This window comes from Lactuca saligna, chromosome 5 (assembly GCF_052625555.1).
Source record: "Lactuca saligna cultivar CGN05327 chromosome 5, ASM5262555v1, whole genome shotgun sequence".
Taxonomy (NCBI): Eukaryota; Viridiplantae; Streptophyta; class Magnoliopsida; order Asterales; family Asteraceae; genus Lactuca; species Lactuca saligna.
The window spans coordinates 91,548,525-91,620,613 of NC_136421.1; positions in this window are offsets into that span (position 1 = coordinate 91,548,525).

A 72,089-nucleotide genomic window follows, 5' to 3' on the forward strand; every position below is an offset into this window, starting at 1 on the left:
ATTAAGGGTCTTGTCATAGTCTGTTTCATAGGTGTTCCAAAAGAACTCACTATGTGACTTAGAAAGTAGTTGAACCACCAACTTTCTCAAGACTTTGACACCCAACTCTCCCGACTTGTCAATATGTGACTACATCTCCAAGATGTGATCACACCTAAACCTTGCCTTGCCAATAGGGCTTGAGTGACCTTAAACTTTTCAAGAACTTGTGGGTTAGGAAGAATAATCGGAGGAGATGAAAGAAGTATGATTTCCAAGGGACATCATCTTCATTTAGGAAACCTTGTTTCAAGAGATTTGGGAAGATCATAAATGTCTAAACCAGACATGTTATGGGAGATATTCAAGATAGTTGATCTAGAGTCCTTAATATGACACCCAATATGAAATATTAAGGCTAGGACCCAACAAACTATTTTATAACTTAGAAGAGGGATGCCGTAATCCAAGCTATAAAATATTTGAAGGTAGGTGAATGACGATTCACCAATTTCCACCAAGATAAACGAAATGTATTATTAAGTTTTAATTGGTTTGAAATTCCTAGATCTTTGAGATTCATTGAACTGTTCAATGGCATGTTTCAATCTCGAGTGTGCGCTTCAGGTTTTGTGACTGGGATGCTGAGGATCACAAAACAAGGTGTGAAGTAACCATGCAAATCACTTGGTACCCTTAATAAATTACCCCTCAATCGACGTGCCGGTTAACCACACACACTCCATCGATACTATGATAAATATTAAGTCACCCTTTACCTACCTTGTTAAGTCCAAGTTAGTGTGCCGGTTAACCACACACGCTCCACTATCGACTTAGACAAAGTGTAAAGTGTAATTTCATGGATTAGCACCTTATTCACATTTTCCTAAGTAACTAAGATTGGGAATTATTAAGAGTTTAGTTACTTAGTATTTATCATTAATACTTTTAATGAAGGGAGAATTATATTCCTGTTAAACCCGTTCGGCTAACGACCCTCCACCAATCAAGCAAGCGGTGGGTGAGAGTGGACACCCATTAAGTTGCCATTTTATAGGCAACAACCTTATACCCACCTTATAGACCGGCTTCGTGAATGAGGCGTACTAGCGGTAAGACTGACTTTACTCTTATACATATATATAGATATATATATATATATATATATATATATATATATATATATATATATATATATATATATATATATATTATTAACTTATAATATTATAAAGTATAAGGGTTGAATTTTAACTTTTAAAATTCTAAGGGCTAACTTGGAATTAAAGTAATCATAAGTGAAAACTTTTCAAATTCCAAAACTTGAGGGCAAGTTTTGAAACTATTCAAAAACTAATTAATTCCATAACTTATGTGTTTAAAGTAGTTTTTAATCCAAAAAAACTCTTCAAGTTCCATAACTTGAGGACAAGTTATGGAAGACTTTAAACTAATAAAAGAATTAACTTTTCTTTATTTTATAACTTATGGAATTAATTTAGGTTACATTTTTTTTTATTTTTTTTTTATTTAATGAAGAGACTCTTGGTCCTCCATAACTTGAGGACAAATTATGGAGTCATAACTCCAATTAATTAGAACTAGACTCTTCATTTTGTAACCTTTGCCAACCTTTATGAGTTTTATGAAACTTACATGTGACTTTTCATATAACTTGAGGACAAGTTACAGAAACACATTTTAGAATCAACTCTTAGATTAATTTGGATTGAAAACAACTATTTCACTCAACTTTTCTATTAATCTAAGCAACTCATAAGAACAAGATAATTCAAATCAAACTTTTTTCATGTAATTAGTCTAAACCCTTAAACTAATACAAAACATGAATCTATTGACAGTTATCTTTGAAATTGGATTAGCATGAACATTACCACATCAAAAACAAGTTTATAAGTTCAAAAACCTCTTAGGGTAATGTTCCTAGTCCAATTCCAGCCAAAAAAGTCGAATTCATGCTGTTTGGGGGTCCAACTCGTCGAGTGCATGAACCAACTCGGCGAGTTGGATTGATTTGATCACTTTTTGGGAATGGACTCACCGAGTCTGATGATCAGACAGCAACAATTTCGATTTTTTTAGCAGTTTTGCAAGTGTAACAAGAAAACAAACCTAGGCTCTGATACCACTGTTGGGTTATGAGCATTCTAACACTCCTATGGTGTACATGCAACCCTATAAACCTTGGATCTATGATTTCTCTTTTATACATGCAAATAAGAAGTTTCCAAGGCTTTAATCCTAACTAGCATATTATGAAGATCTCATACTACAATGTACTAGCTAGATGACATACCTTTTGATGTAGCTTGATGTCTTCAAGCTCTAAGAGCTTAGCCCCAATAGTGTGGAAGCCTCAAGTGGAATCACAAATCACCAAAACACCTTGGAAGACTTTAGAGAATATGGACACTTGGTTCTCCCTAGTGAAATCGGCTAGCCCTTTTTAGTGTACCACACTAGTGCCAATTTCACCAACCAAGGACATCTTTATATAGTGTGGAGGATTAGGGTTAAACCCTAATACCCATGACCTTTCATTTCCTAGGATCCATGGGTTAAACACTCCATGGACTATCCATGAAAGCTTAGCCCAACCCAAATGAACTTGGCCCATTCCATATATATAAGAGTCCATATTTAATTAGTTCCTTTTGATCACTTAATTAATTATAAATTAATTCTTGATCAATACTAATTAAATAATATGATTCCATAATAACGTATTAGAACTTATAATATATTAATATGTAATTATAAACATACTATTCTCAAAAGATTATCCATATAGATTGTGTCGGTGAAGTGCAACCCAAATGGACCATGCCAGGTCGGGTCAAGTACATACGAAATATAGTTATGGACTTAGACATTAATCCAACACAAATTGCCGCGGACTGCAAGGATATTCGATGCGATTTGGGTGATCGTGGATAGATCGCGGCATGGGGTTCCGATGTCGATTGTTTCTGACCGTGATGTGCGTTTTACTTCCAGTTTTTGAAGAAGTTTCATGAGGAGTTGGGTACGAGACTGCATTTCAGTACCGCATACTACCTGTAGACGGACGGACAAAGAGAGCGAACGATTCAGACGCTTGAGGATATGCTCCGAGCATGTGTCTTGGATTTTGGAGGGAGCTGGGACACCTATCTACCTTTAGCAGAGTTTTCGTATAACAACAGCCATCATTCGAGCATTGGTATGCCACCCTTTGAGCTATTGTATGGGCGGAGGTGTCGCACCCCCATCTGCTGGGGTGAGGTGGGGCTGCGGGTGATGAGTAGCACGGATATCGTACTCCAGACGACTGAGCAAATTCAGCAGGTCAGGCAAAGGTTGTTGACCACTCAGAGCCGACAGAAGAGTTATGCAGACAGACACCGGTCCGAGCTTGAGTTTCAGGTCGGCGATCTTGTTCTCCTGAAGGTCTCTCCTTGGAAAGGAGTGATTCGATTCAGGAAGAGGGGCAAGTTGGGGCCCCGATATATCGGTCTTTTCCGTGTGATCGCAAGGGTAGGCCGAGTAGCCTACCATTTGGATTTGCCAGCAGAGTTGGGGCAGATTCACAACACTTTTCATGTGTCGCAGCTGAGGAAGTGTATAGCCGACGAATCGGCAGTGGTTCCATTAGAGGATATTGTTGGATTAATGTCTAAGTCCATAACTATAATTGGTAAGACTTGACCCGACCCGGCATGGTCCATTTGGGTTGCATGGCATCATGCACTTGGATAGACTATAATGAGAGAAATAAGACACTTATGGTTATTAATATATTATAAGTTCTAGTATATTAATAATAAGAATAATAAGATTATTTAATTAGTATTGATCAAGAATTAATCTAGGATTAATTAAGTGATCAAAAGAAGACTAATTAAATATATGGGTTGATTGTGTAAATCATCCATACTTATATAGTGGGCTAATGCTCCATGGATTATCTAGTTGGGCCAAAACCCATATGATGCTCCATGGATGCTCCATGGTGTATTTGAACCCATGGATCCAAGGAAATGGAAAGTCATGACAATTAGGGTTTACCCTAATTGTAACACTATATAAAGATATTATTCTTCCCAAAATCGGCCACTAGATTATTCTAGAGAGGGCTAACCGATTTCATGAAGTGTTCTAGTTTCTCTCAAGTTATTCCAAGTGTATTTGGTGTTGTGTGAACCATTTGAGGTGTCACACTTGAGGCACTAGGCACTCAAGCTTCATGAAGACATTCTACATCAAAGAGGTATGTATTCTATCTTGTTATATTGATTATTTTGTATGCTAGATTAGGATAATACCTTGGATGCTCATATTTGCATGTATAATAGAGAAAACATAGATCCAAGGTATTTAGGGTTGCATGTACACTTAGGAGTGTTAGAATGCTCATAACCCAACAGTGGTATCAGAGCCATGAGTTGTTTTCTATTATATTTGATGCAAATGTTTTTTTCCAGGTTAAAGGAAAAAAAAAAGGAAAATGAAAAAAAAAATTGACGTTTGTCAAATTTTAAGATAACTACTTGTTTTTGTGAAAAACTAATTATTTGTAAAATTTGAATCATTTGTTATATGAGTTAAATTAGTTCAAATTTAGTAAAAGATAAAATGATATGATTATTTTATTAGTTTTAAAAGTTTGATCTAAAGAGTTTTTTGAAACCTCCATAAGTTATGGATATCAAAAGGTTTAAAAAAATTGATTCAAGGTTTTTTATGGAGTTACAAAAATTGGTGTTAATGTTTTAAAGAATTCCATAATTTGTTCTTAAGTTATGGAACATGAAAAGTTTCATCATTAAACAAACATTAAACTCCATAAGTTATGGGATCCAAAAGTTTTTTTTTGAATTATTTGGATCTTATGAGTTGATTTAGATTAATAGAAAATTATGTGATAATATGTTTTCAATCCATTTTAATCTAAGAGTTGATTCTAAAATGTGTTTTTGTAACTTGTCCTCAAGTTACTTGAAAAGTCACATTTAAGTTTCTTAAAACTCATAAAAGTTGTAATAGGTTACAAAATGAAGAGTCTTTTTCCTCATTAAATTGTTTTATGACTCCATCACTTGTCCTCAAGTTATGGAGGTTCAAGAGTCTCTTCATTAAATAATTAATAAAAAAAAAGTGTAACCTTAATTAATTCCATAAGTTATAAAATAAAGAAAAGGTTAATTCTTTATTTGTTTAAAGTCTTCCATAATTTGTCCACAAGTTATGGAACTTGAAGAGTTTTTGGATTAAAACTACTTTAAATACATAACTTATGGAATTAATTAGTTTTGAATAGTTTCAAAACTTGCCCTCAAGTTTTGGAATTTGTAAAGTTTTCTCTTATGAATACTTTAATTCCAAGTTAGCCCTTAGAATTTTAAAAGTTAAAATTCAACCCTTATACTTTATAATATTATAAGTTAATAATATTTATATGTATAAGAGTAAAGTCGGTCTTACCGCTAGTACGCCTCATTCACGAAGCCGGTCTATAAGGTGGGTATAAGGTTGTTGCCTATAAAATGGCAACTTAATGGGTGTCCACTCTCACCCACCGCTTGCTTGACTGGTGGAGGGTCGTTAGCCGAACGGGTTTGACATGACTATAATTCTCCCTTCATTAAAAGTATTAATGATAAATACTAAGTAACTAAACTTTTAATAATACCCAATCTTAGTTACTTAGGAAAATGTGAATAAGGTGCTAATCCATGAAATTACACTTTGCACTTTGTTTGAGTCGGTTAGTGGAGCGCGTGTGGTTAACCGGCACACTAACTTGTATTTAACAAGGTAGGCAAAGGGTAACTTAATGTTTATCATAGTATCGATGGAGCGTGTGTGGTTAACCGGCACATCGATTGAGGGGTAAACACTTAAGGGTACCCAGTAATTTGCATGGTTACTTCACACCTTGTTTTGTGATCCTCGGCATCCCAGTCACAAAACCTGAAGGGCACACTCGAGATTGAAACATGCCATTGAACAGTTCAATGAATCTCAAAAGATCTAGGAGTTTCAAAAACCAATTAAAACCTAATAATATATTTCGTTTATCTTGGTGGAAATTGGTGAATCGTCATTCACCTACCTTCAAATTGTTTTATAGCTTGGATTACGGCATACCTCTTCTAAGTTATAAAATAGTTTGTTGGGTCCTAGCCTTAATATTTCATATTGGGTGTCATATTAAGGACTTTAAGATCAACTATCTTGAATATCTCCCAAAATATGTTTGGTTTAGACATTTATGATCTTCCCAAATCTCTTGAAACAAGCTTTCCTAATGAAGATGATGTCCCATGGATATCATACTTCTTTATCCTCCTCCGATTATTCTCCCTAACCCACAAGTTCTTGAAAAGTTTAAGGTCACTCAAGCCCTAATGGCAAGGCAAGGTCTAGCTGTGATCACATCTTGGAGATGTAGTCACATATTGACAAGCCGGGAGAGTTGGGTGTCAAAGTCTTGAGAAAGTTGGTGGTTCAATCACTTTCTAAGTCACATAGTGAGTTCCTTTGGGACACCTATGAAATAGACTATGACAAGACCCTTAATGATATTATCTATTGTTAAGATCAACTTCCTGAAACTTTATGGACATTGACAATAGTGACACAGGAAATCCAGAAAAAGTATTCTCTTCCCAATGGAAAGGGATCGGCCATAGTCAACTCGGTTGAACAAATGGTAAAGAGAAAAGCTAAGTCTGTGATAGTCCCGTGTACCATTATCAAAGGGTCCATATGTTTATATTGCCAAAGAAAGGGTCATTAGTTGCGAAGCTGCCTAATTTACCTAAGGATGTTATAGTCAATAAGATTGACTCTACTTCAGGTAAAAGTCCACAAATCTAACTCTGTTAAGTTTCTATTCTGAGATTCCTGATACATGATGTGACTGGGTCACATGGTAATGTTTTAAGAATCAAAGAAAAATTAAAGGAACTTAAAGAAAGAATATGCTGAATCTGATCGCATAGATGGATTTCTATCGCGTAGTTTGAAAAATCGGATTCTTGATCTACTTCTTAGGAGTTATGAGATATTGCTAAGGAATAGATAACAACAAGTTTTCATATGAATTGTAAGGATAAGTTTTTCCGCATAGTTTTGAAAATAAAAGAAAATTTTGATTTTATTTATTTTAAAAATATCCTTACAATGGCATTTGAGGAAAAATTGTTGCTTATATGATTCCATTAATAGCAAGAGTGGAAATATGAAATTGATTCCTTCATTTGTGGTAATGTCTAAATTTACCAAATAAGGAAAGATTCTCATCACCCAAGTCTCAATTGGACCGAGACTTGGAATCATGCAAGTTGTATAGCATGATGAATGAGAACTTTCAAGTATTGGAAAAATTAAGACTAATTACTTGTTCACATGGATGTGTGAGTCAAGTAATGGACTAAGGGATCGAGTACAGAGTCATGTGCACTGATTTAGTCCACCACAAAAGATATAAGGCTATTCGTCAGATTTTACTAGAGTTCAGTAAATATGATTATACTTACAAGCTTAAGTGTAACTCTGAGACATTGGAAAAGGTTCCAATGCATGGCAGAGCGAATAAGAAGAATCACATTAGGCAGAAGGATAAAAGTTTCTCAAATTTGAAAAGATGGGAGAGTACTTTAGTATCAGTTTTGTGATCATCTTAATGATTAAGAAACCATATCAAAATTAGTTCTCTAAGGAAGTCTTAGTGCATTCTTATGACTAAGAAGAAGGGATCTTGAATTGTTGAAATGGTTAAATCAAGAAGATGAGTCATACTTCGTTTCAATACAAGTCTTAGAGTCATACTCCAAGATTGTAATTTGAGTGACATGTCTTAAAGAAGGTTTAAAACACTTATCAAATGTAAGAGTAAAAGTTTTCTACTTTTGTACATTTGAAATTGGTAAGTTGTGATGTTTTGGATAAAACAAAGACCAACTTAGGCCAATTGTGTGAAGTGTTTGTCTTGATTAGAATCCACACTATCTCTTGGATGTTTGACAAGGGAGTCTTATAGGTCAAGAGGATAGTGGGAGTCTTAAAGGTCTTGAAATTCTCAAGAACTAATCAAGAATGAAACCTAAAGTTCTTCACTAGCACACGACTTGAGGTTTATAACCTATCGTGTTGACATATTCTGTGCCCATTCTAGTTAAAGTTGGCTTTGCATATGAGTTCTTAGAGTTCTCAATGTGTTGCACAACAACTTGGAAGCAATGGTAGGCCCTTGAGCTGCCAGGTGGCAAGAAATTAAGATTGAGTTCAATCCATATGGTTTTGGATTTGTCATTATCCTTGTCTTGTGATTATGGTTTTGACAAATTCATATGGGTAGGAACTCATACACCAATAAATCTAAGTGTCATAAGGTTTCTCTCCGATTCATGAAAATGATGGTGAGGAAACACTTCCACTAAGTAGATTTTAGCTAGATAGCAATTGTGATCTCAAAGTCGTTAGTGGAGCGTGTGTGGTTTACCGGCACACTAACTTGGACTTGTGAGAAATGGCAAAGGTCAAAACGATCAAGACTATGATTACGGCATCCCTTTTCATAGTTCTTAAAATTGTTTTGACACACCCACAAGCTATCTAAGGAAAGTGTATGTTTTTGATAAAGTTTTATCAAAACAATCTAGTATCAGAAATCTGAACTTTGGTAAGAAAGTCAATAAAGTATTGATTTCTAGAAGTCCAGTGATTTCTGAGTACATGTCAAAGCTAGTGGGAGCATAAGTGTTATGCTAATAATCATCATGTTAGTGGGAGCATGATAATTACGATAAGTATTGCAAGCTAGCAATGTTAATTATAGAAAACAAAAGGTTTCAATTGGGAAAAGTTGTTTTGCTATAATTAAGGGAGAGGAAATTATACTTCATCTCAAATCTATAAGCTTAGATCGTGAGGTTTTCATCATTTAGTCAAGGATATATATGAATTTCATGTTGGAATGGCTCAACATAAGGAAATTCTGTATATGGGTCCATTATTTGCGTTCTAAAATTCGATTATGATTACGACATCCCTTTTTATAATCTGAATTATGAGAACTTGGCAAATAGAAATGGAAATGTTATAGCAAAAGACTGGTTTAGTCTTTATGTGAGACATCATGAATCGTGTCCCATATGCTTCGGATATAGGACCGACTACATGTGCTATATTCATCCTTTCTAAAATTTTCCAAAATGCCTGGGGCGTTAAGAATGGAAAAGGTTTAGAACTGGATATGACTAAAAGGATTAAACAATTGTCGAGGAAAATCTAAGGTTTACCAAAGACTGGTTTCTCAAGGACAATTGGAAGTATAGTGATAATTCTGGAAGGACCATATTGACATAATCTGTAAGGAGGCAACTCTTGTTCAGAAGTGATAGTCAAAATGGAATCTGGAAATGTTTCAAAGTTAGAATTTTCAATCTGTGTAAGATTAAGGAAACTTAATGCAAGAAGGATGGTTCCAAGGACTTGATCTCCTTTGGAATGCTCTGTAATGATTGTTGTTAAGTCTTTCTGACTTTGTGCATAATCATTACAAGAGGATCGATGCATATGAGTTTAGAATCTAACAGATTTCAGTAAATGACATGAATTTGGAATTCTTGCATTTGCAGTAAGGATTTGGGAGTGTGAAAAGAGAATCATTGAAGTTATGTTCATTTGATCTAGTTCACAAAATAAAGATCATAGTCAAACATATTATGCATACTTGGTGTATGGCATGACTATTGTTTAGAAAACATAGTGTGCATGCTTGGAGCATGGGACAACTATTGTTTTAAATTCAAGAATAATGTTGATAGCTGAAACAATATACAATGAATAATGTGTAATCATATGGTGATAAATAAAAGGAGTTTTATTTATATTCATAAGTTCTGAGACCATATTGGATTCAATTATTATTGTGTTTCACTTTGCATGTTTTGACTTCCCGAATAAACTAGGTTATTCTTCCGGAATGACTAAGTTATTCAAACCATCCACAGTCGGTCATATGTTGGAAGTAGATATGAATTAAGACTGTCATGGGTTGGCTTGTAGAGGTCTAAGTTGTTGGACAAAGGGCTACAACACTCATCAGTGCTCATAAGTTCTGAGTATTGGATTCAACCCGCGCTCATTGGAATCACTTCATGGATTTTATCACGAGTGATCATGAGACGATAATATCTTATATTCTTCAAACCTAGAGATATGAGTTGTTACTATGAGTTGATAGTACATTGATTACACGAAAACGCATTGGTAACTCGATGTTATAAAACGTGTCTTTGTGTATGATTCAACAGGTAGTAGAACAAGCCATATGAGTCGAAGTTTATCCATTCCTTTTACCTTCGGGATGAAAGCGATATCTGTGGGCCCCTCGATGATTTGATGATGACAAATGGAAGTGCTCGGCCGGGCCAGGACTGATTTGATTTGTTCAATTAGTCAGTCGTCATAAATCGGAAATCGGGAAACAACAAATGGACAGAGAGAATGATTATAATCCATGTCTCAGTCCATATGATATCTAGAATGGAGGAATATATGATCCCTTATCTAATGGACAAGTCGTTGACAAAGATCAGAGTTCATCTACAAGGTCAGAGTTCGACAGAAGCTTTTGAGAGCTACGATTTCCGGTTGGTTCCTGAAGTCATACGCAATAATAGTTTTAGACTTATCCAAGTGGGAGACTGTTGGATTAATGTCTAAGTCCATAACTATAATTGGTAAGACTTGACCCGACCCGGCATGGTCCATTTGGGTTGCATGGCATCATGCACTTGGATAGACTATAATGAGAGAAATAAGACACTTATGGTTATTAATATATTATAAGTTCTAGTATATTAATAATAAGAATAATAAGATTATTTAATTAGTATTGATCAAGAATTAATCTAGGATTAATTAAGTGATCAAAAGAAGACTAATTAAATATATGGGTTGATTGTGTAAATCATCCATACTTATATAGTGGGCTAATGCTCCATGGATTATCTAGTTGGGCCAAAACCCATATGATGCTCCATGGATGCTCCATGGTGTATTTGAACCCATGGATCCAAGGAAATGGAAAGTCATGACAATTAGGGTTTACCCTAATTGTAACACTATATAAAGATATTATTCTTCCCAAAATCGGCCACTAGATTATTCTAGAGAGGGCTAACCGATTTCATGAAGTGTTCTAGTTTCTCTCAAGTTATTCCAAGTGTATTTGGTGTTGTGTGAACCATTTGAGGTGTCACACTTGAGGCACTAGGCACTCAAGCTTCATGAAGACATTCTACATCAAAGAGGTATGTATTCTATCTTGTTATATTGATTATTTTGTATGCTAGATTAGGATAATACCTTGGATGCTCATATTTGCATGTATAATAGAGAAAACATAGATCCAAGGTATTTAGGGTTGCATGTACACTTAGGAGTGTTAGAATGCTCATAACCCAACAGATATTCAGGTAGATGTGAGCCTGAATTATGCCGTGAGACCAGTGGCCATTAGAGATCGGAAGATCAAGGGTTTGAGGAACAAGGAGGTACCCCTGGTGTTGGTTTAGTAGCAGCATCGGAAGGGATCAGAGATGACCTGGGAGCCGGAGCGTGAGATGCGTGAGCAGCATCCGCAGCTATTTGCAGAGCGAGACTTCGAGGGCGAAGTCTAGTTCTAGTGGGGGAGAATTGTAACAACCCGGATTTCCAGGTATCTTTTATTCGCATATTTTTTGGTGTTTTGTGAGGGGAATCAGCGAGTTGGAGCTCGAACTCGCCGAGTAGGGTCGCGGTTCTGGACGCGGGTTCGCGCCTGGACTCGGGGAGTCCAAGGGATGGACTCGGCGAGTCCGCGCTGTTTGATGAAACACTAATTTCCCGGTGCTAAGCTCTATTTAAAGGACCTTATGGCCCTTCATTGCGGCCACCTTGATCCTTGAGAGCACCAAAGTAGCTAAGGGTTCCTGTGAGTGAGATAAGAGGCTACTGTTCACCAAATTTGTGTGTATTTGCAAGAAAGGAAGGGGGAAAGTCAAGCTAGAAGAGTTGGGAGCTTGGATCTACTTCCATTTCGCCAAGGGAAGCTTCTTGAGGTATCTTTCAGAGCTTAATTCTGTGTTTTTGTTGATATGGTCAAATCTAGGGTTTCTTCTTGCCTTATTTGCTTTGTAGTTAAAGTGTGAGAGGTCCCATGGAGATATGGTACCTAGATCTCGACCTTAGCAGGTTGAGAAAGTCCCAAATGCTATGCTTTATGTCCTTCCTTTTGGGTTGGAGACTAGGGTTGCCATATTACAGGTCATTTCCCCAAAAAGAGCCTTGTAAGTGTTGCATGGTAGCCAAGACTGTGACTTTACATGATAAATGAGCTTGGGAGGGACAGATCTATGAGTGTATTGAGCGGATCTGACCTCAGAAGCAAGATTGAGTTGATGCATGGCATGGACTCGCCGAGCCTGAAGAACAGACTCGGTGAGTAGCATGAAGATTGTCCTTAACCACTCAGTGAGTGGTCCTGCCGAGTTATGGTTGACTCAGTGAGTCACGGAGAGTTAGAGAGGGATTGACAGGTGGACTGAGTCGAGTTGGAACTCGCCGAGTTGTCCTTACGACTCGGCGAGTTGAGTTGCGGTGGCCCCGCGATTCATGACCAGGTGGAACTCGTCGAGTTAGGGGAGTACTCGACGTGTCAAAAGATAATCCTAGAGAGATTGGTGAAAACGCTTAGACTCGCCGAGTCGCTCTAATGCACTCGCCGAGTCCGGTAGAATTGACCGTTGACCGTTGACTGTTGACCAGAGTTGACCAGTGTTGACTTGATAAGGATAGTCAACCTTAGTGGTAAAAGTAGTAATTAGAGATATATGATGTTATAGGGGGATTATAGCTCGGGGGTTCGAGCATGAGTGATTTCCAGGGTTCGCGAGTTTTCGAGATATTCGAGGTGAGTCTTCTCACTATACTGTACCCGAAAAGGTTTGACTGTGTGACCGAAAGGTCAAATATGATATGAGATATATGCATTATGTGTGATAAGTTAATCGTTATACGTACCATGTATGATATGCTTGATATGGGCTGGAAGACATTATGTTATGGGCCAGAAGGCGAATATGTTATGGGCCGGAAGGCGTTGTAATGTGGACTGTAAGGTTGGCGTGGGTAGGACCGGAAGGTTTACCCAGTCGGGACAGAAGTCCCTTGAGACACATGGACTGGAAGGTTAGGGCCTGGAAGGGCGTATGTGCGTAGGTTGTATTTTGGGGAACTCACTAAGCATTTATGCTTACAGTTGTTGCGTTATGTGTTTCAGGTACTAGCGAGGACCGTGGGAAGGCGTCGGTGTGATCGTACACATACTCGGGGAAAACTATTTTTATGATATTTGTGATGTATTCAGTCGTGACAATATTGTTTACATTGGAATTTAAAATATTACTCGATGTTTTGATGTTTGCAAAATTGAAAAATTGGTTTTAAAAATTTACGTTGTTACATTGTGAGGCATCTTCGTGTACTTATCTAAGTATGGGTAAAAGTACTTATCTAAGGTAAAATCACTCAATCTTTTGTTCTATGTTTGGTGGTGGGCTCAAGCATATCATACATGGCACATATAATGAGTAACTTATCACACATAATACATATATCTCATAGCATATCCGACCTTCCGGTCGCACAGTCAAACCCTTTCGGGTACAGTATAGTGAGAAAACTCACCTTTTGGAAAGTCTAAGATCTCGCGTCCTCACTATCACCGATTCCAAACGACGAATCTACCTCGCCTAAACATAAAAATATCATTTAATACACGAGGACTTCCACCACTAAAACTTTAACCCTTATCATCATTCCTCAGATGGTAAAAGACCATTTTACCCTTCCTTGACCTAAAGTCCTCATGTTGACCAAAACCCTAAAAGTCAACAAAATTCGACCCTGAGAGTACGTGGGGCGTACTGCTAGATGTACGCGGGGCGTACATCGCCAACCCCCTGGATCGGGGTCTCCACCTAGTACGCGCAGCGTACTGGAAGTTACGCCCAGCGTAACCACCAGAATGAGCCACTCTCCATTTCTGGTCTTAATCGGTTAAGCCATTACTCCGACTTCTAGATCCGACTCATTTAGTATGTCTAAACCCATAAAGTCGAGACCTTTAAGCCTTGGCATGGTTGTAAAGGCTCCAACATCACATAACAACATTCTATTCAAACTCAAGGACCTAGATCTCATGTATGGTGTAATACGCACGTCCAAGATGTCATTATTATGAGTCTACAACTCCAATAGATCAGAAACATGAAGTATCTAAGCTTATGGAGGCCATTTGCACAAAAAGTCTCCACCTTTGGGACTTAAACCCTAGAAAATGATACTTTAATCATACAACATGAACCAAGTGACAAGATCCGAACTTTTTACCTGAAAATGAAGTTTTAACCCTTGCAAAGCTCATATCTACACTTGAGCACTACTTCTAGCCTCTCCAACAAGCTTTTCTTCTCCTTTGCAACCTTGGAATGGCACCACCAAGCTTAGAATACACACACAATGGATAAAGAACAAAGGTACACTCTTTTTAGGGTTTCACTATGAGGGATGGTGGCTGAGAAGTCCAGCCACACATTCGTTTTATAGCCCCTCCAAAGGAAATTTGGGTTTGGATCTGAGTAAGTTACGCTGAGCGTAACATTGGGTACGCCCTGCGTTCCTGAGGGTGAACGCGTCCAAATGAGGCGCGCGAGTACGCGCAGCGTACTCGCCTACCATGAAAACCCTAAATTAACAATTTAATCCAAAATAGAAGAATACCTGGATTTCGGGCTGTTACAATTCTCCCCCACTAGAACCAGACTTCGCACCCTAAGTCTCATACTGAAAACAACTATGGATACTGATCCCGCATCTCAGACTCGGACTCCCACGTCAGCTCAGACCCCTTCCGATGTTGCCACTACACTTGTACCAGGGGTGCTTCCTTGTTCCTCAGAACCTTAACTTTCCGATCCCTGATTGCTACTGGTCTCTCCACATAGTTCAGGCCTGCATCCACCTGAATATCGTCTAATGGCACCACTGCCGACTCATCAGTAATGCATTTCCTCAACTACGAGACATGAAAGGTATCATGGATCTGCCCCAACTCAGCAGGTAGATCCAACCGGTAAGCTACCCGACCTACCCTAGCAATTACCCTGAAGGGTCCTATATACTGGGGTCCCAAGTTACCCCTCTTCCTGAATCGTATCACTCCTTTCCAGGGAGAGACATTTAGGAGCACAAGGTCACCAACCTGAAACTCGAGCTTGGACCGCCGCCTGTCCGCATAACTCTTCTGGCGACTCTGCGCGGTCAACAACCTCTGCTTGACCTGCTGAATCTGCACGGTCGTCTGGAGTACAATCTCCATGCTACCCATCACCCGCTGCCCCACCTCTCCCCAGCAGATGGGGGTGCGACTCCTCCGACCATACAACAACTCAAAGGGTGGCATACCAATGCTCGAATGATGGTTGTTGTTGTATGAAAACTCTGCTAAAGGTACATAGGTGTCCCAGCTCCCTCCAAAATCCAAAACACATGCTCGGAGCATATCCTCAAGCGTCTTAATCGTCCGCTCGCTGTCCGTCTGTCTGTGGGTGGTATGCGGTACTGAAATGCAGCCTTGTACCCAACTCCTCATGAAACTTCTTCCAAAACCTGGAAATAAAACGCACATCCCGATCAGAAACAATCGTCATCGGATTCCCATGTCGCGATACCACCTCCCTCACGTATAATTCTGCCAACTTCTCCGCAGAAGAGCTGTCGTTGATGGCTAGAAGATGAGCACCCTTCGTCAATCTATCCACGATCACCCAAATCGCGTCGACTCCCCTGGTAGTCCGTGACAATTTGGTGATAAAATCCATGGTAATCTGTTCCCACTTCCATTCGGGAATCTCTAGCGGCTGCAATTTACCGTGCAGATACTGGTGCTCGGCCTTAACCTGTCGACAAGTCAGGCATCTCTCAACAAACCATGCAACATCCTTTTTCATACAAGGCCACCAATACTCGTTCCGTAGATCCAAATACATTTTCGTAGCCCCGGGATGAATCGAGAATTTCGATCGATGCGCTTCCTCCATCAAAATAGTACGCGTACCGCCCACAAATGGTACCCAAATCCGACCCTGAAAAGTCATAAGCCCTTGACCATCCGTAACGAATCTTGATACCTGACCTACAACCCGCTCCTTCTTCTGGTTTTCTGGTTTCGCAGCCTCAGCCTGAGCTCCACGAATGGTATCTAAAATCAGGGTCATCACCATCAACCTCATACAAATATCTCGGATCGGGGCGTTTTCCGCCCTTCGGCTCAACGCATCGGCTACCACATTAGCCTTTCCCGGGTGGTACACGATCTCACAATCGTAATCCTTCACCACATCCAACCATCTCCTCTGTTACATATTCAGATTTGGCTGATCCATCAAGTACTTCAGAGTCTTGTTGTCCGTGTAGATGGTACACCGAACCCTATAAAGATAATGCCGCCAGATCTTGAGGGAAAACACCACAACCCACAATTCCAGTTCGTGGGTGGGATATCTCGACTCATGAGGCTTCAACTACCTCGAAGCGTACGCTATCACATGCCCCCTCTTCATAAGAACCACCCCTAAACCCGATATAGATGCATCACAGTACACCACAAAATCCTCCATCCCTTCCGGAAGTGCAAGCACCGGGGCCTCGCATAATTTCTGACGAAGGGTCTCGAATGAGGACTGCTGCTCCGGTCCCCACGAAAATGCAACACCCTTCCGGGTCATCCTGGTAAGTGGCACGACGATCTTGGAGAAATCCTTGATAAACCTTCGATAATAGCCAGCCAATCCCAGAAAACTCCTGATCTCAGTGGGCAATCTCGGCACCTCCCATCTCAACACCGCCTAAATCTTGGCCGGGTCGACCAATATCCTTTTCTTGTTAACAAGGTGCCCAAGGCACTGGACCTCTGGTAAGCAGAAATCACACTTGGAGAATTTGGCATACAACCTCTCCGATCTCAATACCCCAAGAATTTCCGTCAAATGCTCCTCATGCTGTTCCCTAGACCTCGAACCAGCATCGGCCGACACACCCGATTCATGAGATCCATGAACGCAGCCGGAGCATTGGTGAGCCCAAAAGGCATTACCACAAACTCATAATGTCCATAACGAGTTCTGAAAGCAGTCTTCTGAATATCTTCATCCTGAACCCTCATCTGATGATAACCCGATCTCAAGTCTATCTTGGAGAACCAAGATGCCCCCTCTAACTGATCGAGCAGATCATCGATCCTAGGTAATGGATACCGGTTATTAACCGTCAACTTGTTCAACTCCCGGTAATCGATACACATCCAGTGTGAACCATCCTTTTTCTTGACGAACGAAATCGGCGCTCCCCAAGGTGAGCGACTTGGTCGAATAAACCCCTTCCCCAATAGCTCCTGAAGCTACGAGGATAACTCTTGCATTTCCAGTGGAGCGAGACGATAAGGCGCCTTGGCGATGGGCGCTGCTCCCGGAACCAAATCGATACAGAACTCTACTTGCCTTTCCGGAGGCACACCTGTTAACTCTTCGGGGAACACATCCGAAAACTCGCATACAACAAGAACGTCATCAACCGAATTGGGCCTCCCCGCGGCCACTCGAGTATCCATCACGTAGGCTATGATTCCATTGCAGCCCTGCTGCAAACTCTGCCTGGCCCTGGCAGCCGAAAAAAACGCCGACCCACACTGGGTCCCCTCGCCATACACCGTAAGCACAACCCCACTAGGGTCTCAAATAGTCACCAGTTGTCTCTCGCAGTCAATGAATGCCCACCCACGATCACACAGACATCCCCCATCGCTATAGGAACCAAGTCTATAGGGAATTTGACCCCAAAAATCTCGAGCACACATCCTCGAATCACGTCATTGGCATATATCGCTTTCTCATCCGCTATAGAAACTTGCAGGGGTCGACTCATCACCTCCCGATCAATACCGATGTGCTGGCTAAAAGCCAATGATACAAAAGACCGACTCGCACCCAAGTCAAATAATACCAAAGCAGGTATAGAATTCACAAGAAAGGTACCTACGCATATCATAATATAAGCACAATATCTTAGCATAAAAGTAAATACACGAAAGAATACATACCAGCTACGACATCAGGCGCCGTGCGGACCTCCTCCGCAGTCAACTGGAAAGCTCTTCCACGAGCCATCGGAGCCACGGCCTTCACAGGCCGAGTCTCGATAACCCTAGCAGCAGGCGTAGAACCCTGGCGAAGCTGGGGGCACTCGGCCTTCCGGTGGCCGGTTTGGTTGCAATGAAAGCAAACCATAAATCCCTTGGGGCAATCCCTAGCAATGTGCCCCTCCTTGCCACACTTGTAGCAAGCACCCGATCGACATGCCCCCTCGTGACCCTTGCTGCACTTTCCGCAAGTGCGGCCCTTCTGGCCTCTCGACCTCGAATCGGCAGACATAATCTGCTTGGCTGCCGACTGAGACTGAGCCGGCCGCTGATCCACCGGTTGAGACTCGACCTCCTCCCTGGCCAGAGTCTACAACTCGATCTCACGCTTCCTGGCATTCACCTGAAGCTCAGCAAAAGTCGGGTATGACGAGTTTGATATGAACTCCCGGATATCCCTCCTCAGCACACCCAAATACCGGCTCATCCGAGCCTGCTCCGTGGACACCTGCTCAGGGCAAAACATCGCCCTCTCATGAAACTTCCGCGTGATCACCGTGACAGAAGCATTACCCTGCTTGTGGGTCAAGAACTCATGAACAAACCGTTCCCTCTCCACCGGGGGAACGTACTCGTCTCTGAACATAGTAGTAAACCTCCTCCAAGTCACAGCTGAAACCTCCGCCAGAGTGAAGCTCGCCGTCACGAACTTCCACCAATCCTTTACTCCCAGACGGAGCTGGTTCAAAGCGAACCGTACCCTCAGATGCTCCGGACATGAACAAGTGTAGAAGCATCCCTCGATATCAGCAATCCATCTCATCGCAGCGATCGGATCCTGCATCCCATCAAACTCGGGTGGCTTCGTGTTGCTAAACTCCCGGAACAGCAACGAGTCACCTCCCTGTGGTCTGGCAGCGGCCACAGCTGCGGTAGTTGCATGGCTACGGCCGCAGTCACCGTGGCGTACCGCTCATCAAAAGTCTCCATCAGTGTGGTCTTAATAGACCCAAACATCTCCAGAATCTCAGCCCGGATCGCTGCAGCCACCTCCTCATGAATCATCTGACGAAGCTCCTCGTCACTCACACTGCTCGTACCAGGTCTGTGGCGTGGTCCAACCATGAGGCCTCTGAAATACAACATAGAAATATCAGAGACTCTATCGAGCATAATCGCACTCGATAACACAACCCTACTTAGTCTCCGATACCCGGGGATTCTTACTTGGGTTGCCCACTGACCCGGTGTCTTCAGTAGTACGGGCCCAATACTACAAACTACACCGCGTCAGCGTTCACCCCAAGTCCTCCTCCCCAAAACCCGGATCATGAGTACTCTATTCTTGCCATGCACTAGCTACCCATTCGCTCTCAAAGCACCTCATAGCAGCAGTTTTCCCTAGACTAAGGCATCATAAATCAGGCCACTCTAGTCCTAATATGAATACCTAGTCTACTAGCATGTGTATCATATCATATCATATCTCATAACACATATTGTAAGAGTATTTTTGGGAGTTTACCGTTCGGGCGCTGGCTAACCGTACACACTTCTTCTTCTTTGGTTGTTTCAAAATCACTTATCAAATCTTTTATTGATTTTATTAATTAAAAATTTCTCAAATCCCCGGTTTGAGTTCAGTTACGACCGAAGGTGTATCTGAATCCCTCAAACCAAGGCTCTGATACCAACTTGTAATGACGTAAATTTTAAAACCAATTTTTCATTTTTGTAATTATCACAAACATCAATTAATATTTCAAATTCAAACGTAAACAATATTGTCACAACAGAGTACATCCCAAAGATCATAAAAATAGTTTTTCCTCGATAATGTGTACGATCACGCCGATGCCTTCCCACGGTCCTCGCTAGTACCTGAAACACATAACACAACAAATGTAAGCATAAATGCTTAGTGAGTTCCCCAAAATACAACTGACGCACATACGCCTTTCTAGGCCCTGACCTTCCGGTCCATGTGTCTCAGGGGACTTCCGTCCCGACTAGGTAAACCTTCCGGTCCACATCACAACGCCTTCCGGCCCATAACATATTCGCCTTCTGGCCCATGATATAATGCCTTCCGGCCCATATCAAGCATATCATACATGGCACATATAACGAGTAAGTTATCACACATAATACATATATCTCATAGCATATCCGACCTTTCGGTCGCACAGTCAAACCCTTCCGGGTACACTATAGTGAGAAAACTCACCTTGTGGAAAGTCTAAGATCTCGCATCCTCGCGATCACCGAATCCAAACGACGGCTCTACCTCGCCTAAACATAAAAATATCATTTAATACACGAAGACTTCCACCACTAAAACTTTAGCCCTTATCATCATTCCTCAGAGGGTAAAAGACCATTTTACCCTTCCTTGACCTAAAGTCCTCATGTTGACCAAAACCCTAAAAGTCGGCAAAAGTCAACCCTGAGAGTACGTGGGGCGTACTGCTAGATGTACGCAGGGCGTACATCGCCAGCCCCCTTGGATCAGGGTCTCCACCCAGTACGCTGCACCTACTGGAAGTTACGCCCAGCGTAACCACCAGAATGAGCCACTCTCCATTTCTGGTCTTAATCGGCTAAGCCATTACTCCAACTTCTAGATCCGACTCATTTAGTGTGTCTAAACCCATAAAGTTGAGACCTTTAAGCCTTGGCATGGTTGTAAAGGCTCCAACATCACATAACAACATTCTATTCAAACTCAAGGACCTAGATCTCATGCATGGTGCAATACCCACGTCCAAGATGTCATTTTTATGAGTCTACAACTCCAATAGATCAGGAACATGAAGTATCTAAGCTTATGGAGGCCATTTGCACAAAAAGTCTCCACCTTTGGGACTTAAATCCTAGAAAATGATACTTTAAGCATACAACATGAACCAAGTGACAAGATCCGAACTTTTTACCTGAAAATGAAGCTTTAACCCTTGTAAAGCTCAGGTCTACACTTGAGCACCACTTCTAGCCTCTCCAACAAGCTGTTCTTCTCCTTTGCAACCTTGTAATGGTACCACCAAGCTTAGAATACACACACAATGGCTAAAGAACGAAGGTACACTCTTTTTAGGGTTTCACTGTGAGGGATGGTGGCTGAGAAGTCCAACCACACATTCCTTTTATAGCCCCTCCAAAGGAAATTAGGTTTTGGATCTGAATAAGTTACGCCGGGCGTAACCTTGGGTACGCCCCGCGTACCTGAGGGTGAACGCGTCCAAATGAGGCACGCGAGTACGCGCAACGTACACCTTGTACGCCCAGTGTACTCGCCTACCATGAAAACCCCAAATTAACAATTTAATCCAAAATAGAAGAATACCTGGATTTCAGGCTGTTACATACATACTAAGAACAAGTATCACAAGAAGAACAAAACAAAAGTATTTAGATGTTGGACACTATAGTAAAACCTAGATGGTTATGTAATCAACTATTTTTTTTTTTGAGATACGACCAACATGTGTTTGGGATTGATAGTGGTGTTGCAACAAGTCTAAAACTTACCAATTCTATCTACAAGAGAATACTAGAACCAAACATAAAGTTTAAAATACTATAGGAGTATTTTATGACACTATAAAATAACAACAAGTCTAAAAACTTATCAACTTCGTATACCAAGAAGCTCTAGAATCAAACATACAATTAAGATACAATAGGAGTATTTTAAGCACTATAACTAACTTATGGGAAAACTAAAAGACCTTTACTGGTAGGTCTATAATTACTGAGTGTATACATTGAGGTTATATATAATTGAGATTTTATAGACTTAGAATTTGTGATTTTCACTATACTTCCTGTTCCTTGTTTGATTGTGGTCTTAGAGTAGGATCACTTATTCTAAGGTCTATTTGATCTTAGCTATATATAATATGAATACACTACGTTATTATAGAAAGACCCGGTAAAGATCATCCTCGTAAAAAATATTTTTAAAAGAAATGTTTTATTAATCTCATAAATTCTTTAGACACTCCCATTCTCACACGAACAACATAGAAAGACATTACAATAGCCAACATAAGATTTGAGAAAGAACCAAAAGATGGTTCATGAGGAGAATTCCAGGAAAGGACCGAACAAAGTGAAAAGCACTAGAGAGATCATTAACGAACCTTACCCTATCAGGAGAAAACTCGAAAGCACACTATACGTCACACTAGTAATTTATAAATGGATATGACTTAGTGAGTTAGTGATTACACTACTCGCACTATGTGTTAAATTTACCGTACTTCTTCATCACAACTAGTAACAGTAAAATCAAGAGAGATACTCCCTTCCAAAAACCATGAAACTCAATCAACTTAAGATTTCAATATATATATATATATATATATATATATATATATATATATATATATATATATACACACCCTATTTTGTTAAACTTAATGTTTGTAGAAAACTTATTTTTACTCTCTACCATGAATACATCATAGAGATGTAGGTCGAAACATTGAGAATCGTACAACAAAGCGAGAAATTTATATGTATATAAATAGATAAAGTACAACCAGAAACGACCATAGTTATTTACGATCTCATTTCACATCATGCAATAGAATCATGTCTTAACATGGAAATAACCGGCCAACCGACGAAACCCTGATTCTATATATAGAATTTTGCTACATTCCAAGCCACCATAACAGCTGCTGTGACAGCTGTCATGGTGCAATTCAACATTAACAAGAACTGCAACAAGAATGCGAGTCTGCCGGGAATTGCATTGCAGAAACTGCAACAAGAATGGGCTTACTACTCGCTTCTGTAGGACTTCGACCCAATACGTCACTTCAACCACCAATATCGGAGAAAGGCCAGTGTGTCACTCATGCAATGCAACAGGACATTTCAAGAGAGATTGTCCAATAGAGAGAAATGACAAAGGAGAGGGAGGAGTTTAACGACAGGACATAAAGGAGCAACAAGGATCCTAATAGGATTTTTGGTACGTTTTCTAAATATCAATAATTAAGCATCGAATGTTCACTAAGATTTTTGAGAATTAAATCAAAATCATAAATTAATGCATCATTCATATAAAAACTAATAATTCTTACAGGTGAGCTATGATGCCTTAGATTATGCAGGCTTATAGTGAGTGATTCCACCTTATTTCTTGTTTCTCGTTTGATTGTGGATTTAGGGTAGATTTACTCAGTCGAATGTATTCTCAATCTTAGCTATGTACGATTTGTATACACTAAGTGATTATAGAGGAACTTTGTAGGAATCATATTACGAGAATTCATTACTAAATGTAGTGCAAATATTCGCAACAGTAATAACAAGAGTAAAACAGAAGGCACTAAAGACGTATACATAGAATACAACATCACTCTAAATAAATACATTTTCCTAATCGACTTAACACTCGTTACGATAAGAAGTTCTGATGTGGGCATTAGAAATGGATTGACTTGGTCCTTACCATACCAACTCCATGTGCTACGGAAAGACTCTTCGCTTTAACCAACCATCTAACTAACTCTTTTCAACCTATAACGATAAATTTGACATAAACCTCTCTATCATCTCTTGCTTCAATACTCAGAGGTACCCATGCGAGGGGTACCACGCCTTCCTAGCTTACTCCGTAGACAATAAACTTAAAGTGAAACATAACGAGGATGTTTTGAAATTCCGTTATCTTCCCAAATTATCCTCAGCAGACCACCCAGGAATACCACTTGTACAGCAAGTCAAGTTCGAGAATAGAGACTAAGGATCCATACATCTAGTCTATCACTACTAGGGGTATACGCGAGGGTGGTATATGATTAAGATTTTATGAATTTAGGATGTGTGATTATGCCCTACCTCCTGTTCCATGTCTGGTTGTGGACTTGGAGTAGAGTCACCCATCCAAATGTCTTTTCAATCTTAATTATAAACAATTTGTATACATGAGGTGATGGTGGATGAACCAATTATGAGTCCTACCATGAACCTCGGGGCAAAGTTGCCCAAGACTATGAGTGGGCATGCTATTATTCAAGTAAACGTAGACAAGTAAACCAAACCCACACTTTCTCTCATCTTAATTACAGCTTACCATTCCAACACATACCATCAGATTAAACAAAACAAGGTCTCATACTAATAATAAAGGTCTGTCGGAACGCCAAGCGAGGACCAGAATTTACTAGGGAACAAAAAAGTCTAATGAGACAAAAGTACCCACATGCTTTCCCTAGATCATGAGTAACTGGTTTAGAAAGAATTACGGGACAAAATTCCCTCTACCGTGGGGATAATGTAACAACCCGTTATTTTGAAATCATTAAAAGTCAGAAACAAGTCAACAAAATACAAACATGTTAAATAAAAATAAAAAACATAAAGTATTAAGACAAATAATGTTATTATTTATTTAAAACATTTTATATATTTCGATATTGAAAATTTTATCCCAAAAGTATGGACCGAAATCACCATTTGGTGATTTCATACGATACCGAGAACCATATTGGACCGCAAACTCTCGCATGACCCCACCTCAGACCAAAAACAATTCCAACCACAAACAACCATTCGTACCACAAACACTTGTGAAAACTGAAATCATGAACCAAAATCCAGGGATTTCAGTGGGACTTTAGACCGCAAACTCTTGTTCTTGGATTGAACGGATAGGCCGAGAACTTACTTCCAAACGGATAGGCCGAGAACACACCAACTTAAATGTTGACACTTTTTCAAACCACTTGTATTCTCAGGAAAGTTAGTAGACAGGTACCCTCTCAGGCGTTATGAAGACGTAGCATAGTAGCATTACGTCTTATCTTTTGCTATAGTTTTAATGTTAGACGATTAATGTTTTGAACACAATGTAAATGTTATGTTATTAATACAATGGTTGCTGTTGCTTTGATTACTATTATACAGTTATTGTGATACTATACATGACGTCCACTACCCACGAACATTTCCAACGTTCCGGTTTGTGGGTGTGACAGTACTAGGGTGCACCCTAGTATGTTAGGCATACACTCACGTACGTTAGGTGTACTCATGTAAGGAGGAAACCCTAAGTTTTAGGGTTTGAGGGGTATTTAAGCATCATATTGGCTCGTTTCCTTTCCACCTTTCAGCCCCTACTCCCTTGGGACATTTTTGCAAACCCTAGTCTTTGAGTGTGCATTTTGGAGCTCAAGTGTGTGCTTTTTGGTTTGTTCTTGGTGTGTTAGAGGAAGAAGGAGTTGCATCAAGGAGATTAGAATTTAGAGCAAGCTTGTGGGTCTTAGATCATCACCTTCTTGGGAAGCTCCAGAAGGTGAAAAGGTTCACCTTGATGCTTTGTTTGGTTAGATCTCATTTTGTTAGCTTTTTATGCTTCTTCTTGTCTCAAAAGTCCCATTTTTAGTAAAGCATGCGGTGGGTGAGAGTGGATACCCATTAAGTTGTCATTTTATAGGCAACAACCTTATACCCTCCTTATAGACTGGCTTCGTGAATGAGGCGTACTAGCGGTAAGACGACATTGATATTTTACATATATATTATTATTAACTTATAATTTTATAAGGAGAAGGGTTGAATTTTAACTTTTAAAATTGTAAGGGTTGGAACTAAAGTTTTAATCAAGACTTTACTTGTTCCAAAACATGAGGGCAAGTTTTGTAAACTTTCAGAACTTTTCATTTCTTGTAACTTATGAGTTTATTAGGGTATTAAAAATGAAGACTCTTCAATTTTATAACCCATGTGTTCTTTTAATGGTATTAAATCAAAGTGACTTTTGGTTTTCCATAACTTGAGGACAAGTTATGGACTACATTAAAACACATAAAGATCATGAATTAATCTACCACATAGGTTACAAATAATTCCTATGATCATCTAAACATCATAAGATCAAGAACATGAATATGAATACTTTCATGAATAAAAAATTACACTTAAACACTTGTAATTTTGATAACTTGTTGTTGTAAATGGATTAGCATAAACATTACACCATCTAAAACATGTTTACACAAACAAAAACAATTTAGGGTAATGTTTCTAGTCCATTTCCAGCAACTAATTTTGAAATTCTGAAACTGCAGCTTCTACTCGTCGAGTGCATGAACTGACTCGGCGAGTAGCTTGCATTTGGTCATGGACTCGTCGAGTCCCCCCATGAACTCAGCGAGTTCATACGGGCAGAAAGCAGAAAACTCGATTTTTTCAAGCAGTTTGCACAAAAATCAAACAAGCAAGCCTAGGCTTTGATACCACTGATAGGTTTTGAGCATTCTAACACTTCCTAAGTGTACATGCAACCCTAATAATCTTGGATCTATGTTTGTCTAATTATCACGCAAAGTTGATTTCCAAGGCTATGACCATATCTAGCATACATGGGGAACAATTTTAACTTAAATAATAGATAGGATTACATACCTTGTTGTTGTGGGTGTTCCTTGAAACCTTGTGAGCCTAGCACCCCAAGTGTGATGCCTCAAATGCTTCACACAACACCAAATGATATGGAGTAAACTTGGAGAGAATGTATAACACTCAAAAATTGTCTCTAACCCTCAAGTATCTTGTCTAACCGATTTTGGGAGAACACATGAGCTTTATATAGTGTTGACACATCTACGGTTACACCCTAATGTGTCATGACTCTTCATTTCCATAACCCATGGGTTTGTAACTCCCATGGAGCCTCCATGGACCATCCAATGGGTATAAACCATCTTGATTATCCATGGAGCCTCTTAGCCCACTATATAAGTTATGGATGATTTATATATTCAATCCATACATTTAATTAGTTGTCTTTTGATCTCTTAATTAATTCTAAATTAATTCTTGATCAAACTAATTAAATAATATTATTAATATATTAGAACTTATAATATATTAATAAACCATATGTGTTATTTCTCTCATTTAGTTTATCCAATTGCATGGTACCATGCAACCCAAATGGACCATGTCGGGTCGGGTCAAGTATTTACCGGAAATAGTTACAGACTTAGACACCTTATCCAACAAAAGCTACATTTCTGACCATGTCGGGTCGGGTCGAGTACACATCATAGCATACATGATCGAGCCTACTATTGAAGCATAAGGTACTTGACTCATTTCTGCTATCTCAGCCCCGGTACTTGGGCTTTGTGTCTTACTCAATCTGGCATTACTCTGGATGGGTAACTCTCCTTTCTTGGAGTTTTGCATGCTGAATCTCTTCAACACCTTGTCCAAGTATCTACTTTGACTAAGTCCAATTAGTCTTTTACTCTTGTTTCTCAAAATCCTTATCCTTAGAATATAGGCAGCTTCTCCTAGGTCCTTCATAGCAAAACTCTTCCCAAGCCAGGACTTAACTTCTTGTAGAGTTGGGATGTCATTTCCTATGAGTAGTATGTCATCCACATACAATACCAAAAAGCTAACTATAGTCCTACTAGCCTTGACATAAACTCAAGATTCACCTTCACTCCTAGAAAAGCCAAATTCCTTGACCTTTTCATCAAAGCAAAGATTCCATGTGCGATGTGCTTGCTTTAATCCATAAATGGATTTCTCAAGCTTACACACTCTATTAGGGTACTCGTTGCTGACAAAACCTTCTTGCTGACTCATGTAAACATCTTCAATTAACTTTCCATTAAGGAAAGTGGTTTTGACATCTATTTGCCAAATTTCATAGTCATGAAATGCAGCTATGGCTAACATAACCCTGATAGACTTAATCTTGGCTACTGGAAAAAAAGTCTCATCATAATCCACTCTAGGAATTTGAGAGAAGCCCTTTACAACCAATCGAGCCTTATAAGGGTGTACATTACCATTCATGTCGGTATTCTTCTTGAAGATCCATTTGCACCCTAAAATCTTACGACATGGTACATTCTCAACCAAGTTCCAAACTTGATTGTCATACATGGATTATATCTCGCTATCCATAGCCTCTTTCCATTTCACAGACTAGGGCCTGCCATGGCTTCCGCGTAGCTGTTAGGTTCATCCAGACATACTAGTGTCTCATCACTAATAAGTGTCTCACCTTCCGTGGTAATATGGAAACCATAGTAATGCTCAAGTGTATTCCTAACTCTCGTGGAACGCCTCAGAGGTACAGACTCGTCAATTGGCTCAACAAGAGTTTCCTCCTCAAGTTGAGGGCTAGGGTTTGAAGTTCCTTCACCGCTTGACTCTTGAAGTTCTTCAAGTTCAATTTGCCTCCCACTGTCTCCTTGGCTTATAAATTCTCTCTCTCAAAAGACTCCTCTTCTTGCTGCAAAGACCACATTATCACTAGGTCTGTAGAAGAGGTAACCAAAGGATCTTTGTGGGTAGCCGATGAAAATACACCTCTCGCTTCGGGGTTCTAGCTTATCATGAGACTCACGCCTCACAAAAGCCTCACAACCCTAAATCTTGATGTGGTCTAGTTTAGGAACTTTACCAGTCCACATCTTGTGAGGAGTTTTGGAAACTTTCTTTGTAGGGACTAGATTAACAATATGGGCGGCAATCTCTAAGGCATACCTCCAGAATGAGATTGGTAGCGAATCTCGACTCATCATGGAACGAACCATATCCAACAAGGTTCGATTATGCCTCTCAGCCACACCATTCAACTGTGGTGTCTTGGGAGGTGTCAATTGTGAGACAATCCCACATTCCCTAACGTAGTCGAGGAACTCTAAACAAAGATACTCACCACCTCGATCGACTCGAAGCATCTTAATGTTCCTGCCCAATTGATTCTCGACTTCCTGTTTACATTCCTTAAACCTTTCGAAAGTCTCTGACTTATGCTTGATTAAGTAGACATATCCATATCTACTGCAATCATCAGTAAAAGTCAAATATTAATGATTATCATCCCTTGTGGCATGTTTGAATGGTCCACACACATCCGTGTGCACAAGGTCCAACAAACCTTCACCCCTCTCACAAGAACCTGTGAAGGGTGACTTTGTAATTTTTCCAAGTAAGCATGATTCGCAACTATCATCAGACTTTAGGTCAAATGATTCCAAGTCTCCATCCTTTTGAAGTTGGCCTATGCGTTTCTTGCTTATATGTTCAAGACGACAATGCCATAGTGAGCCTTTATCCATGTTATTATTATTAGGAGAATCAATACACAAAACATCATTTCCTAAGTTTCTACAACAGATACAGTTTCATACACGCCATCACAAGGTAATGCTTTAAAATAAAGACTATTATTAAAGAAAACATTAATCGAACCAAATTCATTATCAAATGAAAAGGTGAAACCTTGTTTATACAATGCATGAAAGGAAATAATATTTCTTTCCATTTCTGGCGAATAAGAACATTTATTCAAATCTAAACTAAACCCACTACTTAGCGATAAAGTATAAACTTCAATCTTGGTGACAGGTGAAGCTTTCCTATTTCCCATGATCATGTTTATCTTTCCTTGCTCCACATTCTCATTTCTTCTTAGTCCCTGCAAATCCGAATAGATATGAATACCACAACTAGTATCAAGGACCCATGAGTTAGAATGGGGTGGGTTATTAGATAAGATAGTATAAATACCTGCATGGTTGGGTTTAACTTACCCATCCTTCACATCTTGTTGGTACTTTGGGCAGTTCCGCTTCGAATGTGCCTTTTCATAGCAATAGAAGCATTCAGCCTCCTTTGGGTTAGAAGAAGGAGTGATGAAACCTTTCTTGGTTCCACTTGAAGAAGAGCCTTCAAGGGTCCTAACCTTCGTACCCTTCGAAGAACTCTTTCTCTTCTTCCCTCGTACTTTCCCGATTGCCAAGACAGGGGCGAAGTTGGTAGGAGTAGGAGCAGTAACAACCGTCTTACCCTTAAGACCACTTTCTGTGGTCTTTAAGAGTCCTTGAAGTTTGCTGAGAGTGACCTCTTCCTTGTTCATGTGGTATGTCATGCGAAATTGATCATAACATGAGGGTAAGGAGTGCAAAATAATATCTATTGCTAGCTCCTCGGGGAAGTTCACATTAAGCTTCAGCAAGCGGTCCACAAATCGTTGCATTTTCTGCATGTGGCCCGTGATGGGTTCTCCATCCTTCATTCGGGTTGTTATCATGGAGGAGATAATTTCATACCTCTCTTGTCGTGCACTTTGATGGTATCTTTCCATCAAATCTTGGTACATTTCAAAAGGGTAGTAGTCCTCGTAGGACTTTTGGAGATCGGCTGTCATAGTGGCCATCATGATGCATGCCACCTTGGTGGCATCCCTTTCATGTGCCCTAAAGTCAGCGATCTCTTGAGCAGTAGGAACTGTCTCAATAATCTCCTTAAGCTCCTTATCGAGGACATATTCTTTGTCCTCGTAGCGGGTAATCATTCGGATTATTCTGATCCATTCATTAAAGCTGGATCCATCAAAAGTGACTTTCCCACATAAGTTCATAAGAGAAAAGGAGCCATTAGGATTAGATCCAGAAGCAAAAGTGTTTGCAAACATCTAAAAAGAGGAAAAGTTTAGTTTAGAAATAGAGATAGTCCTTAATAAAACACCCAAATTTAGTATTAAGTCTACAACCCAATCATAATATATTATACTAAGAAGAGGTATGTCGTAATCTAAGTAATAACATATTTGAAAGGTAGGTGAATGACAATTCACCAATTTCCACCAAAGTCGAAATATTAAAAATATTTAATTTGGTTCTTAGAAACTCCTAGATTCTTTTGAGATTTAATGAACTTTTCAAAGGCATGTTTCAATCTTGAGTGTGCCCTCCAAATTTTGTGTCTGGGATGCCAAGGATCACAAAACGAGGTGTGAAATAACCATGCAAATTACTTGGTACCCTTAATAAATTACCCCTCAATTGATGTTCCGGTTAACCACACACGCTCCATCGATACACGCTCCACTAACGACTTAGACAAAGTGTAAAGTGTAATTTCATGGATTAGCACCTTATTCACAATTTTCCTAAAGTAACTAAGATTGGGAATTCAATAAAACATTTAGTTACTTTATAATATTTATCACACTTTTAATGAGAATTTATAAGTCCTTGTCTTACCCGTTCGGCTAACGAACCTCCACCAGTCAAGCAAGAGGTGGGTGAGAGTGGACACCCATTAAGTTGCCATTTTATAGGCAACAACCCTATACCCACCTTATAGACCGGCTTCGTGAATGAGGCGTACTAGCGGTAAGACGACTTTGATCTTATACATACATATATATATATATATATATATATATATATATATATATATATATATATATATATATATTATTTACTTATAATATTATAAGTATAAGGGTTGAATTTTAATTTTTAAAATTCTAAGGGTTGGAAGTAAAGTTTTAATCAAGACTTTACTTGTTCCAAAACATGAGGGCAAGTTTTGTAAAATTTCAAAACTTTTCATTTCTTGTAACTTATGAGTTTATTAGGGTATTAAAAATGAAGACTCTTCAGTTTTTTAACCCATGTGTTCTTTTAATGGTATTAAGCAAAGTGATTTTTGGTTTTCCATAACTTGAGGACAATTTATGGACTTAATTAAAACACATAAAGATCATGAATTAATCTACCACATACGTTACAAATAATTCCTATGATCATCCAAACATCATAAGATCAAGAACATGAATATGAACACTTTCATGATTCAAAAATAACACTTAAAAACTTGTAATTTTGATAACCTGCTATTGTAAATGGATTAACATGAACATTACACCAACTAAAACAAGTTTTAAAACACCAAAACAGTTTAGGGTAATATTCCTAGTCCATTTCCAGCAACAAGAATCGAGTGCATGAACTGACTTGACGAGTAGCTTGCATTTGGTCATGGACTCGTCGAGTTCATACGGGCAGAAAGCAGAAAACTCGATTTTTCAAGCAGTTTGCACAAAAATCAAACAAGCAAGCCTAGTCTCTGATACAACTGTTGGGTTTTGAGCATTCTAACACTTCCTAAGTGTACATGCAACCCTGATAACCTTGGATCTATGTTTATCTAATTATCATGCAAAGTTGATTTCCAAGGCTATGATCCTATCTAGCAAACATGGGGAACAATTTTAAAATAAATAATTGATAGAATTACATACCTTGTTGTTGAAAGTGTTCCTTGAAACCTTGTGACCCTAGCACCTCAAGTGTGATGCCTCAAATGCTTCACACAACACCAAATGCAAAGTATAAAATTTAGAGAATACTCTCACACACCCAAAATCAGCCAAGCCCTCATGTTTCTCTTGTGTAGCCAGTTTTCGGGAGAGACATGGTCCTTATATAGTGTGTTGCATTAGGTAAAACCCTAATGTAACATGACTCTTCATTTCTCAATCCATGGGTTAACTCCATGCAGCATCCATGGAGCACCTTATGGGTGGAACCCAACTTGATAATCCATGGAGCCTTTTAGCCCACTCTATAAGATATGGAAGATTTATATAATCTACCCATATATTTAATTTGTTATTCTTTTGATCACTTAATTCTTTCTTGATCAAAACTAATTAAATAATATTATTAATATATTAGAACTTATAATATATTAATAAACCATATGTGTTATTTCTCTCATTTAGTTTATCCAAATACATGGTGCCATGCAACCCAAATGGACCATGCCAGGTCGGGTCAAGTATTTACCAGAAATAGTTATGGACTTAGACACCTTATCCAACAAAGCGCTCCCTTCCTTGCTATTAGCGAGAGCTCTTCTGCGGAGAGTCTGGCAGAGTTGTATGTGAGAGAGGTGGTCTCGCAGCATGGAGTTCTGATCTCGATTGTCTCAGATCAAGATGTGTGTTTCACTTCTAGATTCTAGAAGAAATTTCATGAGGAGTTCGGTACACGACTAAATTTAAGTACCTCATATCACCCACAGACTGACGGGCAGAGTGAGCAGACAATTCAGACACTCGAGGATATGCTCTGAGCACGTGTATTGGATTTTGGCGGAAGTTGGGACACATATTTGCCCTTGGCAGAGTTTTCTTACAACAACAGCCATCATTCGAGCATTGGTATGCCACCCTTTGAGTTGTTGTATGGGAGGAGGTGTCGAACCCCCATTTGCTGGGGAGAGGTAGGGCAACGTGTGATGGGTAGTAGATAGACTGTGCTTCAGATGACTGAGCAGATACAGCAGGTCAGACAGAGGTTGTTGACCGCTCAAAGTCATTAGGAGAGTTATGCCGACCGGTGTCGGTCCGAGCTCGAGTTTCGGGTAGGTGACTTCGTGCTCCTCAAGGTCTCTCCTTGGAAAGGAGTGATCCGATTCAGGAAGAGGGGCAAGTTGGGGCCTCAATATATTGAGCCTTTCAGGGTGATCGCGAGAGTAGGCAAGTAGCCTACCGCTTGGAGCTACCTGCGGAGTTGGGTCAGATTCACGACACTTTTCACGTGTCGCAGTTGAGAAACTGTATAGCCGACGAGTTTGCAGTGGTACCGTTAGAGGATATTCAGGTGGATGTAGGCTTGAACTATGTTGAGAGGTCGGTGGCAATTAGGGATCAGAAGGTCAAGGTTCTGAGGAACAAGGAAGTGACTCTGGTACAGGTGCAGTGGCAGCATAGGAATAGGCCAGAGGTGACTTGAGAGTCAGAGCGCGAGATGCGTGAGCAGCATCCAGAGTTGTTTGCAGAATGAGACTTCGAGGGCCAAGTCTGATTCTAGTGGGGGAGAATTGTAACATCCGGATTTCCAAGTATATTATTCTAATAATTTATTTTTGGAATTTGTGAAGGAATTCGACGAGTTGATGCTTAGACTCGCCGAGTAGGGTCACAGATTATCATCCGAGTTTGCATCTAGACTCGGCGAGTCCATTATTGGACTCGGCGAGTCCGCGCTATTTAATCAAACCCTAAATCCCCGGGGTTGGAGCCTATTTATGGGCACTCATAGCCTCCCATTACGGCTTCCAATCCCTTGAGAGAACCCTTAGTGAGCTAGAACGTTTGGGAGGAAGAAGAAGCCATATTTGATCTTTTTATCTTTGGTTTAGCAAGAAGAAGGTGATCAAGAGCAAGAGAAGACTGAAGGAGGTGCGATTCTAGTGGTTTCAGAGCCTAGAGACTTCAACTTGAGGTATTTATTCGGACCTTCTTCAGTTTTGGTATTGATTCTTAGAGTTAGGGTTTTCTAACCTCTTTTGAGGATGATTATGTGGAGCAATTGGTCCCTTATCGAGTTTATGCTTTGGATCTGGACTCAAAGAGGTCCAGAAACCTTAACCCGTGGAGCTTTATGAGTTATCTTGGGAGTTATGAGCTTATAATGCCATTTTTGGGGCTAAATCACCAAATGATACCATCTAGATGATATATGAGTGTCAAGGTCTGGACTTTACATGATTATTATACTTGAGAAGGACAGATCTATGGATTAGAGGAACAGATCTGACCTCAGGAGGCCAATGGAGTTTGTGCATGGCATGTACTCGCCGAGTTGTTCCTAAGACTCAGCGAGTTGAGTAAGGGTGGCCCCACGATTGTTACCTGGGGACTCATCGAGTAAAGGGAGGGACTCGACATGTTAAATGGGACTAAAGAGTTAAGTGGACACAGGTGGACTCGCCGAGTTGCCCAAGTGCACTTGCTGAGTTGGGTCAAAGTTTGACCGTTGACTTTGGTTGACTTTTAGGGTTTGGTCAACAATAAGGGCCTTGGAACCAAAGGATGCGTAAAATGGTCTTTTACCCTTCTGAGGGTGCCTAGAGAGAGTGGAGTCTAGTTTTAAGAGTTATATTTATGAGAGTATTACTTAATGTGTTTAGGCAGAGGATAGATCGTATTTCTACCGATTCAGTGATTTACCGGGACATTTGAGGTGAGTCTTCTCACTATACTTTACCTTGAGTGGTAATTAGAGATATGTGATAGAGTTATCGTATGCTATTATGTGATGTGTTGTACTGCATTATTTCTATGTGGTTTATATCATGTGTATGTCAGAGTATATCAGAGTTAGAACTGAAAGGTTCATAGAGTTACGACAAGAGGGTCCATAGAGTTAGGGCCCACGGGCCCACAGAGTTATAGCCTAGAGTGTCTAGTATGTGTTATGTATGGTATTTTGGGGAAGTCACTAAGCTTTACGCTTACAGTGTTATGTGTTATGTTTTTCAGGTACCAGTGATGATCATGGGAAGGCGTCGGCATGATTCGTACACACGCATAGTTTTTTATGTATTTTGATCTTGGGAAATATTTTGTGAATCAAAGTTATGATACAATGGGATTTTTTTTAAATGTGTTTGGTAAAACGTGTTTAAAAATGTGAAAATTTGTTTTGAAATTTATGGTGTTACATATTGAGGAGAAACGTACCGGTAACCACTATAGGATCATTGACTGCTTCCCCACGTCCTATCGCCAGGACTCTCCCTACACCTCCAGTATTAGGGGCTTGCGCCTTGGGGCAGTTTCTCCTGAAGTGCCTTGCTTCACCACATCCATAGTAGGTTTGGCTTGCCCCTGCATTGGCAACTTGGTTGATCAGTTGTGCTGGCGCTTTACAGAAACGAGCGGTATGCCCCTTCCTCTCATAGTTTTTGCAGTGCATTTCCTTACAAGCACCAGTTTGGTGTAAGTTGCACATGTTGCACCTAGGGAGGGTTCTAGAATATTGTTTCGGTGCTGCTGGAGTGATAGCAGCAGTGGCAGCACGGACAGCCACAATCTAGATTTTTGGCGGGGTCCTGTGCTGGTTGCTTCTTTCTGTTGTTCCATAACTTCCTCTTGTTGTTCCCTCCTTTTGCTTGGTAATTGGTGGCAGTCATGCTACCTCGGCTGGCCCTGTGATTGATAAGTTGTTGTGCCAACTCCTTGGCACTTTTAAAGGTAGCGGGTTTCGAGGCCAATACACTATCTTGAATCTGGGATGACAGTCCCCAGAGGTATCGTTCCACCTTTTTACCCTCCAGAGTGACCATTTTTGGACAGAGTAGGGCTAGATCATTGAACCGGGCAGTGTAAGTTTCAAGATCTATGCTCGACATTCTGAGGTTCCAGAGTTCTTCTTCAAGTTTTTGTATCTCGCCCCTCGGGTATTACTCCTTTAGCATCAACGCTTTCAAGTCTTCCCAGCTTATGGAGCTAGCCACTGCGGGGGTAAGTGATTTAACTCGACCATTCCACCAAGTGAGAGCCCTACCTGTGAAAGTGAATGATGCATACTTAACCTTGCTTGATTCGGGACAAGCACATATTTCAAAGACTACTTCGGTCCTTTCGAACCATTGCATCAGTGTGATGACGCCCCCGCTCCCATCGAAGGTATCGGGTTTGCCATGTGTGAAATCCTTGTATGTGCATTCCTTTGTGCGCCCCGAACTGTCACCCTAGTTAGAGAGTGTAGCACCAGATCCAAATCCACCATTGCCATTAGCGCCGATTTGGGACATATCTACCGCCATAGCTGTTGTTACTACAGCTTGGAACATTTTCGGATCAAATAGTGGTGGCGGCGGCAGAGGTAGTGGTGCTGCACTGCTGGAAGCTCTTGGTCTTTTCTTTGGTGGCATACTTTGTCATAAGTTTTAAAATGACAAGTCGGTAAGACTTCAACAGTAATTACTTGCTACTATAATAACATCGAGATAGTCATAGTGGGCAACAAATCTAATAACCTAACTTCACTCTACAAAGAACGCTTTAAGAACCAAATCTAAACATTTAGAATACTATAGGAGTAATTGTATGATTGCTATAGCACAATATTATTATTATCAACCGTTACATGCTACGTACACCCCTATTCTCGCACAGACGACATGGCAGGATTTCACCTACCAGGAGACCCATACTTTCCCAATTAGGGAAATGCGGGATGGATTGAAGAAGAGCCTGAAGAACCAATCGAAGAGGATCCTGAAGAGGAACCCAAGGAAGAAGAAGAGGAGGAAGATGAAGAAGAAGAAGATGAAGACATCGAGATAGACATGGATGAGGACGAAAGTGAAGAAGAACCAGAAGTCTTCAACCCTCCTTACATCGCCAGGGTTCCTGCAAACCGCTTTGGCTACAACGGGCCTGAGCCCCATTAGGCAACAACGATCGAGAGGTGGAGCTGACAACAACGCCAATGGTCACCATATGGCGACCAACGTGGTTACTACGACCACAACCATGGGGACCGGCTGAGAGAGCCCTCCCAGTTAAGACTCGAAAGATAGCGATTATGGATGATCGCGATAGGATGACGATCGATCAGGTCTTGGAGCTAAGTGCCATCATAAAGTCTACCACTGCTCGCACTAGAGACCTGGAACGAGACTCCTACTATAGATACCAACTCATTCAAGACCTTCTCGCTACTCGAGCAGAAACAAGGGAGTATCTGGAAAGATACATGGCGATCGAGGACAGAATGGTTGCAACCGAACAGATGTTGGCAGAACTACAAGGCGCATCGACATCATCCCAGGCTCAATCAGGGAAGGATCGTTGTGAGTAGAATTCATTACTACTCGCACATCTTCGTAGTATAGGTTTTCGAGCATGCATTGGTGCTACTCTTTTGTATGAAGGTTGACCCTGCGACTAAGTGTTTACACTATTCAAAGGGCTTTTGTGTTGTCAAAACTAACTTTTACATCAATGAATTTGGCATGCAAATTTGTTGACATGAGATTTTACTATTTGGCATTACAAACAATTTACAACTGATAACTATATGATTTTTAAGTATACCTCATTGTTATGTGTAATTAAAGTAGTAATCGACCTAGAAATGGTGAGTCCACCTTAGGACATGTTCATTGTTTGGTTGTGGACTTAGGGTAGACTCATTAGTATCAACAACTTATTAAAATTTTAATTACACATAACTGGGGCAGATCGAGCGAATCTTAGGAATGAGTCAGACACAGAACCAAGCACATGACTCTGTTTGAGTCACCACTATTTAATCCATAAGTTTAAATTGCATAAACTTTTCTATGAATTACTTGCTAATATAATAAAGTCGGGATATCATACAAATGAGATTTGTTGCCCACTATAACTATCCCCTAGTATGTGTAAATCACTCCTCGGATAGATATAGCTGATCATGCTATATCCCTCCCCAATTTCATTCACCTATACGAAGGCATACTCATGGTGTACAACCCCTCTTGTTTTACTTTATGTTCTCCTAGCTATGACACTACGGGAGTATGTAATGCTTGTATGTATACTTTTAAACGAGAAAACTATCTATCTTCTAAAAGTATAACCCATTAAAATGTTTTAAAATCGGAGACTTTTAGTCCCAAATGTGTTTATAATTTGTATATCTTATGTGGATTAATATACTTAATTCACTATAAATTGTGCCCTGATACCAATCTATCACACCCCCAAACCAAGGATGGTGGAAATGTTTGGGGGTGGAGGACTTCAATGTATAGTATCATAACCACAATGGCAATAGTAATTCAAGCAAACACAACCAACATATATATAATTGAAAGAGTTACATCATTTTATGAATTACATGTTTCCAAATCAATTACAATATGTTGAAAAAATATGAAATGTTGACGCCTTAACATCCCATCCTTACAATGCACTTTGTTACCTGTTTAGTGATTTCCTGAGAATACAAGTTGTTTGAAAAAGTGTCAACACAAAGGTTGGTGAGTTTATAAGCTTGTGTTTTAAACTTGATGAAAGCCTTTGTCTTGTAAATTTCATGTTTGTTCCAGAAAAATCCGATATTTTCCTTAAAATGTGTATTGTAGTCTTATATCCAACGGTCGAAATGTATAAGTAACCTTTCTTACTTATAGAAAATAATGCAGGTTTAAATCGACCTAAACGCGTTTGAATTCAATGAAATTACCGTAAATTCTTATGTTTGTTAATACTTTCTATGAGTTATTATAACCATGTTATCACCTAGTTGGCCTGAAATGACGTTCTTCAGGCGTCGGAAATGTTATGACATTTGTCACCCTAGACCTACCGGTCTAACTGTTGCATGCATTTATGGTGTAAGTTTGTCAAACACAATATAGATCTATATACAACTATCACGCTCTCCCTCCAGGAGACTTTGGTTACAATGCAAGACTTATTGGTAAATGTGAAGCGAATGTCTCACAAAGTTATTAACGAATTTACGTGTATTGTAATGAAAATCCCTTTTTGTATAAATCTACCATTTTTGTATGAGTGTGTTATGTAATGTATCATAAACTATACCTATTATAGTTTATCAAAACAAGGGTAGTAGTCGTAATGTACGTAAACTATATTTAACATAGTTTATTCAAATGTTCGTATGAAAAGGATGTACTGTGATTATAACAATTTGTTATCTTTTATATATGTATGAAAATCCATTTATTAACTGATGTATGTCTATATACCAAGACAAAATGTCTTTTATTTGCAATAACATATATTCACATAAAGATGTACACCTTGCTCGACATGTTACAAGGTGAAATGAAATTGATAGTATTTTTCTGTTATTAACAGATTCCATTACTGTTCTTAGAAAATTCATAATAGATCCAAATCAGAATCTGTAAATACTAGGAATTTGGAAAATGAGTCTAGTTTGTTCATAAATTTTCCCCATGATTTTTAGTGACCTCCAACTTAGGTGAAAACGTCCATAAACACAGACTAGTCCAGTTTGGTTCTTGAAATGATAGGCAGTTTTGTAAAAATCACCATAAATTGTAGAAAAATCGTATGGAAATGTGCAAGTAGCCATTTTTAATCCAAGAACCTTAATTACTTGCACCTTGTACAGTTTTGAAAACTAAAATGTTTTATTTGACCAAAAAATCCATGAATGGAGTCCAACTTTTCTGATGAAAGTTGTTAGAAACATCTAGTTGTGTTCTTGGTGTTTTAACTTGTATTCACCCCTTAAAACTTAAGAAAATATGAAAATGTAGGGGTATAAATCACATTGAATGATTTTGGTGGATGGATGTTGGAGAAGAGAAGTGTTCAACTCAAGAACACTTGAAGGATTACTTTGAAGATTTAAGAATCTAACACAATAATGATGGAATTTGTGTAAGCAATCAATGATTTGAGTAAAATGAAGTGTAATTATCACAAGGAGGATGAATTATACTTACTAAGAGTGTAAGAAAGCTTGATGATCAACCTTGAATCTCAAATTTTTAAAGAGAGAAAGTGAGAGGAAAGTTGTGTTTTATCTTTGGTAAGATGATAGAAATGAGTGAAGTGAGGAGTGTGGAGTGATGTTCTTGTTGGATATAGTGTCTAAGTCCATAACTATATTTGGTATGTACTTGACCCGACCCGGCATGGTCCATTTGGGTTGCACTTCACCCGAACAATTTATGGATAATATTTGAGAATAATACAAGTTATGATTTATTAATATATTATAAGTTCTAATATATTAATATAAGATCATATTATTTAATTAGTATTGATCTATAATTAATCTAGGATTAATTTAGAGATCAAAGATATTACTAATTAAATATGAGCTTCTATAATTATATAGTATGGGCTAATGCTTATTTGGAATAGGCTAGGCTTGCATGGAAAAGTCCATGGATACTCCATGGAGCTTTAACCCATGGATCTCATGCAAATGAAGATAAATGGGTATTAGGGTTTACATGGATGTAACCCTAATCCACCACACTATATAAAGGAGGCTTTGGTTCTTGAAATCACACTAGTTGACACTTGTTGAGGTGAGGGCCGATTTCAAGATAGTAGTGACTATTCTCTCAAAGTTCCAAGTTTGTGGTGATTTTTGATTTCCATTTGAGGCATTCACACTATTGGTGCTAGGCTCTAAAACTCCAAGCAATCAACTACTACTACAAGGTAAGTATTTCTACTAGCTTTATTTTATTCATGTTCCACATGCCATGGTAGTTAGGATATGAACCTTGGAAAAATAATTATTTGCATGTATCTTAGACAAACATAGATCCAAGGTTTATTAGGATTGCATGTACACTTAGGAAGTGTTAGAATGTTCAAATCCCAACAGTGGTATCAGATCCTAGGCTTGTTTGTTTGAGACTTGATGCAATATAGTTGAAAAAGTCTAAAAACTTGCTGTTTGCCAGTTGAACTCGCCGAGTCCATGGGGGGGGGGGGACTCACCGAGTTCATGTGTATCTTCAACCTACTCGGCGAGTAGGTTTATGCACTCGATGAGTAGAAGCGACACAGTGTAGATTTTCGACTTTAGTTGCTGGAAATGGACTAGAAACATTACCCTAAACTGTTTTGGTACTTGAAAACTTGTTTTAGAAGGTGTAATGTCTTTGCTAATCCATTTACAACAACTTGTTATCAAAATTACAAAGTTTTATGTGTAATATTTGATTCATGAAAGTGTTCATATTCATGTTCTTGATCTTATGATGTTTAGATGATCATAGGAATTATTTGTAACCTATGTGGTAGTTTAATTCTTAATCATAATGTGTTTTAATGGATTCCATAACTTGTCCTCAAGTTATGGAAAACCAAGAGTCACACTTGAATTAAAACCATTAAAAGAACACAAGAGTTAGAAAAATGAAGAGTCTTCATTTTTATTACTCTATTTAACTCATAAGTTACAAGAAATGAAAAGTTTTGAAAGTTTACAAAACTAGCCCTCATGTTTTGGAACAAGTAAAGTCATATTAAACTTTAGTTCCAACCCTTAGAATTTTAAAAGCTAAAATTCAACCCTTATACTTATAATATTATAAGTTAATATATATATATATATATATATATATATATATATATATATATATATATATATGTACAAGATCAAAGTCATCTTACCGCTAGTACGCCTCATTCACGAAGCTAGTCTATAAGGTGGGTATAAGGTTGTTGCCTATAAAATGACAACTTAATGGGTGTCCACTCTCACCCACCGCTTGCTTGACTTGTGGAGGGTCGTTAGCCGAACGGGTAAGACAAGGACTTATAAATTCTCATTAAAAGTATGATGAATATTATAAAGTAACTAAATGTTTTATTAAATTCCCAATCATAGTTACTTTAGGAAAAATATGAATAAGGTGCTAATCCATGGAAATACACTTTACACTTTTTCTAAGTCGTTAGTGGAGCGTGTATGGTTAACCGGCACACTAACTTGGACTTAAGAAGGTAGATAAAGGGTGACTTAATATTTATCATAGTATCGATGGAGCGTGTGTGGTTAATCGGCACATCGATTGAGGGGTAATTTATTAAGGGTACTAAGTATTTTGCATGGTTACTTCACACCTCGTTTTGCGATCCTCGGCATCCTAGTCACAAAACTTGGAGGGAACACTCGAGATTGAAACATGCCTTTGAAAAGTTCATTGAATCTCAAAAGAATCTAGGAGTTTCTAAGAACCAAATTAAATGTTTTAATATTTTGACTTTGGTGGAAATTGGTGAATCGTCATTCACCTACCTTCCAAATATGTTAGTACTTAGATTAGGGCATACCTCTTCTAAGTATAATATATTGTGATTGGGTCGTAGCCTTAATACTACATTTGGGTGTTTTATTAAGGACTATTCCTATTTCTAAACTAAACGTTTCTTCATCTCAGATGTCTGGAAACACTACTGCTTCTGGATCTAATCCTAATGGCTCCTTTTCTCTTATGAACTTGTGTGAGAAAGTCACTTTTGATGGATCCAACTATAATGAATGGATCAAAAACATCAGAATGATTACTCGCTACGAGGACAAGGAATATGTCCTAGATAAGGAGCATAAGGAGATTGATGAGACAGTTGCAACTCCTCAAGAGATCAGTGAGTTTAGGGCACATGAAAGGGATGCCACGAATGTGGCATGCATCCTGATGGCCACCATGACCGCTGATCTCCAAAAATCCTATGAAGATTTCTACCCCTATGGGATGCACCAAGACTTGATGGAAAGATACCATCAAAGTGCTCGTCAAGAGAGGTAGGAAATCATCTCCTCCATGATAACAACTCGCATGAAGGATGGTGAACCCATCACGGGCCACATGCAGAAAATGCAAAGATTTGTGGACCGTTTGCTGAAGCTAAATGTGAACTTCCCTGAGGAGCTTGCGATAGATATAATTTTGCACTCCTTACCTTCATGTTATGATCAATTCAGCATGACATACCACATGAACAAGGAAGAGGTCACACTCAGCAAACTTCAAGGACTCTTAAAGACCGCGGAAAGTGGTATTAAGGGTAAGAGGGTTGTTACTACTCCTACTCCTATCAACTCTGCCCCTGTCTTGGCAATCGGGAAAGGATGAGGGAAGAAGAGAAAGAGTTCTTCGAAGGGTACCAAGGTTAGGACCCTTGATGGCACTTCTTCAAGTGGAACCAAGAAAGGTTTCGTCACTCCTTCTTCTGACCCAAAAGAGGCTGAATGCTTCTATTGCCATGAAAAATAACATTGGAAGCAGAACTTCCCAAAATACCAGCAAGATGTGAAGGATGGGAAAGTTAAACCCAACCATGCAGGTATTTACACTATCATTTCTAGTAACTCACCCCATTCTAAATCTTGGGTCCTTGATACCGATTGTGGTATTCATATTTGTTGTGACTTGCAGGGACTAAGAAGAAGTGAGAATGTGGAGCAAGGAAGGATAAACTTAATCATGAGGAATAGGAAAGTTACACCTGTTACCAAGATTGGAGTTTATACTTTGTCGCTAAGTAGTGGGTTAAATTTAGATTTGAATAAATGTTGTTATTCGCTAGAAATGGCAAGAAATATTATTTCCTTTCATGCATTATATCAACAAGTGTTTACCTTTTCATTTAATAATGAAGTTGGTTCTATTGATGCTTTCTTTAATAATGTTCTTTATTTTAAAGCATTACCTTGTGATGACGTGTATGAAAGAGTATATGTGATTGATTACCTAGGAAATAATGTATTGTGTATTGATTCTGTTAATAATAATAACTTGGATAAAGCATCGTTATGGCATTGTCGTCTTGGATATATAAGCAAGAAACGCATAGGCCAACTCCAAAAGGATGGAGTCTTGGAGTCGTTTGACCTAAAGTCAGATGATAGTTGCGAATCATGGTTACTTAGAAAAATGACAAAGTCACCCTTCACATGTTCTTGTGAGAGGGGTGAAGGTTTGTTGGACCTTGTACACACGTATGTCTGTGGACCATTCAAACATGCCGCAAGGGATGCCAATCGTTATTATTTGACTTTTACTGATGATTACAGTAGATATGGATATGTCTACTTAATCAAGCATAAGTCAGAGACTTTCGAAAGGTTTAAGGAATTTAAACAACAAGTAGAGAATCAATTGGGCAGGAACATTAAGATGCTTCGATCCGATCAAGGTGGTGAGTATCTTAGTTCAGAGTTCCTCGACTACCATTGGGAATGTGTGATTGTCTCACAATTGACACCTCCCAAGACACCACAATTGAATGGTGTGGCTGAGAGGCATAATCGAACCTTGTTGGATATGGTTCGTTCCATGATGAGTCGAGCTTCGCTACCAATTTCATTCTGGGGGTATGCCTTAGAGACTGCCGCCCATATTCATAATCTAGTCCCTACAAAGAAAGTTGCCAAAACTCTTCACGAGATGTGAACTGGTAAAGTTCCTAAACTATACCACATCAGGATTTGGGGTTGCGAGGCTTTTGTGAGACGCGAGACTCATGACAAGCTATAACCCCTAAGCGAGAGGTGTATTTTCATCGGCTACCCACAAAGATCCTTTGGTTACCTCTTCTACAGACCTAGTGATAATGTGGTCTTTGTAGCAAGAAGAGGAGTCTTTCGAGAGATAGAGTTTATAAGCCATGGAGACAGTGGGAGGCAAATTGATCTTGAAGAAATTCAAGAGTCAAGTGGTGAAGGAACTTCAAACACTAGCCCTCAACTTGAGGAGGAAAATCCTGTTGAGCCAATTGACGAATCTGTATCTCTGAGGCATTCCACGAGAGTTAGGAGTGCACCTGAGCATTACTATGGTTTCCATATTACTGCAGAAGGTGAGACACTTATTAATGATGGGACACTAGTAGGTCTGGATGACCCTAACAGCTACGAGGAAGCCATGGCAGGCCCCGAGTCTGCTAAATGGAAAGAGGCTATGGATAGCGAGATACAATCCATGTATAACAATCAAGTTTGGAGCTTGGTTGAGAATGTACTAGGTCGTAAGACTGTAGGGTGAAAATGGATCTTCAAGAAGAAGACCAACATGGATGGTAATGTACACACTTATAAGTCTCGACTGGTTGCAAAGGGCTTCTCTCAAATTCTTGGAGTGGATTATGATGAGACCTTTTCTCCAGTAGCCAAGATTAAATCTATTAGGGTTATGTTAGCCATAGCTGCATTTCATGACTATGAAATTTGGCAAATGGATGTGAAAACCGCTTTCCTTAATGGGAAGTTGACTGAAGATGTTTACATGAGTCAGCCAGAAGGTTTTGTCAGCAACGAGTACCCTAATAGAGTGTGTAAGCTTGAGAAATCCATTTATGGATTAAAACAAGCACCTCGCAGATGGAATCTTTGATTTGATGAAAAGGTCCAGGAATTTGGCTTTTCTAGGAGTGAAGACGAATCTTCTGTTTATGTTAAGGCTAGTGGGAGTACAGTTAGCTTTTTGGTGTTGTATGTGGATGACATACTACTCATAGGAAACGACATCCCAACCCTGCAGGAAGTAAATTCTTGGCTTGGGAAGTGTTTTGCTATGAAGGACCTTGGTGAGGCTGCCTATATCCTAGGGATAAGGATTTTGAGAAACAGGAGTAAAAGACTAATTAGACTTAGTCAAAGCACCTATGTGGATAAGGTGTTGAAAAGATTCAACATGCATAACTCTAAGAAAGGTGAGTTACCCATTCAGAGTAATGCTAGATTGAGTAAGACACAAATCCCTAGTACTGAGGCTGAAATAGCAGAAATGAGTCGACTACCTTACGCTTCAGCTGTAGAAGCGATCATGTATTCTATGATGTGTACTCGACCTGATGTAGCCTTTGCTTTGAGCATGGTTAGCAGGTATCAGGGGAACCCTGGAAAGGAACACTGGACTGCGGTAAAGAATATCCTCAAGTACCTACGAAGAACTAAGGACTGGGTCCTTACCTTCGGTGGGAATGATGACTTGAGAGTTGTAGGGTATAGTGATGCTAGCTTCCAGACTGATAGGGATAATTTCCGCTCTCAATCGGGCTGGGTCTTTACCTTAAACGGAGGAGCAATCACTTGGAAGAGTTCCAAGCAGGAGACAGTGGCTGATTCCACTTGTGAATCAGAGTATATAGCAGCAAGCGAGGCAGCAAAGGAGGCTATATGGCTAAAGAACTTCATCGGAGACTGTAACAGCCCGGATTTCCAGGTATCTTTTATTCATATATTTTTGGTGTTTTGTGAGGGGACTCTGTGAGTTGGAGCTCAAACTCGCCGAGTAGGATCGCTGTTCTGGACGCGGGTTCGCGCCTGGACTCGGCGAGTCCGCTCTGTTTAATGAAACCCTAATTTCCCGGTCCTAAGCCCTATTTAAAGGACCTTATGGCCCTTCATTGCGGCTACCTTGATCCTTGAGAGCACCAAAGCAGCTAAGGGTTCCTGTGAGTGAGATAAGAGGCCATTGTTCACAAAATTTGTGTGTATTTGCAAGAAAGGAAGGGGAAAGTCAAGCTACAAGAGTTGGGGAGCTTGGATCTACTTCCATTTTTCCAGGGGAAGCTTCTTGAGGTATCTTTCAGAGCTTGTTTCCGTATTTTTGTTGATACGGTCAAATCTAGGGTTTCTTCTTGCCTTGTTTGCTTTGTAATTGTAGTGTGAGAGGTCCCATGGGGATATGGTACCTAGATCTGGACCTTAGCAGGTCCATAAAGTCCCTAATGCTATGCTTTATGTCCTTCCTTTTGGGTTGGAGACTAGGGTTGACATCTTAGAGGTCATTTCTCCAAAAAGAGCCTTGTAAGTGTTGCATGGTAGCCAAGACTGTGACTTTACGTGATGAATGAGCTTAGGAGGGCCAGATCTATGAGTGGATGGAGCGGATCTGACCTCAGAAGCGAGATTGAGTTGATGCATGGCATGGACTCGCCGAGACTAAAGAACAGACTCGGCGAGTAGCATGAAGATTGTCCTTAACCACTCAATGAGTGGTCCTGCCGAGTTATGGTTGACTCAGTGAGTCATGGAGAGTGAGAGACGGTTGATAGGTGGACTGAGTCGAGCTAGAACTCGCTGAGTTGTCCTTGCGACTCGGCGAGTTGAGTTGCGGTGGCCCCGCGATTCATGCCAGGTGGAACTCATCGAGTTAGGGGAGTACTCGACGTGTCAAAAGAGAATCCTAGAGAGTTGGTGAAAACGTTTAGACTCGCCAAGTCACTCTAGTGCACTCGCCGAGTCCGGTCAAGTTGACCGTTGACCAGAGTTGACCAGTGTTGACTTGATAGGGGTAGTCAACCTTAGTGGTAAAAGTATTAATTAGAGATATATGATGTTATAGGAGGATTATAGCTCGGGGGATCGAGCACGAGTGATTTCCAGGATTCGCGAGTTATGGAGATATACGAGGTGAGTCTTCTCACTATACTGTACCCGGAAGGGTTTGACTGTGTGACCGGAAGGTCGAATATGATATGAGATATATGCATTATGTGTGATAAGTTAATCGTTATATGTGCCATGTATGATATGCTTGATATGGGCCGGAAGGCATTATGTTATGGGCCGGAAGGCGAATATTTTATGGGCCGGAAGGCGTTGTAATATGGACCGTAAGGTTGACGGGGGTAGGACCGGAACGTTTACCCAGTCGGGATGGAAGTCCCCTGAGACACATGGACCGGAAGGTCAGGGCCAGGAAAGGCGTATGTGTGTAGGTTGTATTTTGGGGAACTCACTAAGCAATTATGCTTACAGTTGTTGTGCTATGTGTTTCAAGTACTAGCGAGGACCGTGGGAAGGCACCGGCGTGATCGTACACATTATCGGGGAAAACTATTTTATGATCTGTGTGATGTAGTTGGTTGTGACAATACTGTTTACGTTTCAATTTAAAATACTAATCGATGTTTTGATGTTTGCAAAAATGAAAATTTGGTTTTAAAATTTACGTCGTTACAAGTTGGTATCAGAGCCTTGGTTTGAGGGATCCGGGACACCTTCGGGTGTAACTGAACTCAAACCGAGGATTTGAGAGAATTTTAATTAATAAATCAATAAAATTTGATAAGTGATTTTTGAAACAACCAAAGGAGAAGAAGTGTGTACGGTCGGCCAGCGCCCGAACGGTAAAATCCCCAAAATACTCTTACAATATGAGTTATATGATATGATATGATACGCATGCTAGTAGACTAGGGATTCATATTAGGACTTGAGTGGCCTGATTTATGATGCCTTAGTCTAGGGAAACCTGCTTCTATGAGGTGCTTTGAGAGCGAGTGGGTAGCTAGTGCACGACAAAAATAGAGTACTCAGGATCCGGGGTTTGGAGAGGAGGACTTGGGGTGAATGCTAATGCGGGGTAGTTGGTAGTATTGGGCCCATACTACTGAAGACACCAGGTCAGTGGGCAACCCAAGTAAGAATCCCTGGGTATCGGAGACTGAGTAGGGCTGCATTATCGAGTGAGATTATGCTCGATAGAGTCTCTAATATTTTTATGTTGTATTTCAGAGACATCATGGTTGGACCACGCCACAGACCTGGTACGAGTAGTATGAATGACGTGGAGATTCGTCAGATGATTCACGAGGAGGTGGCTGCAGCGATCTGGGCTGAGATTCTGGAGATGTTTGGGTCTATTAAGACCACATTAATGGAGACATTTGATGAGCGGTACGCCGCGTTGACTGAGGCCGCAGCCGCTGCCAGACCACAATGAGGTGACTCGTTGCTGTTCCGGGAGTTCAGCAACACGAAGCCACCTGAGTTTGACGGGACGCAGGATCCGATTGCTGCGATGAGATGGATTGCTTATATCGAGGGATGCTTCTACACTTGTTCATGTCCGGAGCATCTGAGGGTACGGTTCGCCTTGAACCAGCTCCACCTGGGAGCATCTGAGGGTACGGTTCACTCTGGCAGAGGTTTCAGCTGTGACTTGGGAGAGGTTTACTACTATGTTCAGAGATGAGTACATTCCCCCAGTGGAGAGGGAACGGTTGGTTCAGGAGTTCTTGACCGTCAAGCAGGGTAATGATTCTGTCACGGTGATCACACGTATGTTTCATGAGAGGGCGATGTTTTGCCCCGAGCAGATGTCCACGGAGCAGGCTCGGATGAGTCGGTATTTGGGTGTGTTGAGGAGGGATATCCGGGAGTTCATATCGAACTCGTCATATCAAACTTTTGCTGAGCTTCAGGCGAATGCCAGGAAGCGTGAGATCGAGTTGGAGACCCAGGCTAGGGTGGAGGCCGAGTCTCAACAGGTGGATCGGTGGCCAGCTCAGTCTTAGCCGGCAGCCAAGCGGACCAAGTCCGCCGATTCGAGATCGGGAGGTCAGAAGGGCCGTACTTGCGGAAAGTGCGGCAAGGGTCACGAGGGGGCATGTCGATCGGATGCTTGCTACAAGTGTGGCAAGGAGGGGCACATTGCTAGGGATTGCCCCAAGGGATTCATGGTTTGCTTTCATTACAACCAGACCGGCCATCAGAAGGCCGAGTGCCCCCAGCTTTGCCAGGGATCTACGCCTGCTGCCAGGGTTACCGAGACTCGGCCAGTAAAGACCGAGGCTCTGAAGGCTCGTGGAAGAGCTTTCCAGTTGACTGCGGAGGAGGACCGCGCGGCGCCTGATGTCGTAGCCGGTATGTATGCTTTCATGTATTTACTTTTATACTAAGATATTGTGCTTATATTATGGTATGCGTAGGTACTTTTCATGTAAATTCTTTACCTGCTTTGGTATTATTTGACTCGGGTGCGAGTCGGTCTTTTGTATCGTTGGCTTTTAGCCAGCACATCGGTATTGATCGGGAGGTGATGAGTCGATCCCTACGAGTTTCTATAGCAGATGAGAAAGCGGTATACGCTATGGGGGATGTCTACGTCATCGTGGGCATGGACTGGTTGAGTAGGTTTGGGGCATTCATTGACTGCGAGAGACAGCTGGTGATGATTCGAGACCGTAGTCGGGGAGTGCTTACGGTTTATGGCGAGGGGACCCGGTGCGGCTCGGCGTTTTGTTTGGCTGCCAGGGCAAGGCAGAGTTTGCAGCAGGGCTGTAATGGAATCATAGCCTACGTGATGGATACTCGAGTGGTAGCGGGGAGGCCCAATTCGGTTGATGACGTTCCTGTTGTATGCGAGTTTTCGGATGTGTTCCCCGAAGAGTTAACAGGTGTGCCTCCGGAAAGGCAAGTAGAGTTCTGTATCGATTTGGTTCCGGGAGCGGTGCCCATCGCCAAGGCGCCTTATCGTCTCGCTCTACCGGAAATGCAGGAGTTATCCTTGCAGCTTCATGAGCTGTTGGGAAAGGGGTTTATTCGACCGAGTAGCTCACCTTGGGGAGCGCCGATTTTGTTCGTCAAGAAAAAGGATGGTTCAAACCGGATGCGTATCGATTACCGGGAGTTGAACAAGTTGACGGTTAAGAACCGGTATCCGTTACCTAGGATCGACGATTTGTCCGATCAGTTGCAGGGGGCATCTTGGTTCTACAAGATAGACTTGATGTCGGGTTATCATCAGATGAGGGTACGGGATGAAGATATCCAGAAGACTGCTTTTAGAAGTCATTATGGACATTATGAGTTTGTGGTGATGCCTTTTGGGCTCACCAATGCCCCGGCTACGTTCATGGATCTTATGAATCGGGTGTGCCGGCCGATGCTGGATCGGTCGGTGATCATATTCATTGATGATATTTTGGTGTATTCGAGGTCTAGGGAGCAGCATGAGGAACATTTGAGGGAAATTCTTGGGGTATTGAGATCGGAGAGGCTGTATGCCAAATTCTCCAAGTCTGATTTTAGGTTACGAGAGGTCCAGTTCCTCGGGCATCTTGTTAACTAGAAAGGGATATTGGTTGACCCGGCCAAGATTGAGGCGGTGTTGAGGTGGGAGGTACCGAGATCGCCCACTGAGATCAGGAGTTTTCTGGGTTTGGCTGGATATAATCGCAGGTTTATCAAGGAGTTCTCCAAGATTGCCGTGCCACTTACTAGGATGACCCGGAAGGGTGCTGCGTTTTCATGGGGACTGGAGCAGCAGTCATCATTTGAGACGCTTCGTCAGAAATTGTGCGAGGCTCCGGTGCTTGCACTCCCGAAAGGGATGGAGGATTTTGTGGTGTACTGTGATGCATCTATATCGGGTTTGGGGGTGGTGCTTATGCAGAGGGGTCATGTGATAGCGTATGCTTCGAGGAAGTTGAAGCCTCATGAGTCGAGATATCCCACCCACGACCTGGAATTGGGGGCTGTGGTGTTTGCCCTCAAGATCTGGCGGCATTATCTTTATAGGGTTCGGTGTACCATCTACACGGACCACAAGAGCCTGAAGTACTTGATGGATCAGCCAAATCTGAATATGCGCCAAAGGAGGTGGTTGGATGTGGTGAAGGATTACGATTGTGAGATCCTGTACCACCCGGGCAAGGCTAATGTGGTAGCCGACGCGTTGAGCCGTAGGGTGGGAAGCGCCCCGATCTGAGATATTTGTATGAGGCTGATGGTAATGACCCCGATTTTGGATACTATTCGAGGAGCTCAGGCTGAGGCTGCGAAACCAGAACACCAGAAGAGGGAGCGGGTTGTAGGTCAGGTATCAGGATTCGTCACAGATGATCAGGGGCTTATGACTTTTTAGGGTCGGATTTGGGTACCGTTTGTGGGCGGTGCACGTGCTATTTTGATGGAGGAAGCACATCGATTGAAATTCTAGATTCATCCCGGGGATACGAAAATGTATTTGGATCTAAGGAAGGAGTATTGGTGGGCCTGTATGAAAAGGGATGTTGCATGGTTTGTTGAGAGATGCTTGACTTGCCGGCAGGTGAAGGCCGAGCACTAGCGACCGCACGGTAAATTGCAGCCGCTAGATATTCCCGAATCGAAGTGGGAACAGATTACCATGGATTTTATCACCAAATTTCCGCGAACTGCGAGGGGAGTCGATGCGATTTGGGTGATCGTGGATAGATTGACGAAGAGCGCTCATTTTCTAGCCATCAGCGAGAGCTCTTCTGTGGAGAAGTTGGCAGAATTATACGTGAGGGAAGTGGTATCGCAGCATGGGGTGCCGATCTCGATTGTTTCAGACCGTGATGTGCGTTTCACTTCCAGGTTCTGGAAGAAGATTCATGAGGAGTTGGGCACTAGACTGCATTTTAGTACTGCATATCATCCCCAGACAGATGGTTAGAGTGAGCGGACGATTCAGACGCTCGAGGACATGCTCCGGGCATGTGTGTTGGATTTCGGGGGTAGCTGGGATGCATATTTACCCTTGGCAGAGTTTTCGTACAACAACAGCCATCATTCGAGCATTGGTATGCCACCCTTTGAACTGTTGTATGGGAGGAGGTGTCGGACCCCCATTTGTTGGGGAGAGGTTGGACAGAGGGTGATGGGCAGTACAGAGATAGTGATTCAGACGACAGAGTAGATCCAGTAGGTCAGACAGAGGTTGTTGACCGCTCAAAGCCCACAGAAGAGTTATGCAGACAGACGCCGGTCCGAGCTTGAGTTTCAGGTTAGCGACCTTTGTCACACCCTGAAAATCAAAGGCGGAAACATTTCCCGAGTGGACTACCACGTTGTGTATCAAATCCAATGTACATAGTAATCACAGTAAACAACCAATACATTACATATATTTGAAAGTTTACATTTGTTTCAAAAGTAAAGTTATACAAGATGTACATATGCATCATATTAACAAAAGTTGAGACGAATCTTCTGAGCACTCCGTCTTCTCCAGAAGATATCACCGGGTACCTGTCTAACTTGGACCTAGGAATACAAGTGGTTTGAAAATCAGCATAAAGCTGGTGAGTTCATAAGCGGTTTTGTTTTATGAAAATGTATCGGTTTCCTTTAATTTCCGAAAAGGTTTGTTATCCAAGAATATCCCATTTTTTCTTATTAGAAGTTAGTTTAGTTATCATTTGTTACCAATTCGATTACATGTTGTGTTTTACCCCAGGAAAATCCCATATTTTCCTAATTGTAAGATCAGTTGTATATCACAAAGTATAGTTTAATACACAAAACTATATGATGAAAATCTTGGGATCACTATCCCGAAAGAGATATAAGATAGTTTGACACATATGAAAGTACAGATTTAAGATCATGGGACTACCATCCCGGACTAGACACGAGATAATTTGATATATATGGAAATATAGATTGAAAATTATGGGATCACTATCCCGGACAAGATATAGATTTAGACCATGGGATTATCATCCCGTACTTAATATAGATTGAATTCATGGAATTTCTATCCCGTAATAGATATAGTTAAAGACTATGGGGAAAAACATCCCATACAAGTTATAGATACAAAACCATGGGATCACTATCCCGGACTAGATACAAAATAGTTTGATAATACCATGGGATCACTATCCCAAAAGAGATATAGATTCTACAACCCGAACTGTGAATAAACTAATATTAATACACGTTGTGAGCCGGGTAACCATGCTAATACGACAACGAGACCTCCTTGACATTTGTCAGACATCGAAACGATATCCAGAAATTTGTCACCCCAGGCGTGCCCGCCTAACTGTAGCTAGCAGTTAAGGTGTGGGATTGTGAGTCCCGAATAGATCTATTCACAAATTCCGTGCTCTCCCTCCAGGAGACTCTGGTTACACTTCCGGGGAGGATTTACTGATCATCCATAAAGGGTCGTGACTATCTCACAAACTAGTACTAAACTATTCACAGGGTTCTCATACGATATCGACATACAGAAGATTATGAAACATAGTACAGTAAATATAGATACATACAATGAAATTATCTGACAATACATTCAAATGATACGGAGATAAACTGAATCAGACATAGTTTATGTAATAACATATATAGATATCAGTACATGATAAAACGAAACAGTAAAGAACCCCAAATTATTCCCATAATAATTTGATTAGTTAGTTTATTTCCTTAACTAAAATACATTTAGTTGTAATTGATAAATCATTCCTTATGCTCAGCATAATACATAAGGATTAAAAGAGTTTATAAGTTTGTCAGATATTTTTTGAAACATATCAATGTTATGATTTGAAAACAGTTATAGTTTGCTTGTATTCCCCCCTGAAAACATTGAAAACAATGAAAAGGGCGTAGGGGTATGAACTCACCGGACGAGAAATGTGACAATTTGGATGCTAAGAGTTGATCTGGGGCTTGTAGACACACGAGGTTCCTAATTATGATGTAAAGATACACATTTGTATCTAACTAGGACTTAGATTGATTGTTGGATAGGGACAATTGTTTCTAGTCGCGAAAACACCCCGATACAAGTGTTTGGAGGGACCCGGGTGACATTTAGGGACACATATAGTTAGGATATTGAATTGGGACATCAAAGGGACACTCCTTAGGGAGTTTACGGCCACAAGACCCATTCCCCATGAGTTTACGGCCGTAAACTCATGGTGGGGTCAATTATGGGCAAAAATGACTTCAAACACTTAGGGGATTTTTTCTAGGTTTGGTTCAAAGTCTTGGAATGGATTTTTAACATAAAAATGACACATTTATGGGAGTTTACGGCTTAGCATAGGCTCCTGGCCATAAACTCCTTAATTCTCATGAAAATGGTGTTAAAACAAATCACATGTGATTGATAAAATTGTTTCAAGACTTTACATGCATTTGTATGGAGTTTTGAGAAGGTTTTTGGAGTTTACGGCCAATGAGACCCCTCTCATGGCCGTAAAAACGCTTAGAGAGTGATTTCATGTGTTTTAATGCCAAAAACTTGTTTGTAAGGACTTCTAAAATTCATTCCAAGGATTTAGGGTTGGTTTAAGGACATTTTGGCATGTATTTATGAGTTTACGGAAAAAGGCTATCTGCTTAGGCTGTAAACTCCTATAAGTAATGTGTTTGATGTGTTTAAGGTCTCTAAACCATTTTTAGATGATTCTAGAATTTACCACAAGGTCATTGGTTGAGTTTCAAGGCATTTGGACATGTTTAAAGGCACTTAATCCCCCTTTTAGAGGAGTTTACGGGCCAAGCACATGCCTTGGCTGTAAACTCTTGTTTGTCCCCCAAAAATCATGTTTAAAGTATCCAAATGCTAAAACCATTATTCTATAAGTCATATCTAAGCCTTGTTTGTGATTTGGAAGGGTTTAAGGGCATGAAAACCCCATATATATGATTTTACGGCCCAAGCATGTGCCTTGGCCGTAAACTCCTTCAAATGTCTCAAATTTCGTGTTTTAAATGTTATAAGTCCTTTTCATTAAGCCATTAAGCCATATCTAAAGTCCAATAGTGCTTAGGAGGGGTTTTAGGGCTTAAAAACCCACATATTATGAGTTTACGGCCTAAGCATATTCCATGGCCGTAAACTCATATACAAGGCCTTAAATCATGATTTAATCTCAAATTTTAAGGTTAAAGATGCTATACATTAAGGTTAGGAAGGTACCTTAGAGATTTCAGGCCTTAAAATTGAGTTTTGGACCCTTAAACTTTGGATTTAGGAGAGAGGTTAGAGAGAGAGTAGAGAGAGAAGGAAAAAAAGCTTCAAATGGGTGCTAAAACATGTTTATATAGGTCCTAAAACTTGGACACGGTGGAATTCTACCCGATACCGACGTTAAACGCGGCTTTTGGTCGCACCCAATTAAGTTTCTGTCACCCGGCGGGGACGTTTCTAAAACTTATGAAATAAATTATTTCGGGTTACTTACATGAGTTCCTGAGTGGTTTAGACACTCATTAAATTAAAATAAACATATAAGTTTAAATAATTAACCCAAAGAGAAAACGGAACGAATTTGAGAACGACGACTTTTTCGGGTAGAATGGGTTTTGGCGACGAATAATTTCGGGTTGTTACAACCTTGTACTCCTGAAGGTCTCTCCTTGGAAAGGAGTGATTCGATTCAGGAAGAGGGGCAAGTTGGGGCCCCGATATATTGGTCCTTTCCGTGTGATCGCAAGGATAGGCCGGGTAGCCTATCGTTTGGATTTGCCAACAGAGTTGGGGCTGATTCACGACACTTTTCATGTGTCGCAGCTGAGGGAGTGTATAGCCGACGAATCGGTAGTGGTTCCATTAGAGGATATTTAGGTAGATGCGAGCCTGAATTATGCCGAGAGACCAGTGGCCATCAGAGATCGGAAGATCAAGGTTTTGAGGAACAAGGAGGTACCATTGGTGTTGGTTCAGTGGCAACATCGGAAGGGATCAGAGATGACTTGGGAGCCGGAGCGTGAGATGCGTGAGCAGCATCCGGAGCTATTTGCAGAGCGAGACTTCGAGGGCGAAGTCTAGTTCTAGTGGGGGAGAATTGTAACAGCCCGGATTTCCAGGTATCTTTTATTCATATATTTTTGGTGTTTTGTGAGGGGACTTGGCGAGTTGGAGCTCAAACTCACCGAGTAGGATCGCGGTTCTGGACGCGGGTTCGCGCCTAGACTCGGCAAGTCCAAGGAATGGACTCGGCGAGTCCGCACTGTCTAATGAAACCCTAATTTCCCGGTCCTAAGCCCTATTTAAAGGACCTTATGGCCCTTCATTGCGGCTACCTTGATCCTTGAGAGCACCAAAGCAGCTAAGGGTTCCTGTGAGTGTGATAAGAGGCCATTATTCACCAAATTTGTGTGTATTTGCAAGAAAGGAAGGGGAAAGTCAAGCTAGAAGAGTTGGGGAGCTTGTATCTACTTCCATTTCGCCAGGGGAAGCTTCTTGAGGTATCTTTCAGAGCTTATTTTCGTATTTTTGTTGATATGCTCAAATCTAGGGTTTATTCTTGCCTTGTTTGCTTTGTAATTGAAGTGTGAGAGGTCCCATGGGGATATGGCACCTAGATATGGACCTTAGTAGGTCCATAAAGTCCCTAATGCTATGCTTTATGTCCTTCCTTTTAGGTTGGAGACTAGGGTCGAGCTGGAACTCACCGAGTTTTCCTTGCGACTCGACGAGTTGAGTCGCGGTGGCCCCGCGATTCATGCTAGGTGAAACTCGTCGATTCAGGGGAGTACTCGACGTGTCAAAAGAGAATCCTAGAGAGTTGGTGAAAACGTTTAGACTCACTGAGTCGCTCTAGTGCATTCGCCGAGTCCAGTCAAGTTGACCGTTGACTAGAGTTGACCAGTGTTGACTTGATAGGGGTAGTCAACCTTAGTGGTAAAAGTATTAATTAGAGATATATGATGTTATAGGTGTTGGATAAGGTGTCTAAGTCCATAACTATTTCTGGTATGTACTTGACCCGACCCGGCATGGTCCATTTGGGTTGCATGGCACCATGCAATTGGATAAACTAAATGAGAGAAATAACACTTGGAGATTATTAATATATTATAAGTTCTAATATATTAATAATATTATTTGATTAGTTTGATCAAGAATTAATTTAGAATTAATTAAGTGATCAAAAGATAACTAATTAAATATATGGGCTGATTAAGTAAATCATCCATATCTTGTATAGTGGGCTAAAAGGCTCCATGGATCATCAAGTTGGGTTCCACCCATAGGATGCTCCATGGATGCTCCATGGGAGTTACAAACCCATGGATCATGGAAATGAAGAGTCATGACACATTAGGGTTTAACCCTAGATGTGTCAACACTATATAAGAAACATAATCTCCACCAAATCGGTTACACACTAAAGAATAAGGGGGCTTGGCCGATTTTGAAGAGTGTTAATTCTCTCATAAGTTCTTCCAAGAGTATTTGGTGTTGTGTGAAGCATTTGAGGCATCACACTTGGGGTGCTAGGCTCACAAGGTTTCAAGGAACACAAGCAACAACAAGGTAAGTTATTCTATCTATACATTATGTTTAAATTGTTCCCCATGTATGCTAGATAGGATATAACCTTGGAATTCAACTTTGCATGACAAATTAGACAAACATAGATCCAAGGTTATTAGGGTTGCATGTACACTTAGGAAGTGTTAGTATGCTCAAAACCCATCAGTGGTATCAGAGCCTAGGCTTGTTTGTTCTTATTTGTGCTTAAAAGTTGAAAACAGAATCGAAAATTTGCTGTCTGCGATTGGACTCGCCGAGTCCATAGGGGGGACTCGCCGAGTCCATGTGTATCTTCAACCAACTCGGCGAGTCATGGTCATGCACTCGGCGAGTAGGGTCGAATGAGTGCAGAATTTCGATTCAGTTGCTGGAAAATGAATTAGAAACATTACCCTAAACTGTTTTAGTAAATGTAAACTTGTTTTTGGCGGTGTAATGTTTTGCTAATTCATTTACAACAACTAGTTATCAAAATTACAAAGTTTTATGTAATTTTTGATTATGTTCATATTCATGTTCTTGTTCTTATGAGTTTTAGATGATCATAGGAATTATTTGTAACCTATTTGGTAGTTTAATTCTTGATCATAATGTGTTTTAATGGAGTCCATAACTTATCCTTAAGTTATGGAAAACCAAGAGTCACTTGAGTTAAAAAACCATTAAGAAAACACAAGAGTTATAAAAATGAAGAGTCTTCATTTTATGACTCTATTAAACTCATAAGTTACAAGAAATGAAAAGTTTTGAAAGTTACAAAACTTGCCCTCAAGTTTTGGAACAAGTAAAGTTAAGTTAAAAACTTTAGTTCCAACCCCTAGAATTTTAAAAGTTAAAATTCAACCCTTATACTTATATTATGATAATTTAATAATTATATATATATATATATATATATATATATATATATATATATATATGTATAAGAGCAAGTCGTCTTACCGCTAGTACGCCTCATTCACGAAGCCGGTCTATAAGGTGGGTATAAGGTTGTTGCCTATAAAATGGTGACTTAATGGGTGTATATTCTCACCCACCGCTTGCTTGACTGGTGGAGGGTCGTTAGCCGAACGGGTAAGACAAGGACTTATAAATTCTCATTCAAAGTATGATGAATATATAAAGTAACTAAACATTTTATTAAATTCCCAATCTTAGTTACTTTAGGAAAAATGTGAATAAGGTGCTAATCCATGAAATTACACTTTACACTTTGTCTGAGTCGTTGGTGGAGCGTGTGTGGTTAACCGGCACACTAACTTGGACTTAACAAGGTAGGTAAAGGGTGACTTAAAAGTTTATTATAGTATCGGTGGAGCGTGTGTGGTTTACCGGCACATCGATTGAGTGATAAACTTTAAAGGTACCAAGTGATTTGCATGGTTACTTCACACCTCGTTTTGTGATCCTCGGCATCCCAGTCACAAAACCTGGAGGGCACTCCCGAGATCGAAACATGCCTTTGAAAAAGTTCATTGGATCTCAAAGAATCTAGGAATTTCTAAAACCAATAAAAACTAAATATTTATTATTTCGGTTTTCGTGGTGGAAATTGGTGAATCGTCATTCACCTACCTTTCAAATATGGTATAGCTTAGATTACGGCATACCTCTTCTAAGTTATACTATATTGTGATTGGATCCTAGCCTTAATATTACATTTGGGTGTTTTATTAAGGACTCTCTTAAATCTAAACTAAACTTGTCCTTTTTTTCAGATGTCTTCAACTAATGCTTCTGGCTCGAATCCTAATGGCTCCTTTACTCTTATGAGTCTGTGCGGGAAAGTCACCTTTGATGGATCCAACTTCAATAAGTGGATCAGAAACATCAGGATGATTACTCGCTACGAGGACAAAGAATATGTCCTTGACAAGGAGCTTAAGGAAATTAACGAGTCCACTGCAACTCCCCAGGAGATCGCTGACTTTCATACTCATGAAAGAGATGCAACCAAGGTGGCTTGCATCATGTTAGCCACCATGACAGCTGAACTCCAAAAGTCTTACGAAGACTTCTACCCTTATGAAATGCACTAAGATTTGATGGAAAGATACCATCAAAGTGCACGACAAGAGAGGTATGAAGTCATCTGCTCCATGATAACAACCATGATGAAGGACGGAGAGTCCGTCACGAGCCACATGCAGAAAATGCAAAGGTATGTGGATCGTTTGCTGAAGCTTAATGTGAACTTCCCTGAGGAGCTTGCAATAGATATCATTTTGCACTCCTTACCATCGTGCTATGATCAATTCCGCATGACATATCACATGAACAAGGAAGAAGTCACTCTCAGCAAACTTCAGGGACTCCTCAAGACCGCAGAAACAGGTCTTAAGGGGAAGTCGGTTGCTATCACTCCTACTCCAGAAACAAATCCGGTCTTGGCAATTGGACAGAGTCGAAGGAGGAAGAGAAAGAGATCTTCAAAGGGTACCAAGGCTCGGACCCTTGATGGCTCTTCTTCAAGTGGAACCAAGAAAGGTTTCATTACTCCTTCCTCTGACCCAAACGAGGCTGAATGCTTCTATTGCCACGAAAAAGCTCATTGGAAGCGGAACTGCCCAAAGTACCAGCAAGATGTAAAGGATGGGAAAGTCAAACCCAACCATGCAGGTATTTACACTATCATTTCTAATAACTCACCCCATTCGAAATCTTGGGTCCTTGATACAGGTTGCGGAATTCATATTTGCTGTGACTTGCAGGGACTAGGAAGAAGTGAGGATGTGGAGCAAGGAAGAATAAACTTAATCATGGGGAATAGGAAAGTTACACCTGTCACCAAGATTGGAGTTTATACTTTATCGCTAAGTAGTGGGTTAAATTTAGATTTGAATAAGTGTTGTTATTCGCCAGAAATGGCAAGAAATATTATTTCCTTTCATGCATTGTACAAACAAGGTTTCACCTTTTCATTTGATAATGAAGTTGGTTCGATTAATGCTTTCTTTAATAATGTACTTTATTTTAAAGCATTACCTTGTGATGGTGTGTATGAAGCTGTATCTATTGTAGACAACTTAGGAAATAATGTTTTGTGTATTGATTCTTCTAATAATAATAACTTGGATAAAGCATCACTATGGCATTGTCGTCTTGGACATATAAGCAAGAAACGCATAGGCCAACTCCAAAAGGATGGAGTCTTGGAGTCGTTTGACCTAAAGTCAAATGATAGTTGCGAATCATGCTTACTTGGAAAAATGACAAAGTCACCCTTCACAGGCTCATGTGAAAGAGGTGAAGGTTTGTTGGACCTTATACACACGGATGTGTGTGGACCATTCAAACATGCCACAAGAGATGCTAATCGTTATTATTTGACTTTTACCGATGATTACAGTAGATATGGATATGTCTACTTAATCAAGCATAAGTCAGAGACTTTCGAGAAGTTTAAGGAATTTAAACAGGAAGTCGAGAATCAATTGGGCAGGAACATTAAGATGCTTCGATCCGATCGAGGTGGTGAGTATCTTAGTTCAGAGTTCCTCGACTATCTAAAGGAATGTGGGATTGTCTCACAATTGACACCTCCCAGGACACCGCAGTTGAATGGTGTGGCTGAGAGGCGTAATCGAACCTTGTTGGACATGGTTCGTTCCATGATGAGTCGAGCTTCGCTACCAATCTCATTCTGGGGGTATGCCTTAGAGACTGCCGCCCATATCCTTAATCTAGTCCCTACAAAGAAAGTTGCCAAAACTCCTCACGAGATGTGGACTGGTAAAGTACCTAAACTAGACCACATCAAGATTTGGGGCTGCGAGGCTTTTGTGAGACGCGAGACTCATGACAAGCTCGAACCCCGAAGCGAGAGGTGTATTTTCATCGGCTACCCACAGCATTCCTTTGGTTACCTCTTCTACAGACCTAGTGATAACGTGGTCTTTGTAGCAAGAAGAGGAGTCTTTCGAGAGAGAGAGTTTATAAGCCAAGGAGACAGTGGGAGGCAAGTTGATCTTGAAGAAATTCAAGAATCAAGTGGTGAAGGAACTTCAAACTCTAGCCCTCAACTTGAGGAGGAAACTCCTGTTGAGCCAATTGACGAATCTGTACCTCTGAGGCGTTCCACGAGAGTTAGGAGTGCACCTGAGCATTACTATGGATTCCATATTACTGCAGAAGGTGAGACACTTATTAGTGATGAGACACTAGTAAGTCATGATGACCCTAACAGCTACGAGGAAGCCATGGCGGGCCCCGAGTCTGCCAAATGGAAAGAGGCTATGGATAGCGAGATACAATCCATGTATGACAATCAAGTTTGGAACTTGGTTGAGAATGTACCAGGTCGAAAGACTGTAGGGTGCAAATGGGTCTTCAAGAAAAAGACCGACATGGATGGTAAAGTACACACTTATAAGGCTAGACTGGTTGCAAAGGGATTCTCTCAAATTCCTGGAGTGGACTATGATGAGACCTTTTCTCCGGTAGCCAAGATTAAGTCTATTCGGGTTCTGTTAGCCATAGCCGCATTTCATGACTATGAAATTTGGCAAATGGATGTCAAAACCGCTTTCCTTAATGGGAAGTTGGCTGAAGATGTTTACATGAGTCAGCCAGAGGGTTTTGTCAGTAACGAGTACCCTAATAGAGTGTGTAAGCTTGAGAAATCCATTTATGGATTAAAGCAAGCACCTCGCAGATGGAATCTTTGCTTTGATGAAAAGGTCAAGGAATTTGGCTTTTCTAGGAGTGAAGATGAATCTTGTGTATATGTCAAGGCTAGTGGGAGTATAGTTAGCTTTTTGGTATTGTATGTGGATGACATACTACTCATAGGAAACGACATTCCAACCTTGCAGGAAGTAAAGTCCTGGCTTGGAAAGTGTTTCGCTATGAAGGACCTTGGTGAAGCTGCCTATATTTTGGGGATAAGAATTTTGAGAGATCGGAGTAAAAGACTAATTGGACTTAGTCAAAGTACCTACTTGGAGAAGGTTCTGAAGAGATTCGGAATGCAAGACTCCAAGAAAGGAGAGTTGCCCATCCAGAGTAGCGCCAAGCTGAGTAAGACACAAAGCCCTAGCACTGAGGCTGAGATAGCAGAAATGAGTCGAATACCTTATGCTTCGGCTGTAGGTTCGATCATGTATGCTATGACGTGTACTCGACCTGATGTAGCCTTTGCCTTGAGCATGGTTAGCAGGTTTCAGGGGAACCCTGGCAAGACACACTGGATTGCGGTAAAGAATATTCTCAAGTACCTGCGAAGGACTAAGGACTGGGTCCTTACCCTCGGTGGGAGTGATGACTTGAGAGTTGTAGGGTATAGTGATGCTAGCTTCCAGACTGATAGGGATAACTTCCGCTCTCAGTCGGGCTGGGTCTTTACCCTAAATGGAGGAGCAATTTCTTGGAAGAGTTCCAAGCAAGAGACAGTGGCTGATTCTACTTGTGAATCAGAGTATATTGCAGCTAGCGAAGCAGCAAAGGAGGCGTTATGGCTGAGGAACTTCATTGGAGACCTTGGAGTTGTACCAGCTATTAAAGAGCCGATGGAAATTTTCTGTGATAGTGAAAGTGCTGTTGCCTTAGCCAAGGAACCAAGGGATCACGGGAGATCCAGACACATCGACAGAAAATACCATTTCATCAGACATCGGATCGAAGAAGGACTCCTCGTGGCAAAGAGGGTATCATCGGATGAGAACCCAGCAGATCCCCTCACGAAGGGACTGACTCGGGTTAAGCATCTCCAGCATGCTCGGAGCATAGGGCTGAAGGATGATATTAGATTTAGTAGTTAGATAATCTTGAAATTTGTAAAGTGTAATTGACATTTGATGATGAATAAAAAGTGTTTTATTTATGAGTAAAGTGTTGCTATCTCTTGTCGATCGTTTACTATATTTCTTTTGCATGTTTTGACTTCCAGAATAATTTTGTTTGGTTTAACATATTATTCAAACCTCCACAGTCGGTCATATGTCGGAAGTAGGTATGAATCAAGACTGTCATGTTTGGTTGTAGAGGTCTGGGACAAGGCTACAACAATAATGAGTGCTCATAAGTTCTGAGCATTGGACACAACCCACGCTCACTGGAATCACTTCATGGAATTCTATCTCGAGTGATCGTGAGACGGTAATATCATATAAGTCTTTAAACCTAGAGATATGATTTGTTACTTACGAGTTGGTTATGCATTGATTGTACGAAAAATGCATTGGTAACTCGATGTTATAAAATCGTGCTCTTATGTGTAATTCAATGAGTAGTAGAACAAACATATGAGTCGAAGTTTATCTGTTCCTTCTTGGATTAGAAGCTGATATCTGGGCCCCTCGATGATTTTGTTTTGACCTATGTACCGGGCCCGGTCAGAACTAGATTGATGTGTTCAATAAAGTTCTTTGTCAAACAAATCGGAAATCGGGAAACAAATGTTGGACAATAAGTAAGACATTGTTCCATGTGTTTGTCCAACTGATATCTAGAACAGAGGATTATATGATCACTTATCTTAAATGGCGTACCATCGTCTTCTCAAGTTTCGAGAAACCTTGTAAAGAGCTACGATTGCCGATCGGTTCCTGAAGTCATACTTGCAGTAATAGTTACTAGACTTATCCAAGTGGGAGACTGTTGGATAAGGTGTCTAAGTCCATAACTATTTCTGGTATGTACTTGACCCGACCCGGCATGGTCCATTTGGGTTGCATGGCACCATGCAATTGGATAAACTAAATGAGAGAAATAACACTTGGAGATTATTAATATATTATAAGTTCTAATATATTAATAATATTATTTGATTAGTTTGATCAAGAATTAATTTAGAATTAATTAAGTGATCAAAAGATAACTAATTAAATATATGGGCTGATTAAGTAAATCATCCATATCTTGTATAGTGGGCTAAAAGGCTCCATGGATCATCAAGTTGGGTTCCACCCATAGGATGCTCCATGGATGCTCCATGGGAGTTACAAACCCATGGATCATGGAAATGAAGAGTCATGACACATTAGGGTTTAACCCTAGATGTGTCAACACTATATAAGAAACATAATCTCCACCAAATCGGTTACACACTAAAGAATAAGGGGGCTTGGCCGATTTTGAAGAGTGTTGATTCTCTCATAAGTTCTTCCAAGAGTATTTGGTGTTGTGTGAAGCATTTGAGGCATCACACTTGGGGTGCTAGGCTCACAAGGTTTCAAGGAACACAAGCAACAACAAGGTAAGTTATTCTATCTATACATTATGTTTAAATTGTTCCCCATGTATGCTAGATAGGATATAACCTTGGAATTCAACTTTGCATGACAAATTAGACAAACATAGATCCAAGGTTATTAGGGTTGCATGTACACTTAGGAAGTGTTAGTATGCTCAAAACCCATCAATAGGAGGATTATAGCTCGGGGGACCGAGCACGAGTAATTTCCAGGATTCGCGAATTATCGAGATATACGAGGTGAGTCTTCTCACTATACTGTACCCGAAAAGGTTTCACTATGTGACCGGAAGGTCGAATATGATATGAGATATATGCATTATGTGTGATAAGATAATCGTTATATGTGCCATGTATGATATGCTTGATATGGGCCGAAAGCCATTATGTTATGGGCCGGAAGGCGAATATGTTATGGGCCGAAAGGCGTTGTAATATGGACCGTAAGGTTGATGTGGGTAGGACCGGAAGGTTTACCCAATCGGGACGGAAGTTCCCTGAGACACATGGACTGGAAGGTTAGGGCCTGGAAAGGCGTATGTGCGTAGGTTGTATCTTGGGGAACTCACAAGGAATTATGCTTACAGTTGTTATGCTATGTGTTTCAGGTAATAACGAGGACCATGGGAAGGTGCCGGCGTGATCGTACACATTATCGGGGAAAACTATTTTATGATCTTTGTGATGTATTTGGTTGTTACAATATTGTTTACGTTTGAATTTAAAATATTAATCAATGTTTTGATGTTTGCAAAAATGAAAATTTGGTTTTAAAATTTACGTCGTTACAGAGACCTTGGAGTTGTACCAGCTATAAAAGAGCCAATGGAGATTTTCTGTGATAGCAATAGTGCGGTTGCCTTAGCCAAGGACCAAAAGATCATGGGAGATCCAGACACATTGACAAAAAATATCACTTCATCAGACATTGAATAGAAGAAGGAATCCTCGTGGCAAAGAGGGTATCATCGGATGAGAAACCAGCAGATCCCCTCACAAAGGGACTGAGTAGGGTTAACATCTCCAGCATGCTCGGAGCATAGGGCTGAAGGATGATATAAGTTTTAGTAGTTAGATAAATTATGAAATTTGTAAAGTGTAATTGACATTAGATGATGAATAAAAGGTGTTTTATTTATGATTAAAGTGTTGCTATCTCTTATCGATCGTTTAATATATTTCTTTTGCATGTTTTCACTTCCAGAATAATTATGTTTGGTATATCATATTATTCAAACCTCCACAGTCGGTCATATGTCGAAAGTAAGTATGAATCAAGACTGTCATGATTGGTTGCAGAGGTCTAAGGTGTTGGACATGGATACAACAATCATGAGTGGTCATAATTTCTGAGCATTGGACTCAACCCACGCTCACTGGACTCACTTCATGGAATTCTATCTCGAGTGATCGTGAGACGGTAATATCATATATGTCTTCAAACCTAGAGATATGATTTGTTACTTACGACTTAATTATGCATTGATTGTATGAAAACGCATTGGTAACTCAATGTTATAAAACGTGCCTTTGTGTATAATTCAATGAGTGGTAGAACAAACATATGAGTCGAAGTTTATCTGTTCCTTCTAGGATTAGAAGCTGATATCTGGGCCCCTCGATGATTGTGTTTTTACCTATGTATCGGGCCCGGTCAGAACTAAATTGATGTATTCAATTAAGTTCTATGTCAAACAAATCGGAAATCGGCAAACAAATGCTGGACAATAAGTAAGACCATGTTCCATGTATTTGTCCGGCTGATATCTTGAGCAGAGGATTATATGATCACTTATCTAAAATGGTGCATTCTAGTTCAACAGAGTTTGAAGAGCTACGATTGCTGGACGGTTCCTGAAGTCATACTTGGTGGTATAGTTATTAGACTTATCCAAGTGGGAGACTGTTGGATATAGTGTCTAAGTCCATAACTATATTTGGTATGTACTTGACCCGACCCGGCATGGTCCATTTGGGTTGCACTTCACCCGAACAATTTATGGATAATATTTGAGAATAGTACAAGTTATGATTTATTAATATACTATAAGTTCTAATATATTAATATAAGATCATATTATTTAATTAGTATTGATCTATAATTAATCTAGGATTAATTTAGAGATCAAAGATATTACTAATTAAATATGGGCTTCTATAATTATATAGTGTGGGCTAATGCTTATTTGGAATGGGCTAGGCTTGCTTGGAAAAGTCCATGGATACTCCATGGAGCTTTAACCCATGGATCTCATGGAAATGAAGAGACATAGGTATTAGTGTTTACATGGATGTAACCCTAATCCACCACACTATATAAAGGAGGCTTTGGTTCTTGAAATCACACTAGTTGACACTTGTTGAGGTGAGGGCCGATTTCAAGATAGTAGTGACTATTCTCTCAAAGTTCCAAGTTTGTGGTGATTTGTGATTTCCATTTGAGGCATTCACACTATTGGTGCTAGGCTCTAAAACTCCAAGCAATCAACTACTACTACAAGGTAAGTATTTCTACTAGCTTTATTTGATTCATGTGCCCTATGCCATGCTTGTTAGGATATGAACATTGGAAAAATAATTATTTGCATGTATCTTAGACAAACATATATCCAAGGTGTATTAGGGTTGCATGTACACTTAGGAAGTGTTAGAATGCTCGATTCCCAACAGTTCTGTGAAAACTGTCAAATTCTAGTCAAGGCAAAGTTAAACAAAGGCCACAAGTCAAACCGGTCAACTCAGTTAACCCTTGTATAATAGGGTTTACGTTATGTAATTACTAAACAACCCGCTATTTTAATGAGAAAACATCGATTGGAAAATTCGTATGTTTGAATTTCCATAACCATGATAATGCTAAACATTGAACCAAAGCGATAAAACACTATTACACACTCATCGGGAGTGTGTAGGTCACTAAAACATGGCTTAATGGGGTCTACGGACCTTGCATTGCGAATCCGGATACTCAAAAAGGTAACAAATGAAACCTCCCTCAACCGTATTCACTCTATCTCTCTCTATTTCAAATCTCTCCCAAAACTCTCTTAAGAGTTCCCGTAACTTTTCACAGTCTTTCGGGCCATCCCGACACTTAACCAGGTCTAAAACGGATAGAAACGGGGTAAAAAACGGGAAAAACAGCCTTTAGGGGCCGAAACCTATTAGTAGCCGAAACCTCTTAGGAGCCGAGCCCTTCTATTGGAACCGAGACTAGGAGGAACCAAAGCTGAGAAGAGCTGAAAGTAGGAGGAACCAAACCTGGGAAGAGCCGAAAGTAGGAGGACCGAGCCACGCTGCCCAGCCGAAGTTGAACCCAGCTGACAGCCTTGACCAAGCCTCGCTGCCCAGCCGAAGCCAAACCCAACTGACAGCCGAGACCGAGCCTCGCTGCCCAGTCGGACCGAGCCTCGCCTTCGCCTCTTTCCCCTTGCATACGAGATTCCTCATACCGAGCATCACCTTCGGCTGTTCAACTCCTAGGACCAAACCTCGCCTCCTGACTTCAGAATTTTGCAACTTTTTCCCGGTTTTTTACCCAAACTTCGTTTTAAGCTCGTTTTTTTCGTGATTTTAACGCGATATTTTCACCCAAACTCGTGTTTAACCATAATAAACCCTAAATATTTATATTTTAATTATATTTCGGGAAAAATCATTGCCTAAGAATAAAATCTATTAAGTTAGATTTTAGGGTAGAGTGTTGACTTTGCCTTAGTGTAAGACACAAGCAACCCTCCCATACCCATTTTATGTCACTATTCAACATCAGCTCTTAACTATTCATTGTGCTTTTTAGACTTCCTCAACAAGCTTTGCTACTTACACACACAAAGGATCATTATCCTTCACATCCAAGACCACATTCACTTTTCACCAAAAAGCAAAAACTCATTCTCCTTCACTTCCTCCCTCCGAGAACTTGAAATTCCCTGGATGTTTTGAGCTTCCCACACATATTTGGTACGTAAACTTCATCCTACACTTGGTTATTTACACTTATTGATCCAAATCTAGGGCTCCTTACACAAATATCATCATATTTGTTGTTTGATCTTCGAATCTTCAAGCATCATCTATGTGTTCGTGAGTTGAACACTTCTTTTATGCATCGTCCATCTAGTAAAATCACTCAAGGTGAGTTCATACCCCTATCTTTTCATGTTTTTATTAAGTTTTAAGGGGGGAAATACAAGTTAAAACACCAAGAACACAACTAAACTCATTTAACAACCTTCATCAAAAAAGTTCAATCCCATTCACGGACTGTTTTGGGAAACCTAAACATTTTAGTTTTAGAAACTGTTTTAGGAGCAAGTATTTTCAGTGCTTAGCTTTAAAATGACTACTTGAACATCTCTACACGAGTTTTCTACAATTTATGGTGATTTTTACAAATACGCCTATCATTTCATAAACAAATTCAGACCAGTCTGTGATTTTGAACATTTTAACACTAGTAAAAGACTTCTAAAAATCATAATAAAATTTTTGAATAAACTAGACACATTTTGTGAACTTCTAGTAAAAGACTTCTAACTATCAGAACACACTCACTATCAGTACTAGGCGATGTGGTATGAATCATCTACAGTGATAATAACATTAAACGAAACGAAACACACTGAAAAGAAACACAAGATACACTATCACTCTAATGAGCACTTCTTATGAATACAGCTTAACACATGTTTATCTAAGAAGATATTGTTGTCACCATTCAATTTTGATTGGTATAATCCTCATCTTCCCGATTTAACGGCTACAAAAGGACCCTTCACCTAACCCACCGAATATCGAAACCTTCGTCTCTCATAAATATGAATTCGACACGGAGCTCCAGGTCATCTCTCGTTGTGAAACCCCAAAACACTCACCAGAGGAGTGTTATATCTTCCGAAACCTTATCACAAGTATTTCCAGGAGACCCTTCCAGAATTTCAAGCATACAACATATAAGGTTCAAGCACAGAAGCTTGGGACGAATACAGTTAGTCTATCACTACTAAGTCTATATACGAGGATAATATGTAATTAAGATTCTACGGACATTGGATGTGTGCTTCTACCCTATTTCCTGTTCCATGTCTGGTTATGGATTTGTGGCAGAGTCACCCATCCAACTGTCTTGCCAACCTTGAGTACATACAACCTATATGTGAAAGTTAATGATAAATGAACTAGGTATGAGTCCTACCATGAACCTCGAGACAAAGCTACCAAGGAGTACGAGTGAACGTCCTACCATCCGAATAAGTCTAGTCGCGTAAACCAAACCCACATTCTTCCTACCGAGCTAAGCAATCGAGGAACACTACATCAGGCCTTATGCAGCGCTCCAAGGAGAATTTATTACTTATGACTTAAGACAGATAAAGATATACGAGGTCAGCTAGGTCACGCAGGACCTCAAACTAGGAGCAGTAGTGTTCGCCCTAGAGGTCTAGAGGTACTATCTCCACGACACGAAGCATACAATATTCACCGATCATAAGAACCCAGAAGGCATGGACGGTGGGGCATGTTATCCCATGAACTGGAACTGGGCACCAAAGTTGAGGGAATCAGAGATGGTAGATTCTTTTCGTGATTATGGAAAACCTTGCAGGGATTAGACTAGGCTTAAGTACGGCCTACCGCCAGCAAACTGATGGGCAGAGCAAAGGAAACCATCCAAACCTGGGAAGACATGCTAATAGCTTGTGTGATAGACTTTGGTAAGCCATGTGATACCCATTTACCGCTTATCGAATTCTCCTATAATAACAACCATTACACTAGCATTAAGGTTGCTCCATTCGAAGCTATCTACGGCCGCAAATGCAGATCACCCTTGTGTTGGGCCGAAGTGGGGGATACTTAGCTGGCTAGGGAAAGTCCCTAATAGCGCCCTCACTGGTCCTTAGGGAGACCACGAAAATGATAGTCCAAATTCGGGAAAGACTGAAGGTGTCTCGTGATCGACAAAAGAGTTACACGGATAAACAACGTAAACCCTTTGAATTCCAGGTTGGAGATCGGGTACTCCTGAAGGTTTCATCGTGGAAAAGAACAATACATTTTGATAGACATGGGGAAACTAAAGCTGAGATACATTGGGCCATTTGAAATCCTTGCCAGGATTGGCCGCTGACGTAAAAACTCCGACTACCACAAGAACTTAATAACGTACATCATACCTTTTGTTGGATTAATGTCTAAGTCCATAACTATATTTGGTATGTACTTGACCCGACCCGGAATGGTCCATTTGGGTTGCACTTCACCGACACAATTCATATGGATAATCATTTGAGAATAGTATGTTTATGATTAATATTAATATATTATAAGTTCTAATATATTATTATGGAATTATATTATTTAATTAGTATTGATCAAGAATTAATTTATAATTAATTAAGTGATCAAAAGGAACTAATTAAATATGGACTCTTATATATATGGAATGGGCCAAGTTCATTTAGGTTGGGCTAAGCTTTCATGGATAGTCCATGGAGTGTTTAACCCATGGATCCTAGGAAATGAAAGGTCATGGGTATTAGGGTTTAACCCTAATCCTCCACACTATATAAAGATGTCCTTGGTTGGTGAAATTGGCACTAGTGTGGTACACTATGAAGGGCTAGCCGATTTCACTAGATAGAACCAAAGTATTCATATTCTCTAAAGTCTTCCAAGGTGTTTTGGTGATTTGTGATTCCACTTCAGGCTTCCACACTATTGGGGCTAAGCTCTTAAAGCTTGAAG